At 42.1% G+C, this 72,089-nt stretch overlaps 1 protein-coding gene across 1 annotated transcript; it reads right to left on the minus strand.

Moving 5' to 3' along the window:
- Positions 1-7,989: 7,989 nt before the first annotated feature.
- TGFBI (transforming growth factor beta induced) lies at positions 7,990-42,621 on the minus strand. The gene is made up of 17 exons (XM_030573229.1): positions 42,472-42,621; positions 37,388-37,486; positions 26,800-26,864; positions 24,595-24,752; positions 23,345-23,509; positions 21,872-22,018; positions 20,908-21,049; positions 18,971-19,183; positions 18,103-18,240; positions 17,656-17,801; positions 17,093-17,229; positions 16,136-16,266; positions 12,985-13,109; positions 12,552-12,654; positions 11,583-11,662; positions 10,402-10,426; positions 7,990-9,053 (listed from the first exon to the last, which is right to left on the minus strand). Exons 1-17 carry the CDS (start codon positions 42,591-42,593, stop codon positions 9,013-9,015), a joined length of 2,037 nt encoding a protein of 678 aa, XP_030429089.1. The 5' UTR covers positions 42,594-42,621; the 3' UTR covers positions 7,990-9,012.
- Positions 42,622-72,089: the final 29,468 nt, after the last annotated feature.

A 72,089-nucleotide genomic window follows, 5' to 3' on the forward strand; every position in this document is an offset into this window, starting at 1 on the left:
TGCTGAAAATTTAATGTACTGTATCAATAAACCTTACTTAAGTGTGCACGAAACCACAAGCCGAACACCACTGAGTTATGGTATGTTCTGCCCCCTCTCACGCAGAGCCTTTCCAGTTAAGCTAGGTATCTGCTATCTAGGTCACATGCCAAAGCTTACTGTGTTAAGGTTAAGCTCCAAACAATTGTCTTAAAAATACATGCAAGGCAATATGCAATATATTGCTACACCTGAGGCCAATATGGGGACTGTGGAACTTAATTGCTTTTCTGGAGATTAAACAGATTCCAGCACAGTGTTCCGATGGACAGCAGTCACAGGTAACGGTGCCAGGCGAGAAATATTTCATGAGCATTGAGCCTGGAGTAGTGCTGAACTTGGCACGGAGTGATCCCTGTGAAATAGTTGAACTCCTTTAATGGAGAAGAGAACAGCAGAGGCTGTCTGAGCAAATTGCATTTTTTCCAGTTGGTTAAGCCTTGACGTGTACGGAACTTCCACTGATGCCAATTTAGGTAAGGACTATGACACAGGGATAATGGTAGAGAGCTCCCCACATACACTAAAGTGAAAGTGGATTTATAGCATCTCTCAGTGGTGAAATTCGGAGCTTCTGTAGATGTCACAATCATTGCCGCTGGGGTATGCGTTCAAGTGCCAGTCCAAGATTCCTGGTCTACTAAGTATCAGCCTGAAACCAATGGAGCTCAAATTTGAAGTTTCAGCCTGTTTCCCAATTATCCTGAAATACCTTATTGGCTACTGTGACTAATAACTCTTGAGATCATATTGGCTTAGTTTATTGTTGCCTTGAAGAGCAAAGTCCTCAGTTTATTCACACAATGGGAAGAACACATGCAGCAGCCAAACCAATTTCTCCACATTGCCCTACCAATGTGTTTTGACCTTAGGAAATATCACATTGCATGAGACCTATGGTCCACCTAATTCAGTATCCTGTCTTCAGCAGGGGCCAGCACCAGCTGCTTCAGAAGAGGTGCACAAAAACTTACAGTAGACAATTAACCTTGACTGGAGTGACCAACTCTAGATTTAAGGGAGTGGGTGAATTTCCCTTTGGCTTTCTCCCAACATTGCCCATCACAGGACCAAATATTGGTGTTAGAACAGGGTTGTTGTTTTTTTTAATGGAACTTTTCTCTGGAAACTGGACTGAAACCATCATTCTATTCCACATAGGCTATTCAACAGCAATTAGCTGATAGTTTTTACTCACTCCAGCTCTGGTCTGGATTTGAACCAGCATTCTAAAAGACAAAAGACTTGTAACCCACATCCGGCTGTATAACTACCTCATCACTTGAAGGAATCCACTGTTTGAGACTCATTTAGCTGAGACTAGTTTAAAGCCAAATGAGAGTAAAATATACATTTCAAAACTAGGGGTGAAATCCTAGTCTGATTGACATCAATAACAAAACTCCACTCCCATTGACATATGGGGGTCCAGATGCTCACCCTTTTTTCTTTACCGTTGTTCACTTTTGTTTGGTTGACTCTTTCAGCAAGTTTTTTTGCTTTGAAATGTTATACAATTGTGCCTGTTTCTCTTTTTTATCTGTTCCCCTGTTATTTGGCTCTAGCCTCGATGGTGTCATAAACAGATAGCTAAGGGTTAATGTCTCTTTCACCTGAAACACCTGACCAGAGAACCAATCAGGAAACTGGATTTTTTCAACTTTGGGTGGAGGGAATTGTGTCTCTGAGTCTTTTGTCTGTCTGCCTGCTGTCTCTAAGCTTTGGAGAAGTAGTTCTATTTTCTAATCTTCTGTTTCTAAGTGTAAGGACAAAGAGATCAGATAGTAAGTTATATGGTTTCTTTTCTTTGGTATTTGCATGAATATAAGTGCTGGAGTGCTTTGATTTGTATTCTTTTTGAATAAGGCTGTTTATTCAATATTCTTTTAAGAAATTGCCCTGTATTGTGTCATCTTAATACAGAGAGAACATTTGTATTTTTTCTTTCTTTTTTATATAAAGCTTTCTTTTAAGACCTGTTGGAGTTTTTCTTTACTTCAGGGAAATTGAGTCTGTACTCACCAGGGAATTGGTGGGAGGAAGAAATCAGGGGAGGTCTGTGTGTGTTGAATTGGCTAGCCTGATTTTGCATTCCCTCTGGGGAATAGGAAAGTCCTTTTTGTTCCAGGATTGGGAACGGAGAGGGGGAATCACTCTGCGTAGTTTCACAGAACTTGTGTCTGTGTATCTCTCCAGGAGCACCTGGAGGGGGGAAGGGAAACAGGATTATTTCCCTTTGTTGTGAGACTCAAGGGATTTGGGTCTTGGGGTCCCCAGGGAAGGTTTTTCAGGGGGACCAGAGTGCCCCAACACACTCTAATTTTTTGGGTGGTGGCAGCAAGTACCAGGTCCAAGCTGGTAACTAAGCTTGGAGGCTTTCATGCTAACCCCCATATTTTGGACGCTAAGGTCCAAATCTGGGAATAAGGTTATAACAGATGGGTATGTCTGTCACAGCATCTGGGTTAACCTAGCTCAGGTGTGAACAGCTACGCTGCTCAGCTACACCTCAGGTACTATGTCCTTACTAGTGCTTCACTCACCTGTGTGTGTTGCTAGGCCTTCGGATGGCTCAGCCCATGGCTCTCTGTACTGCAGTAACTTGAGCTGCTCTATGATTCTTTCCCAGTGAATTGTGGGAGAATTTTTCTGTCCTTCCAGGCACCCAGAGGGAAGGCATTTGATGACTAGCAGCACTTGAATGATTTAGCCTGCATCCTCCCTGCAAAGCGGGTGAATTATCAGCCAGAGTGAATGTGGATCTTGGGCTCTAACCCACACCCCCAGCCAGGTAGAACTAGCCTAGGCTGAAAGCACCACCAAACTCAGGTGAGAGGTTTGAGTGTGTGGATGGGAGGGTGTTTAGGGCAACACCTGGTAAGAGTCTGTGGTTAACTTTGCAGACTCATTGTCCCATCACCTAGTACTGCAGTGAACATACTTGGTTATGCTGTATAGTATAAATTAGCTGTACTTCTATAAAACAGCTAGTATCTGGAAACCCCTACAGCTAGTACATAGGCTACCAAATTGGTTTCCTGTTGCTTAGCTGATTACAATATGGAGTGTTTACATTTGACAGGCTTAATTTTTATATTCCAGTATCTTTCTCAGTTGGTAAATTTGTTTTTCCAGTGTCACTTATTAGGGTCAGTCACTTGACCATATCTCTGTGGGAGTCCTCTGCTCTTAAACTTGTACTTCCCTAGGAGAGTTATGTTTTTTCTCAGCAAGGGTCAGTTCCTTCTTTGAAGGATCTTCCTTTCCCTTCCTTATTTAGCCAGATTATGTAATGATTTCCCTTTAGGAAACAAAGAGCAAGTTCAACATTCTCAGCTCAGCTCTCCCTGTGTTTCCAGCTGCTGTGCTCTCATCCTTAACCCTTCAAAAACCTAAGCTACACACTCCTACACCTGCAAAATGTAACTGATTAAAAAAAAAATCAGAAATAGCGTTAATGGAATATGGGTAAAACTCGGGTCAGCCAATGCTTTAGCTGTCTCTAGCCTGAGCTATCTGTGTAAGCTCTCTCCAGTTGTAGGGAGAGAACAAGCAAGATAGCACTGGCCAGGGAAGCAAGGGAGCAGCTCCCCTGTAAAATTTCCAAAGACGCACAAGCACACAACAGCACTGCGGTGCTTCCAAAAGCACTGCCAGAGAAAATATTTCCCATTCTTAGTTGCAGCCCTCAGCTCTTCTCAGCTAAGAGCATGCCTGCTCACAGCTGAGCCGACAGGAGAAACAAGAAGGAAGGAGTGTGCCCGTCTCTGATACCAGTGCTGATCGGAGCAGAGTCTTTATTTCCTTCAGGCCACCCTCAGCCCTAGTAGAGCAGGGCACAATGGTGTGGCCCAGGGGTGCTTTATGGCTAGGCAGCGGAAGGGGTGAAGAGGCTACAGCAGGAGTATGGAAATGTGGGGTTACAAGGCTTAGAGAGGATGGAGAGGAGGAAGAACAGTTGGCGAGTGAAAGAAAAGATTGAGTGGCAGGAGGGAGGGAGAAAGAAAGAGAAGGGAAAGACGACAAAAAAGATGTGAAAGAGGAGGAGGTATCCATGGTTAAGGGACAAGAAAAAGCAAAGCAAAGTGAAGGAATAAGAATGAATAAGTGGGAATTCCAAAAGGGCCTCGGTAAACCTAGAAGCACAAGTCCCTTTGATTTTGAATGGAAAGCTGGTCATTTAGGGGCACAGGAGCCTTCAAAGATGCCATCTGATATAAAGCAATCACAAAAGCAGGATAGGTCAGTGATGGGAAAGGCAAGATCTGAAATGGAAAGACTGAAAATTAACGTTAATATTTTTGATTCTGTAGAAAACAGGCTTGTTGCTTTGATCTCGCCACACCCATCTTTGCATCATTCTGCTGGCTCCCCATCACATCAAGCACAAATGACTTGTCTTCATTTTCAGCATCCTTCACAGCCTATCCCCACCCTACTCGTCATTTCTTGTGCACTATCAAGATGCTAACTCCCACCTCCGATCAACCAAGATTGCTGGCCTTCATTGCCCACTTGTTACATTTTCAAACAAGTACCGTTGTGCTTTCTTCCATTTTGCTTCGCGTGCATGGGAGAAGCGCCTCAAACATCCACAAAACCACCTCACTGCCGTCCTTCAAATCAGCCCCTTAGATATCTCCTTTGCCTCGATGCCTACAAAACACCCAGTGGCTAGACCCTCAGTGGGCTGAGATCACTCCCTCTCCTGCTACCCAGTATCGTCTCACCATTTCCTTTTGCTCCCACATCTGTATCTTTTACTACCTTTTATCTCAGACTGAAAACTCTTTGGAGTGTGGATCATCTTTTTGTTCAGTGTTTGCACAGGATGTGGTATACTGTGGGACCAGGACCATGACTGGGGATGTGACCCAGGCACTACTGCAATATAAGTAATAAAATGTGAGTATTTCTAATTGAAATGCTGGTATTAGCATAAGCGAGCTGTGCATAGATTAAAACAAGTTAAAATGAGCTTCCCCCCCCACCCCCGCGGCCACGTTTTATGCTGAGCAGCATTTCCCTTGGCCTCCCTAGAATTAGTGACCTCAGTCTCAAACTGTGGGCCAGGTTGGCCTACCCACTTTAGAGAGGTCAGGAGCCTCCACTAGTCTTGCCTATCACCGGCTGATTTTCAAGTCTTCTTTCTGCAACAAAATTTGATGAAAAATGCCACCCCAGCCCCCAGTAAAATTTGGGCCTGCTCCTGTGATCCTTCCACTCATACTAAGGTAAAAGTGCATGTGGCGCACAGCATGCGGTGGGCTCAGGGCCCCCATGTGCAGTTGTCTCAGGCTACTATGAATAGAGGGTTGAAAAGCTCCATGTCACCGCTCTGTTTTCAGAAGACTCAGATCCCAAAATCAAGTTCATCATGCAGAAAAGTAAGAAGTGCAAGAACTCAGGCAAAAAGAGGCTGTTTTTCAGATTCCCATTATACAGTAATTCCTCATTTAAAGTAGTCCCAGTTAATGTTACGTTGCTGATCAATTAGGGAACATGCTTGTTTAAAGCTGTGCAATGCCCCCTTATAACATTGTTTGGCAGCCACCTGCTTTGTCCACTGTTTGCAGGAAAAGCAGCCTGTTGCAGCTGGGGGCTTGGAACCAAGGTGGACCAGCAGCCCCCTTATCAGTTCCCTGCTCCTCTGAGTTCCCTGTACAGCAGCCATCCAGCAGGCTATCAACTGCCAGCAGTCCCTCCCACCACTGCCATGTGCTGCTTCTGCCCTGGAGCTCCTCCCCAGAGCCTTCTGTTTGCTATATACAGGAGGGCGGAAGAGGGGGACTCATGTCAGGGTGTCCCCTCCCCCCTATTCCATATAGAGGAGGGTGGGGACATGACAGGGCTCAGGATGGAAGGAGCTTCCTTGCCTCTGCTGTCTCAACTTCCTGATTTTTTTTTTTAAGGCAATGCACTAAGGAGGAGAGGTCAGCAAACTTAAAGGGGCAATGCGCATCTCTCTCTCTCTCACACACAGTGTCTCTCTCTGTCTGCCATGCTGTCTCCCCTCTCTCCATTTATGCTGCCTTGTAGAGTGTGAGGCTATATTAACAATGTAAGGCATTCCCTGGGAAATAACCCACCCTCTTACTTCACCACCTCAACCAAGCTTCACAATCATCATTCTTGTGTAGAGTATTAAACTGTTTAAAACTTACACTGTGTGTATATATATATATATATAGTTTGTCTGGTGAAAATTTTTTTTCCAGGAACCTAGCCGCCTCATTTACATCAATTCTTATGGGGAAATTGGATTTGCTTAAAGTTGTATTTTTCAGGAACATAACCACAGTGTTTATTGAGGAGTTATTGTACACATGGCTCAGATAGTGTGGAATCTTGTTTTGCATTTAATAGAAGAAAAATAAATCGGCATTTTTCTCGGCTTGGAAAACAAGAGGTTAGAATATTTCTGAAGTGAGATGTTTATATATTTGCCGTGTTTGTTTTATACAGGCAAACAGATGGGCCCAACAGTGAATATAAAAACTATAACTCAGTGAAGGAACATTCCTGGCATCCTAATAGCAAAAGCTTAACTCCAGATGTTTAGAAAATGCAGCAGAACTCCAGGAGGGGAGGCAGCCATACGTCCACTTTCCAAGTCTTCAATGTATAAGGAGATTGATTTGATGCTCATTAAGCTCCTAGAGGCCCCCAGGCATTAAAGAATTTCTCTACTAATTATACTCATATTTCTTCTAATAGGTTATTGGTTGGAGTGTGAAGACACTAGGGCTACTACAAATCAGTGGAGAGATCCAAGGGCTGTTTTCTGGCTGGTATATGGGAGGCCAGAGAATTTTGCCTTTTAGATGGTCTTTGAACATGCCTCAACACTTGGTAGCAGGAATTAGTGATTTAAGCCTCCATCCACCTCACCTGTTGAGCTTTAAACTCAATGCAATATGATTGCCACTGGTGTGTCCCTGTCAGAGCTTGCAGGGGTCTCAGGATTCTCCGAGGCTTGTGGAGTGATTGAATATAAGCCTCAGCATTAATACAGTGCTACCCGGTGTCAGACTAGTTAACACTGGACAGACCCTGGCCAGTGGTGGGCAGGATCAAACCGAGGGCCTCTGGAGCTGAGTGCATGAACCTCTGCTGCATGAGCTAAAAGCCATATGGCCCTTAGCTAAGGCTGCAGCTCTAAGTGGTCTTGATGGCACTAGATGGGACAGAACACCCCACCCAGGAGATGTGTGGATTATACTAGCATCTGAAGCCACTCACAGAGCCTCAAGCCAGCTGCCCTAGTCCCATATAGGGCTAGCCTCAGTGCATAAACTGCTACGAAATCACAGGGGTGGAGGTGAGCTGTAGCACTCAGACTGCAGGGGCTGAATGTCCCACCTCCTGTGCGTGGGACTGCAGCCCTTCAAATAAAATAAAGAAGCACAAAACCCTGTTGCTTTGGAAAATGGAGCCAGACACCCGGTGGAAGCTTGAGACCCTGGAGTGAGAATCCTGCAAGGTGATCTCTTCAGGAGAAGTACAAGTGCACGGTTAGAGATGATCCCTTTCAACAAGCCACTTGTAAAGAGGAACAAGATCTCAAAACAGAAACAAGTGGGAGTTTCCAAACCGATTGGTTTTTCTCCTTTCTTTTTACATTCAGAGCTAAATAATTTGCCCCTGCCAGCTGATGATTGGGGAATCAAGCCTCCAGCCTCACTCAGAGGGACCATTACTCCTATAAGCAGCCAGGACTTCTCCCACCTTCCAGTCCATTCTGCAGTGAAACCAGCCAAATTATGGCTGCTCAGGATTTGGGGAGAGAACTGCAACAAGAGAAAACAAAAGAGGAAGGGGTCTCTTGTTTTGATCCCCACTCTAATGCAGACATGATTTAGCCCACAGTATCTACCAGGCCAAATATAACCTAGATTCGCAGCAAGTCCGAAGTCAAACTGTACCCTCAAGCAATAAAAATCACGCTGCTGTCGTTGGTCAAATGTTTTTTAATTTTACTGTCTTCTTTTTTTTTTTAAAAAAACCCCAAGTTATTACAAATGAATCATTTATTTGAAGGCTTCTGAGAGGGAGAAGTCTCACTGCAGATATGATGTATTTTCAATCTTCTTGTGAACCAAGACAAAGTCAAATCCATATGCATAAACAAAACCAAACAAAAAACTACAACAGTTCATACCGCAGTTTACATCATGCAAATCCCCTAATATCAACAGAAGGCTTTTTTTAAACCACCACCTCAAACTCAGACTTGCATGGAAGACTTTCAAAACATGGAGGGGAAGGGGGGCAGATGTATTCTTTGGTTTAAAACACAATATTGCTCAGAAAACATTTAGTGAGTTCAACAAAAGGATAAGTTAAAACAATCACTGTGTAATCAATGATAAGATTGGCACCTAAGTGATCTATTGACTTGAAAGGTGATCATGTACAATCATGGCCCGGTCATTAGGGTGAATGTTTTCAAAAGGTGGCAGACTTCGGATGCTTTTTGGGGGGAGGGGGTGGTTGCACAAAGTGAGACCATACTTTTGATCTTGATTTTCAGGGGTGCTTAGAATCCACAACTGCAGTTGAAGTCAGAGGTGAAGGTAAGTCTTGATTCAGGAATGTGTCCCTGTTCAGGATAGCCCTTAACTGTCCCAAAGAGGGACGGACCCAAGCACGTGCTTAAGTGCTTTCCTCAACCAGAGCTGTAATCAGCACTTGTTCTTCTGAAAAATAAGGCCCACAACTACCACAGGTTGGATACCTAAACTTAAGCATCCAGAATCAGGGGTTACTTCTGAAAAGTGTTAGCCTTAATGTACAGCTCCTAAAAAGGTAAAAAAAGAAGCAAAAATGGTTTAAAAAATATGGCTTTTTTCTCCTATCCATTCAAATGGAAACAAAATAAACTTAAGTGTGATATTTGGTTTTAAAAAACAAATTCTGTCCTTCCCGTAAAACCACAGCAAAAGTGGATTGTTCTGCTGAATGTTCTTCACTTTACTGTTTCATCCTTGCTAATAACTTGGAATATACAGGCGCTGAAAAGGGAAAGGAAGAAGACATAGATGTGAAAAATACAATGCACAGCAACATTTAATTCCACTTTCCCCTGGATTCACACAATATAATAAATCTCACTTGGACAGAAGAAATCAGTAGCCAGCCATAGACATTTGCTATTGCTTTTGCTCTGTGCTCATATGGTTCTAGTTAAGTCTTACTAAAGTCGGTGGAACGATTCCCACTGATTTTAATGGGCTCTTGGGTATGCTCCTCGCAGTGCATGTTTTGGGCTCATTCCTGAGGGGCAGTGAGTATTTAACTTCCACTAACTGCACAGGGAGTTGCAGGTGTTCAAAGCCTCTCAAAGATCTGGTCTTTTAGTCCAATAAGAGGAGGCAGTTTTATTTCTGATCTGCATTCCCCGTTTATTGGAACATCATTAATACTAAGCTTGCGGCTGTATGGTGGCACCTTGGTCTCTCCTGTGCCACACAAATAGTTACATCTCCAGAGGCCTGCAATGTTTTAGTCTAACCCAAGTTATTAGGCTCAATATAATGGCAACTGGGTGAAATTTAAATGGCCTGTGATATACAGAAGTCAGATGAGATGACCTAGTGGTTCCATCTGACCTTAAACTCCATTGGTTGGGGTAAGGGGGGGGGGAACACTTATGGTAACTGATGGTCTGGCCTTGTAACACCTACAATATGTGACTGCACACCAGCATGAGGGTGGGTAGGAACATATTAAGGATCCCTTTAGAGCAGGGATCGGCCATCCTTTGGCACGCAGCCCATCAGGGAAAGCCGCTGCCGGGCCGGGATGGTTTGTTTACCTGCAACATGTGCATGTTCGGCTGATCGCAGCTCCCACTGGCTGCGGTTCACCATTCCAGGCCAATGGAGGCTGGGGGAAGAGGTGGCCCAGCCTGTGCTGCTTCCCACAGCCCTCATTGGCCTGGAATGGCAAACCACAGCCAGCGGGAGCTGCGATCGGCCAAACCTGCAGACACAGCAGGTAAACTAAGCATCCCAGACCGCCAGCAGCTTTCCCTGATGGGCTGCATGCCAAAGGTTGCCGATCCCTAATTTAAAGGATCAGAGTGCAACTCCAACTGCAGGTTCCACATGGATTTTTTTTTTTTAAATTCAGCACTTATGAAATAGGTTGAAGGCAGCCTGACAGAACAGGTCTATCGGGGAGGGGATTGATTTAAAGTGATGCGTGGACGTTGGCAACATGTAGAGTTCCGTGAGCACAATAGCAAACTGAGACTTATTTGAATTTTACTCCTAAAAGGGAAAGCAGAGGTGACAAAGTGCTAGTAAAATTGGAAACATCCCAGAAAATACAAGAGAGAAAGTAAGATGTGTTATTTACCTAGCCGAGCACTCCTCTGGGAAACCTGTAAGAAAAGAATGTTTAAAACTAAAATAATTCTGATGCTTATCTATATTGGACGGCAACTAATTTATCAATATTTTCCATGTATAACTGAACAGAGCTAGTCAAAACATTTGAAAACTATCAGCAAAAAAGGATTTGTTGAAAAATACAAGCCTTTTTTTTAAAACCAGCTTTAATATTGCTCAGCAGCAATAGCTCGAGCAGAATACAACTGCATCCTGCGTTTAGTGATGTGAGCTGCAGGAAGCATATTACATAGCAAGTCAAAGACAAACGCTGACTTCCTAGTTGTGTTTGAGGGCAAGTGAAAGTATTGACTATGATGGCTAAGGTCACAATCTTGAACAGGCTTCTGTATGTATGTACTTAAACTTTACGCACAGACTTCGGTGGATGATTGTTCACAAGTGTTAAGCACCTGGCTTTGTAGAATCAAGCTCTAAAGTCCTGCATGATTGGTGTTCTGGTTACCTGAGACAACTCCCCTCCATCTACCACCAGGGCCAAAGAGATCAGCTGGGGAGTTAGAGATTTTTAGTGTGTGCCATCAAGAGGCTGGTGGAAAGGCACTCTCAGTGGAAGGCCCCACGATTATGGAACTCTTTGCCCCAGTGCGCTAAAAGACCTTTGCCACTACAGATCCAGGATCAGTGTCAGGTCCTTCTCCTCTCCAAGGCATTTTCCTGAGGGAAGGTCTGAGGCAGTTATGGGGTATGACACAGTTGAATGGTGGATAAGAATCTTCTACTTCTCCCATCGGTCAACAAGTTAAACATGTTACTTCCTGGTTTTTACTTCTACAGTTACAATTATCTAAGAGTGCCTGGCACATTACAAACAAATGCAGAGGGGAAGATCCCTGCAGTAGAGAACTTACTGGATCTGAACAAAGGAGTAGAGAAAGTGATGTATTTGAATATAACATATGCTGTTGAGGTTTGGCACGTGTCTTGCAGTACCAGGATTTTATCTGCAATATGTTATAAAATGTATTTTTTTAAACTATAAACAAGAAAGAGAAGACTGCTCAGGATCCAGAGTGTTATGTAATTAGCATTTTCATAAATTAAAAACTGAATAAATATAATGATGCTTACAAATTAATAGGTCTAATTTCAGGAGTGTCCTGATACGCGAGATAAAATTTTGTTTACCTTGGATAATGCAGATGCCTGTTTGAAGATTTCTAGTGCAGGATCTGCAGGCTCATCTCCTCTTTCTTGAGGTCTAAAAGCTGAAGGTATAATTCAAACATTAATATATTTAAAATATTTCCTGCTTCCCTCTACTAGTATTCTGTAGCTAGGCATGAAATCACACGTCAGTACAACATCACATGGCAATACAGCAGCACCCACTGAATTAAAATACTTACTAAGTCATCCCCTTTCCTCTGAGACCCAAGCATGCAATGGTCCCGCAGCAGGTTCTGAGTAACTTGGGTTGATTTGATCTATTCATGTGACAGCCTATTCTCTATTGTACTTTAATTGATGAACACATAATAGCCAGATAGTCCCACTGTCCTTTACAAATTGCTCACAGTAGCCAATAGCTGTACAGAGTCACTATGCTACCATTAGCTCCTCCAGAGCAGGAACACAATATACGAAGGCCCTGATTCATCCCTGGTCAGGACCACTCTTGAGATATGCTTAAAGATAAGCACATGCTTAAGTTCCACTGGCTTCAGCAGGACAGCTTACCTGTTTAAAGCTAGGCACATGCTTATGTAGCTTGCTGAACTGGGACCGAACTAGACTAGAACCAGATGAACAGTTTCAACTGTGACACCATATGTGGTAAAAGATTAAAAACCACTGGATACTGATATTTTATAGTGTAACCGCATTGTGTAAAATGAACAGACTGTATGACTGATGGTATATTGCACAGCTGCTCACAAAAATATCAAAAATTGTACCTATTCTGCTAGCAGAACTTAAAGAACTAGTCTATTGGCTATAGCAAAAACAGCTATACTAATTTTGCTTCCTACTAAACATGCACAGAATACCCCTTCTCTTACCTTCTACAGAGAAAACATTTCCTTTTATAAACAGTGCAAAACATCACTGAAATTCCTAGCCAGCAGCTTTATATATTTAGAAATGTTGACCTACCTGGAGGTTGTAAGACAGCATTCACAGCATAAATCACACCATTAGTGGCCATGATATCAGTTTCAGCAACAGGTTCCTTGTTAACATTTACTACATTGTTTTTCTGGAGGTGGAAAAAAGTGAAACCACCATTTAATGGATGGGGCAAAAAAACTCCAAACCTCTACAATAAAGTTAGCCTGTTCTCTCCCTAGAAGGCTTTTCCTGGGATCTCAAGAAATAGTAACCTCTGTTAAGACCATTGGCTTCCTGAAGTTACACATCTCTCTGCTAGGAACCAGTGATGTCATTTAGTGAGAGCATATGTCCATTTGGAAGCTGTTTTGACGCTGTCCAAGTTAGCATAACCATATTGTTGAAAACAAACCAGAAAAAAAAACCCAAAAACAAGGAAATCTCCCACCCCCCCGGAAAACCACACACACAAACTTACAGAGCTAACTTCAATTTTATCACCCTGCAGAGACTTCAATCTCACAAGAGCTCCAACTGCTCCACTGACCAAGATTTCATCCCCAATATGGTACTTCAGAATGGTAGCAAGTTCTTTAGCATTACCTGGCAGAAGAAACATATTTACAGGATAATGTTACAGCTTATTCTCTATACACTGGCATAGTTTTAAGAGATAAATGCCATATGCATATATAAGTGAGTGAGGTAATATCTTTTAATAAAAGATTATCTCACTGCCTGGTTTCTCTAATATCCCAGGGCCAACATGGGACCACTGCATATGCATATAAAGTTACTTCACCCTCTACTGAAAACCAATCACCTCTGGTATTAAATGGAAAATATCATAGATAGTTCAAAGTACAGAGATAATTTAGGGAGGTAAAATGTAAATATCCCAGCTGGATAGATAGAACATGACAGTTAACACTCATCTGTACAGAAAGTGCCCTGGGATCTTTAAGCACAAACAGGCAGGACTAGAGCTGCGCAAATAACCAATTTTTCCTGTTTGCTGGCCAAAGTGAGGTGGGGCAGGGCGGGGTGGAGAAGAGAATCAAAGTTTGTTTCAGTTTGAGCCAATACCAAAAACTTCAGCACAATTTAAACAAATTAAAAAAACAACAACTAATTCCAGATGAAAAGTAAAGTAGTGTTTTACTTGACCCAAAACCAAGTGTGTAATTGAGTTTTTCTAAAAACTTTTAAAAATAAAACTGAAGTAAAATTCTAAGCAAAATATTGTTGTGTTTTGAGTTGAAAAACAGATGTTTTTATTTTTAAAAAGGCAAAAAACATTTCAACCTAAATAATTCAAGGAATCTACACAAATTTACAAAATGTTTCAGTTGACACAAATCTATATCTTTTGGGAAGGAGGGGGCAGAGTTTTATCTGGAAAACATCACCCAACAGCAGTCAAGACCAGTTTATGGTCCAAAAGATAGCAATGTCAGTAGTGCAGTGCCCTCAAACCCCATGCAGAGGTATTGGGTCAATAGTCACTCGTAGATATTTCCTACTGCTTCCATTTGGTTTCCCATTCTAGTACAGATCAGTCCCGACCCTGCTTAGTTTATGAAATCTAACAAGATGACAACCCAGAGCCACTCCCAGTCACGTTGTTTTTCAACATGCCCCATATCTTCTCTTTCTCCAAAATTAGGTGTTTCTTTATATTATTTGCTTTATTTCCTGGTATTGATTAGGTTTAAAAAAAAAAAAAAAGGAGGAACTCAGAATCTCGTCTGCTAGTTCACATATCACCAGAGTTGCTGATACTAATATTACTTTAAAATAGATGCAAAGCTTGCTCATAATGAGCTAAATTGTGGCATTAGGTGAACCAGGTAAAGACTCACTATTTTCATGGAACCAACAGAGTTGACAGACGTTGGTATCACAGAGTTTGATCTAAACCCCCCGGATGTCAAACAGGAGTCTCTATTGAATTCACTAGGCTTTGGATCAGGCCCTTAAAGAACCAAGTTGATGTATTCCTCGCAATCTGTTCCCTAGTTAGCCACAGAGCGGGGCAATAGTGGACATCAATTTTCTCCTTAGAGATGCAGTGCCAACAACTAAACTCTAGGTCAGACAGAACATGTGATGCTGAGGGCCAGATTTGTAAAGGTATTCAGGCACCTAACTTCCACTCATTTTAATGAGGTAGGCACCTAAATCCATTTAAAAATCTGGGCCTTTGTCCAAAATGGAAGCAGCCCATTTAACAAGATGTATATTTTATTTCAGTAGCTTAGTGAGATGAAGTTGCAAGTTTTTTCCTCTGTGGTCTGTGTGAGTCAGTTCACACTGCATATCCTCACCAGCATGATTCACTTCACCTTCAGAACCATCAGCTAAATATTTGCTTAGAAAAAACCAAGAACATTTCAAGCACTCACATCTGGGATATTTCACCCTTGGAGCTGGTTACAGTAGTTGCAGAAACAGTTGTGAAATATTTATACATATAAACACTAGAATGACTGCACAGGCTGATGTAATAGATTACTGCTCCATGCACTTAAAAGGACAGCCAGCTACCATATACAGACACTTTACAGACTATGAGGTCAGTGTTTGGTTGGGTTTTAAATGAATATCCAGCATTCTTTCCAAATCACATCCATTTTAACTCAAAACAAAGGGACAACATTCTGTTGCTTATACAGAAGACGGCTGTAAAGAAGTTCCCATACTTTTTCCATGTCATGTCTGCAAGCCTATGCTTTACCATAATGGTTCTCAACCAGGGGTCCAGGGCGTTAAGGGGGGGCACAAAGGAGGTTTCAGGGGGTCTGCCAAGCAAGGCCAGTGCTGGACTCGCTGGGACCCAGAGTGGAAAGCCAAATGGAAAGCCCCATCACGTGGGTCTGAAGCCCGAGGCCTTTAGCCCTGTCATCTGGGATTGAAGTTGAAGCCTGAGCAATGTAGCTTTCTGGGGGCCCCCTGTTGCACGGGGCCCCAGGCAATTGGCCTGTTTGCTACCCCCTAATGCCAGCCCTAGCTTTTATATGCAGAAAAAACAGTTGTTACAACAACATGTTGAGGGGGGCCTCAGAAAGAAAAAAGGTTGAGAACCCTTGCTTTACAGGACATCAGTCTCCTCCTGGTCTTTATCTTTTCCTAGTCCAAAATATTGGTCTCTTTCTTATAGCCAGATTTGTTTTCTTCTTTCCTGCAGGCAGGTTCATAGTTCTTGCACTGCTGGCATATGAGGATCAGAGACTACAAGTGTCAACAGCATTGCTAGAAACACCATGGTCAGGTGAAGCAATTGTGGTTCCAGGGTCCCAACCAGTCTACACTTGCCAGCAGAGCTAAGCCCAGGCAGGGAAGTGTTCACTGCATGTTCTGAACAATCATACAGATGCCATTGTATCCTCAGTGTTCCCAGAGACCTTGTATCTGCCTCACTGGAAAATTTAAGGCCACTTTTTGATGCCTGCTGTACAGATCACAAGTTTTCTGTTGGCATATGAGTTGGTTACGTAGGAGGAGAGCTTTCAATGGATAAGGAGACGCACACATTTTAAGGATCAAAGAATGCGATATTGAAGGCATATTTATCCTAGTCAGTCATTCAACATTACACAACATTAAAAATCAGATCTATCGATATTTACCCATAAGTTTGTTCAGTTCCCCTTGTGGCATAGCTCGGAAAGCTTCGTTTGTTGGAGCAAACACCGTGAAGGCACCTGGCCTATTTAATGTCTCCATTAGACCTGCAGATTGGATGGCAGCCACCAATGTACTGCAAGACACACACAACACACAGTTGTAGGCAGTGCTTAATTTGTAATGAAAGAGGTGCTGGGGCTGAAGCAATTACATGCAGGGGCTCGAGCAATTTTTTTACATTCATAACTGATGCAGCAAACCCAGAGGTGTCAGAGTCAGAAGCAGCCCAGCCTAGAGGTACTATGGTTCAGCCCTGGCACAAATTAAACACTGGCTGTAGGCTTCATTTGTTTAAACCCACATTTTCACTGAATGTATCTTCCATTAGAATGATGATAGAGTAACTGCTGTAGGTTATTTCCAAGAATTATAATGTTAAAGCTACAAAATACAATAGGTTCTGGCAAATAATTTAATTGAAAAGTTGATGGACAAGAAGTTAAGGCCTAATCCAAAGTCCACTGAAGTCAATGGCAGTCTTTCCCTGGGGCTTTGAATCACATTCTGACTGCATTCACCTACAGATGATTCTTTTTAAATCCCAGTCCAGCTCCCACTGAGTTGGTCTACGGCCCTTTGATAATTAGAAACAAATTAGGGGACACAAGAGATATTCTGGACTCACTTGGTACTTAACTTTAAATAAAAAATAAAATTTATTTATGCTGCTTATAATTTAGGAAGACATGCATTGAGATATTTTTTCATTAAAAAATTATATATAGCAATGACTTCAACTCAGTTAATTGGAATTGCTTTGACAGCTCTGCTGCTACTGCAAGACTAACAGCAAGAACAAAACGTCACCTTGTCTGTTCTCTATGGGTTCTGATATTGTGCTCACCACCACAGTATCGGAGCACTTTCCACAAGGTGCATTAAGCAATGGGACTGCACACCTGAAACGTTGGTCTGCCTTTAGAACATCCATGAGTGTTCCAACTGGTGGAGTCAACATTTTGTCCACCGTAAACAAGGTGCCAAACCTTCCTCTCCTGTCATGGGCAGCAATACAGACGTTTTCAATGCAGAGGTTCTGCAAATATAAACACAGACAAAATAAATTAAAATACACTTCAAGGGACAGAATATTGTAATTGTTACATTGTTTGTATTTTTCACTCTGATACTTCATTCAAGCTAATTTTTTATATTATGTAAAATTAGTCCTTAGCAGGCTTGCATATGTATAACTGAGGGTACCATTTGGCCTCCAGAATCTTTGCTACAGATGATGGATGAGAAAGAAAGAATGCAGCCTGACTCTCAGATCCCACACTGAGTTTGTAGATCTGCTTTGAAATCCTGGCCCCGTTGAATTCAATGGAAGAAATCCCATTGACTTCACTGGGGCCAGTATTTCACCCCTGATATGTTATCAGTGAGACACTAATACAGAGCAGCAGCCCTGCCAGAGCAATAATACAGTATCAGACTAAGAAAGAGTTAAATAGACACTCACATTGCGGTACACAAAAACTCTCAGTTCTTTGCCACCCAGAGTTTTTAGCGTCTGTCCATGGTAAAGATATTTAGAAGAAAGTTGTTCTTCAAGAATGTGATCTAGAAGCAAACTCTTTGTGTTCTGATTCATAGGAGGAGTCCCATCTGCAGCAAAAAAGCATTTCAACACACAGTGATTGATTTTAACACTATCATTAAGACTCCACAAGGATCTAAATAATATGGTATCTGTGTCGCCTTTCAGTTTCAAAACCAGTCTGTTCCCCTAGTAGAACCAGTTGACGTGAGAGAGAGCGCGCGTGCATGCATATATATATGTGCAGAGATCTCAATGAAGAACGCAATCATTAACAATAGTAAAAATCTGACATGCAACTCTGGTTCCTCCCAGAAGCAGGTCTATGATCAGAACCAATGGAACATTTAGAAGATTTCCAAAATTTACCTTTGAACACAGTGTTTATTGGGGCAAGAAGTGTCACACGCTCATTTCCAGTGAGATGAGAGCTGAGGTCAGCTTGTCTAAAAAGGTCAATAGACGTTGAAACATCAGATTCTTTACCTAACTCAAACAAAGTTTTAGCTAAAGAAAAAAAAAGGAACAGAAATCATTTGTTAAAACCATATTAAATGCTTCAACGAATTTGTTTCAGCCTGGAGAACCATCTATTTGTAATTAGACATACGTACTAAGGAGCATTGCATACTGCTGGAAAGCAAATGGATGCAAAAAATGATCAATCATGAGCACTACTTATTTCCAAAGCAGTCATCCTGGGATTTTCAAAGCAGACACTGAATTTCAAAGGGAGTTAGATGTCCCAACTCCTAGGTTTCTCTGAAAGTCCCAGCCTTGATTTTTTTTTTGACTGAATACAACACCTATCTTCTCTTTGCCTTCTGTTGACTTATTTCCAATGAGTCCTTCATTAAAGAACCTTAGAATTTTAAATTAGACACCCTGTTAAACTGTAATGATACAAAATTCTACTGAAAAGAACAGATTTCCAAAGCAGGGTTGGAGAGGAGGAGCATAACAACATCAGTGTAAAGGTGCATGTTAACCTCCCTAAAGGATCATGAAAAACCCTGTATTTGCACATACAGGTCAGGTAATTGGGAACCTAACGACACACATAATTACCTAATTTGTATGCACAAATGCCAGCTTAGGTGGGCAGACATTAGTGTGTGCACAGGCATGCTTGTTACATTGCCCAGTGAATATTCTATCACAAAATATATGAAACCCCACTACATGTACTGCTCCAAACAACAACAAAAAAATCCAGGATACAGATCAATGATTTTACCTGAGTCTGGAATCAAAAGCTCATTAACAAAATGGACTACACCATTGGTAGCGAGGATATCCTTTTCAGCAATGATAGGCCTTCCATTCAGGGTGAGTTCATCACCAATACAGCCTACTTCCAACATGGTACCTTCCAGAGTCTCCATTGACAAGCCAGCAATAATGGCCTCAGCACACATGGCTGATTTCAATATGTGATGGTTTAACAGGTCTAGAAGAGAAACGCACAAGTGTGGAAAGTCAGCTTAGAAATTATTATTTGTAGTGCCCAGGAGCCCTAGTCAAGGACCAGAACCCCACTGTGCTAGGCAACATACAAAGACCTGTCCCAAAAGAGCTTACAATGATTGATAAGATTTTACAGCCTATGGACTAAGACTCCTGCAAGTGACAAAACCTGCACAAAAGGAGTAATTTACAGTACTTGAGTTTTTATACAGGAAAAAAAAATCTAGTTTTTGCTACAGTAGTAAATATTTAGAATCGAATTCTCTCTCTCTCCTCGCGTAAACAGGCAGATGTAATTATGGGTTTTAGTAGCGGAATCTTCACTCTGCAAGATGCAGAAGACCGTAATTCAGTGTAATAGCAGCCATCCTCCTTCAGAGGCCACACTTCACTCAAAGCTGCCAAGGAAGTAGTGAAATGTGAATAGATGATGCATTCTGTTCCAAGATAGGGGTCTAAATGCTATCCAGAGAGTTACATCAATGGAAACCTGAAGGAGTTATATTGACGTCAGTGAGTTTCTCCAGATTTACTGTGCTATAGTTGAGGGTAGGTTTTGGCCTGAGATATTTAACTTCTCTAGTAAAAATTAATAATCTTCCACTGGTGATAAAGGCCAGATACAAGCCCCAACAAACTCCTCTCTGTGCTACTCCAGTAACCCAAAAGGGATACAACTAGGGATTCCTCCCCCACCCCCCAATAGGCTCAGCATTACTTCCTCTCATTCTCAGAGCTTGGGGTTGGATGGCATGCAATCCCAGGCTGCATAACAGCTCCTAGGGGGCCCATCACCAGCATCTCGGAGACTGTTGTAACTTATATTTGGAACTTGAAGCGGTCACTGGCTGGAGGGAGTGCAAAAGTGGATCTTAGCCCACTCTCAAGCTCCTACAATAAGCAGGACTTGGCTGGATACAAGGGTCTGTGTCCAGATGGCCATTCAGATGGATTGGTAGCTGTGGAACTGATCACATGAGCAAGGGAGCATGGCCCATAATTTTACTCTAAAAAATCATTAAGCTGCCTGGATGTTTATAGCAGGAGAAACACTTTCCCCTCTTTACACAGCGGCCCAAGAAGTACATTTGTTTTGATCTGAAAAGTAATTCCTTTTGGCCCACATCCTGCCTCATCCCTGTCTGGGTGCAAAGGCTGTCCTACACAGCAGAAGAGCTGTAGTTCCACTTCACAGTGTGGGCACAGGCTGTTTGTGCAAGGAACCTTGGCCCTCTTCATGCCATAGAGCGGAGTTCCCAGTACAATCACACACACTGGCTCTGTAGCAGTAAGGTAGAGCTGAAGAATTGGTTGTTTTGTGTCTCTTATGATTTTTTTTGCCCACTGAGGCACAGATTTCTAAAGCAGTTTGGAGTCAAACTCCCCAATGCCTTTGGAAATCCCAGCCTCAAGTCCTCCATGAATCACTGCTGCTCTGGGGAGTGCATGGCTTCCTCTCTTTCCCCTGTGGAGTTCTCCTACGCCCAGCTAACACACGCACAGAGTTTGGTGCAGCATGTGGACCTTAAGTTCCTCATGTTTTGTCCTAAAGAAAAGGATATGCCATCTAGCATAAAAAAAAGATAATGTCAAGTGGATTATTCCAGCCTATGTCAGAGTGTATCAAGGGTCAGTTCTCTTACTTACCTACCTGAGCTGCAAAAATACTTTTCTACCTTTCAACACACTTGGTTAACTGTCATTTACCTTTGAGAGCTTCTGGGTCCCCAAGGATCCTGTTCAGTGTTTCTGGTGGGATCTTCTCAAAAGCTTCATTGGTTGGAGCCAAGAGTGTGAACTGACCATCACTTTCTAACAAGGTATTAAGACCAGATGCAGCCACAGCAGCCTTTAAAGAAATGGGAAGAGAGAGGCTAGGATACACTCAACAAGAACACAAAGAAGGAAAAACATTTCTCCCCCACACAAGGGCTAAGGAGCAGACTTTTAGAAGTATCTGGTGCTTATCTGCATCCATAGGCACCAAAATACCTTTTCTCAAAAATCTGGCCTTGTGTACTTAGCAGTGCCTCATCCTTCAGGCAGGCAATCTTTGGAACACATCAGGGGGGAAGGCTGGCCGGGGGGGGGAGGATTTCCTGACCAGTGGTTTAGGGCTTGCTTCAATACCTATTGAAGTCAATGAAAAGGATCTGAGTGACTTCAAACAGCACTGGCTCAGCTCCTTAACCTGGTTAACTGGGAAATGCCAGTTTATGTTTAGAAGTTAAAGTTCAATATATAAGATGTGCATTAACAATTAATACTTTATTTATTAAATTAATTGGGTCAATGTTTCTGAACAGTAACATCTAGTGCCTGGATTTTCAAAAGGAAATAAGGGAGTGAGGCCTGGTATACATTTAAAAAGTTTTACCAAAATAACTAACTGTCAGTAAGCAGTGTGATTTTTTTTATTGACAGAGTTAAACGAGTAAAAGCCTTTGTGTAGACAGTTATACCAGTATGAGATGCTTTATATTGATATAGATTTCAAATCAGAATAAGCTATATCAACATAGGCACTTTGCTGGCAAAGATAAAGCAGCAAAACTTTAAAGTGCAGACAAGTCCTTGGTTACATACATCCTAATGAAATTCAGTGGGAGTTGGACACCTTTGAAAATCAAGAATGAAAGCATGAACTAAACACACCTTGAGATGAACTCACCCTAAGAGTTTCAAGATTTTCATCAGTCTCAACAATTTGCTGGATAGTGTTCGTTGTGGTGGGGATGACTTTATCTATCAGATGGACCACTCCATTGGTGGCATGATGGTCTGCTTTCAAAAGTCTGGCACAGTTCACAGTCACGATCTGCAGAGGAAATGATCCAGAGGAGATTGAGTTCAATTAATAAAAAACCCACAATCCACAAACTGCATTAGTACAAGGAGAAGTTAAAGAAATCACTGCAGAGAGGATGCGATTCTATTAACCATCAGGAAACAACAGTGTCTTTCTGTGGAACTGCTCTCAGGAGCTCTTTTACAAACCATTCCTCTATAGGTAACCCTACTGTTCACTGCATCTGAAACTCAACAGCATGCAGCTTGGTTAACCATTCCCAATATACAGGTAATAATAAAAAACATTACTGGCCAAGCTAAAGTTGTACTGTACTATAGGCCCCACCCTTACTCGAATGAGTAATCCACTGACTTCAGTGTACCTGTAAATAAGAATTACTCACGTAAGTAAGGGTTGCAGGCTCAGGCCCTATATCTAAAAAGATGCCATCCATATATATTCTAAAGAAGTGGTTACCCTTTATAAGAGTGACAAACTACAGTGTGATTATGCTTTATGATACCTCTAAATTATATATGCTAGAAGACTAGCAACATAATGAATCTAATTGCCTTTTAGTTTCATACTTAATACTCACGCATCTGACAAAGCGGGTAATCACCCACGAAAGCTCATGCTCCAATACATCTGTTAGTCTATAAGGTGCCACAGGACTCTTTGTTGCTTTATACTTAATACTGTAATGACTCTGAAGTTATACTTCTCAATAAATGCTACTACTATATAGTTCTGTAATCAGAAGCTTAAAACCCATTTGACATAATTATGCTGCAGAAAAACTATTCTCACTATAGTATGAAGTATAAGCAAATAGGTAACATCAGCGTGCTTACCTGAGTGTAACATTACTGCAACATTATCTGTGTATAAAAATTGTACACAAGCTCCTTGTGCACCTATATACTGAACCAGGTATTTATATATAGAACAATGTTATATCTATTTCTTATGTATATCCACGCATCTATATTCTACTGAGAATCAGCTCCTTCAGACACTCCACCCCAGGCTGCACTAAGGAGAGCTCCGCGAGTGAAGAGACTCAAACTGAGTCTACAGTGTTGTGCCAATATCTGCTCAGCTAATTTGGGGCTCAGTCCTGAGACGTGCAGAGTACCTTCAATTCTCATTGAGGTCAATGGGCACCGATCACCTTCCTGCATCAGACCCTCTTCCTCAGAGTTTTTGGTCTATTTATCATTAATATTTTACCAAAAAAAGATACAGTACAAGAAGTCTGGGGTCACTAGCATAGATCCATTGACTTGCATCAATTTACTCCATTTGATGATCTGGTCCCCATTGTTACAGTAGTACAAGTAATTAACTTACTCCATTAGGATAGTGATGGATCTGGAGATCAATATTCTGGTACATTGAAGGAAGAGATGTTCCATGTTTCAGGTCATCTGTTAGGACCCGTCTGTTCACCATATGGTAGCGAAGAGCATTTAGCAGTTCAATGTTAACATTACTGACCAATGAATCCAACATTTCCTGAAAATAAGCAAAAAAATAAAAATTTTGCCAGAAAATTACTTAGTGCCATTAAATCTAATATAAATAGAATTGCTTAAACAGCAGGAGCCCTGATATTGCACAGGGATCTTCCAGCATGGATCTTGACTCCCAAATGGATTCTACAGCACTTCATACCACTGTAAAGTTCCCTGGCAACATCTTTCAATAATCTGTCTATCGAAATCTTGTTGAGGAAAACTATTGATCTAAATAGAAGCCAGTGAACCAATGCTTCAAATGTCTGTTTTAAAATGAAAGTTGGGCAAACCTAAGGGACACGATTGTCTTGGACTTTAAAGCCATACTTCCATGTATAACTAGCCATAACTTTGTATGCGTCTAGCCATGAACTTTAATTTACAATCATCATTTATATTGCGGTAGCTCCTAGAAAGTCTACAAGGATTGGAGTGCCATTGTGCTAGGCACAGCAGGTGCACGTAATGAAAAGATCGTCCCTGGCCCAATATCTGTTTATTTACTATTAAAATGTACATATCTGGTGTAGTCTCAGCACACTAGGTGAACGAGTCTGAATTCTCTCCCATTCCTAGGAATGGTCTCTCCGGCTCAGGCCTGAGGCACACTGATGTGACTTGCAGTGAATGCTTTTTCCCAATAACGTGTAATTGAACTATGGAACTCACTGTCACATGAAGTCATTGAGGTCAAGAACTCAAAGAGAGACTGGACATTTATATGGCTAACAAAAATATCCAGAGTGATCTTAATTAAAGATCCATTAAAAAAACTGTGGGAGGGACATTAACACTCATGCTTCAGGGCTTCAGACATCCTCTAACTGTTAGAAATCATCATGAGGCCTAAGATGGTGTAGGAAGCAGATCTGCTACTCCAGGGTTCCTGAACCTTCCTCTGAAGCATCTGAGGCTGTCAGAGATATGATGTTGGACTATATGGACCTAGCTCTGATCAAGCAGGGCAATTCCTATGCTGGAAGCTTACGCTGCCTCTGGCAGGGCTGTACCTATTTGAGGACTCAGTTCTGTGAATCTAGAAGAGTCGGGGAGAAACAAGAAGGAAGATGGATTTAATCTTACAGCAGGCAAAGCAGCCCAGGCCTCATTGTTTGGGGCAAAGATTGTAAAACTTCCAGGTGCTTCGATGTCTGGTTTCAGGTTAGAGCTGAGAGAGTACAATTGTGTGGTGGAGGCTCCAACGATCCCCAGGGTATCGTAGATGTTTGAAAGTGGCAATGCTGAAAGAAGAAAATATTAAATTTGATAACACGGTAGTAGTTCCAGCCTGCAGCCATTCCTATCTCCCTGCATATTGCTGAATGAAAATAGAGCTGCTGGCAAAAATGTATCTGGAAAAGAAACACATCAGCGAACTCAGCCAAAGGTCGAATTCCCACCTCCCACAAGACATAGCAGGATGTAATATACAATCGCACAATGTTCTGTATGCTGACAACTTCATACTCCAGCCCTGAATTCTTCTGAAATGGCCCCCCTCTCATATGTATATTTGTTGGTATTAGAATACTAGTTTATCCTTCGCTGCTGTCCTAAAGCTGGGTGAGATTCTGATCACAATTACAGCAGTATAAATCCAGAATCAACAACTTTAAATGGAGTTACTTTGGATTTATACTTGTGTAAAACGACAGTCCAAACTGGGCCCCATGTAACTGGGGTTAGAAACTCAAGAACCAAAGAGATTTATCAGTTTCACATGGTCTGTCATTAAACCTGAGGTTTTACATTTCTCCTTGATTGTTCACATTTAGAGATGGGGGCTCACATTTTGAGGTTTAGATTTGTACATTTTGGTCCTAGGAGATGTAAACTGCCGAGTACACTGTGTCCCAAGTGGAATCTCCCTGGCCAGTGGTGGTATCACCTTCCCTTTGGGTTGGTCTAATCTCCCTTGACTCCCTTGGGACCCCTTCACCCTCATAGAAGCTGCCTGTGGGATATACTGAATCAATGCATCCCCTGCTACTCCAACCACACCAACTCCGGGCAAGCACTGTCCATTTCCAGAGCTGACTAGCTGCAGGCACCTCACTAGTACAGAGACAGGGCAACCCAGAGGGCAGGGAGGGGGCAATTGGGGCAATTTGCTCCAGGCCCCGCAGGTACCCCCACAAGAGCTTTTTGGGGCCCTGGAGCAGGGTCCTTCACTCGCTCCAGGGGCCCCAGAAAACTCTCATGGGGCCCAGACCCCCGGAGCTTCTTCCGCTCCTGGTCTTCGCCGGCAGGGGGTCCTTCCGTTAAGGGACCCACCGCCGAAGTACCCCAAAGACCCGCTGCGAGGGCCCCATCGTCACCAAATTACCACCGAAGGTGCGGCTGCACTTCAGCAGTGTGTCCTGCTACGGCGGTAATTCGGTGGTGGAGGGACCCCGCCACAGGTCTTTGGGGCACTTTGGCGGCGGGTCCTAGAGCGGAAGGACCCTCCGCAGCCAAATTACCGCCAAAGCAGGGGCCCCCAGCTGCCGAAGACTCCGGGCCCCCAGAATCCTCTGGGCAGCCCTGTACAGAGACTGCAGAACCTTGTGCTGCTGCAACACCCCACCAGGTAAACTTGCCTCCTGCAGGACACACTAATGAATATGCCTGACTGAATCCAATGCGAGCAGCCTCTCCCTTTCATGAGCCCCAAATTCCACAGGGCCAGATCCTTGGCTGGTATAAATCTGCACCGTACCTTGATTTCAGGGGAGCTTCACCAATGCGCACCAGACAAGAATTTGGTCTGCAGCGTTTAAAATGAAATATTGCAACCCCCCACAGTAGCAAAAGGATTGGGTAGGGAAAGATTCAAAGACAATGACAAAGCACAAACTTTTTTACTGTATCCAGGGATTTTTCCCACCTTTTTTGAGGTCACTAAACTGTATCTTCTAATCAAATATATTTTGCTAAATTCATACTCACTAAAACAATAAGCATCCTCTGGAAAAAACTGTGTGTTACCGTAGATAGTTTTATATTAAATTTCCAGTAGAGTTATATTACCCACCGGCACAAATATTTTGTAACAGCCAAACCATCTTAACTTAGAATAATTGCATTTAATAGTTTCAAGTGGATAGAATATTTCTCTCAAAACTTTGCATGTACTGGAGCTGATGTGCCCCATAACTTAGTGCTCCGCTTGGTAGGTTTGCCCTTCCATGGACAGAAGAGTACAAAAAAACCACACACAATGCCCAAGAATCAAATTCACTCTGAACAACTGTCTATGCTAGAGCTGTAGAATTATAAAGCATCTATAGAAATAGAACACATTTTTACCAGCTGGGCAGCCTTTTTCTCCAGGCACCTTTTCATATCCAGGGCAGCACTCGTAGCTGATCACTCTGTAAAAGGACAGAGACACCGCAGATAAGACAAACCGTTTTTCAATCCATGCCGCTTCTACTCAGGCAGCCCAAGATCATCATGGAGGGACAATGGCTGTTCTCTACATTTGATTTATTTTAAAAGAGTAAAGCGTGTAGGATGCAAATCATACTTATACTGTATGTAGGGACCCTTAAAAGAGATCTATAAGTGACAGTGGATGGCAATTTAGACACGAGTTTTCAAAGAGATATAGCAATAAAAGAGGCCTGCCTAAATTTGGTCTTGGCTATGTTTCCTTGAAGCATGCTACAGAGCACAAATGCAATTCAATGGTATTTGCACGAAAATGGAGATAGAGATTCCGTCTTAATATTCAGCACATCCATGCTGACAGTGCACCCAGACTTTTTAAGTGCTGGTCACATCAGTTTGTCCCCAAGAGAGAAGTGACAAAATATACTGCTGAATCCATTTCACCTAATCATCTAATTAGCCAAGTGCACTCTATTCCCAAAGGAGAATTCTAGCCAAGTAGACAATTGGTGAAACACAAAAAAAAGAGGTGGGAAGCCATTTTTTCTTCTGGCTTAAGGCAGGTCAACATGCCTAATAACAGAGTTAAGCAGTTTGTCAGGTTGGAGCCAAGTAATTATATTTCACTTGGCTAGTAGACTGGGATAGACCAAACCCAGGTCTGGTCTATCCCAGTCTACTAGCCAACTGGATTTTGCATAGTATGCAACACAGCAGGTGTATGTCCACAAGTTGGAAGCACATGCGTTCACACTGTATACTCCATCTGGTCTCCCTGCCAGCTCCACCACTGGGCTCCCCCAGCCCACACCAGGGAACTGAAATTGACAAAATTCCTTCTTAACAATGAGCAATTCAGAGAAGTCTCATCAGTTTCAACAGCCATAACAATGGAATTACTAAGGGAAAAAGGAAGGATGGTAAACAGGCATTGATTGATCTTTTGCTTACACCTTAATAGCCAGTTGTTCCCCTCATATTTATTAAGGCCACAGGGTTCATTGTGTATTTCATTTACTGTGAAGGGGAGTCAGTGCCCCCTAATAGAAACAGATCACACCTCTATGGCTCTTACCTATTCACCTCCCTCCTCCTCTAGCAAGTCCTTCACTCCTTACTCATGCAATCCCATAAGATTAATCACTGTGCAGTATACATGACCTCATTTTAGAGCAAAATATCACATCCTGAACCACCAGCTAGTGAATAGCACAACGGTGGTTGATACACGCAATGATAACTATTGTAGAGAGATGTTTGTAGAAGATTATAATTTAGGAGACGCTCCCTCATAAGGGACAGTATTATGAACACAGAATCTGGAGATGTACCCTGAAGGCAGGGATTGAGAACACCGCACATGGCTGCATGCAGCAGTTCACCAGAGACACTTGCCAGTTTGTTTTATTAAAGTTTTATTCCTTTCCCATTCACTGTGGGGGGTCATTAAATAACAAACCCCAAGATAGTTACAACTATACTACACTAGGGCACCAAAAGCCTACAGACAGGATTCAAGTATGGTCTCCATGCAATGTTGCTTCCTCACAGGAGGTGCAACCATATATTCCTAGTTCTAGAACAATTGTTCAGACACTGTTTCTCTTCTATAAAGCCAAGAACTGAATTCTGTGGGTGGGGAGGAAATGTATAAATTGATTGACACTGTACATTAATATTATGACACATATGAGGCAGAAGAAAACCCCTTTTATTAAATTTTAGTAGTTTTATTACTTTGTTTGGCTTGGTGTTACAATGTCTCAAACAATGTCTGGAACACTCAGTAACAGTCCCTTGTGTCTACTTGGTCAGGAATGAAGCTGCAAGCGCCAGTTTACTTTGGCACATTAAAACAAGCTATTCTGATATCTCCTGGGCTTGTAAACTACATTTAATCACTGCTTGGAGAAAGGGCTGCAATTCTATCAGGTTTCCCTTAACAAAGCAGCCTCATGTTTTCTTTCAGCCCTGTTGTCAGCCCAAGTCTTCCCTTTAGAAAAGCTATTAGCTCCCTTACACCCAAAACTTTGCAACTTTATTAATTGCTAGAGCAGATTAGTTCACCAACTGCAGTTATTTATGATGAGTGGGAAAGGAGTCTGCAATATCTCATACACACTGACATAAGGGGCCAGAAAAATCATTGGAAGTGGCAAACTTACATCTACAGCAGCTGTGTAAATTACTGCTATTTGTGAACTAGTCACCAACAGCAATTAGTAAGTCCCAAAGATTTATAGCGAACCACTGATTGATTACAGAACCATCATCCACTTATTCCCTGCCTGGTCTGTTATAACAAAACAGCCCACCAGATCCCCACGTGTTGTCAATCAATGTAGTTGCTTTGACTTATAGCAATTTACATCAACTGAGGAACTAGCCCATTGCATGTGCCACTTTTCAGTTTAAGAAACAAGTGCAGGCAGAAGCGTTGTTTTCAGATCTGTCCTCCTTATGAAAATACGTGTCTACATTAACAGGGGGAAAAATCAAAACAGTTTATTTTTCTCTGAGGTTTGTTTTACTGGTCACCTTTACAGCTGTTAGAAGGGGACAAAACAATTTGATCTTGTGTCACCATAGTGAAGAAGAACAGACATTCTTCTTACAAGGTACCTTTTCCCTCTCTGCAGAATTTTAGTGTATAATTGGATTGGAGGCAGGTCTAACATCCCACCCCCGAGAGCTGACTTTCATGGAGCTGGGTTAAAAAAAGAAAGCAAAACCCAAAGCCCTCAGATATTTGCCATCATTTGAACACTGTTAAAAAAAACACACACAAACAAAAACAGTGAAAATGCCTTGAATTTAAACAGAATTCCTCTGGGTAATTAGGAGTCAGTAAGTGAAACAAATACCTGCACTTCTGTGACAGCAGCAAATAACTGTCATGGTTTCCTAACAAAATTACAAAGCAAATTCAGACTGACTGTCTAGACGTTATATATGCCACATAGGAAAGAATTTGCCTAAAGCAATCCCTTCCTTTGAGGACTTGGGATCTTAATACCCTGTTGGTCCACTTTTCTCAGCTCTCCTACTTTCCATGTTCATTAGTAACACACGCTTTTGCCTCGCCCCTTTCCCACCCCTGTAACTCTAATTTCCCTTTTTCCACCAAAGACACTAATTCAAGTCTAGACAGTTCTTCAGTTCAGCACCATAATCAAAGGCAGGGAGCTGATTAAACAGAAATCATTCCAAAGCTCAGCATAACTAATTCTTGAGCTCTGATGTAATTGTTAAAAGGTTCATTTACAGATTGACTGGAGATTAATGAGCTATGACTAACAGAGCAGGAAGCTGCTGATACACATCACAGAATGTGGTCTAAACTCATTCCAGGGTAACACTACTGGAGGCTGCCCCCAGCTATGGAAAGACTGCTGAGGATAGTGAAGTTATACCAGCAGGTAAAGGCTGGAGCCTCTTTCCCATAAAGGGGATGACCACTGTGCCTCTCATCAGAGGGAGATGCTAACTGGAATGTGGTAATGGCTTTAGTGCCAGCTCCTATAGCACCCCTGCCTGCCTTTGCCCTGAGTGTCTCTCTCCTCGCAGTCACAGGAAGGTGTCACTTACCAGACCTATGTGCCTGGACCACATGTAGGATGTAACACTTCTTCTCCAGAATCAGAGGGTAGCCGTGTTAGTCTGGATCTGTAAAAGCAGCAAAGAATCCTGTGGCACCTTATAGACTAACAGACGTTTTGGAGCATGAGCCTTCGTGGGTGAATACCCACTTCCACAGATGCATGTAGTGGAAATATCCAGGGGCAGGTATATATATGTGTGCTAGCAAGCAAGCTAGAGATAACGAGGTCAGTTCAATCAGAGAGGATGAGGCCCTGTTCTAGCAGTTGAGGTGTGAAAACCCACAGACAACCTGCCAACCTGAAACATATTCTCACCAGTAACTGCACACCACACCATAATAACTCTAGCTCAGGAACCAATCCATGCAACAAACCTCGATGCCAACTCTGCCCACATATCTACACCAGCGACACCATCACAGGACCTAACCAGATCAGCCACACCATCACTGGTTCATTCACCTGCACATCCACCAATGTAATATATGCCATCATATGCCAGCAATGCCCCTCTGCTATGTACATCGGCCAAACTGGACAGTCTCTACGGAAAAGGATAAATGGACACAAATCAGACATTAGGAATGGCAATATACAAAAACCTGTAGGAGAGCACTTCAACCTCCCTGGCCACACTATAGCAGACCTTAAGGTGGCCATCCTGCAGCAAAAAAACTTCAGGACCAGACTTCAAAGAGAAACTGCTGAGCTTCAGTTCATCTGCAAATTTGATACCATCAGCTCAGGATTGAACAAAGACTGTGAATGGCTTGCCAATTACAGAACCAGTTTCTCCTCTCTTGGTTTTCACACCTCAACTGCTAGAACAGGGCCTCATCCTCCCTGATTGAACTGACCTCGTTATCTCTAGCTTGCTTGCTAGCACACATATTTATACCTGCCCCTGGATATTTCCATTACATGCATCTGAGGAAGTGGGTATTCACCCACGAAAGCTCATGCTCCAAAACGTCTGTTAGTCTATAAGGTGCCACAGGATTCTTTGCTTCTTCTCCAGAGCCTCCCCTAACTTCCTGTTAGTTTCTGGGGACAATCCAACATGTTGATTTTCATCCATAAAAGCCCTAAATGGCTGAAATACTGGCTAGTCTGAGCAACTGCCTCTAGACCACATGAGTTGTTCAACTGGGGTAGATCATCATTGCAGCAGTTGAGATCAACTAGTGGGCCCTGGCTTTAAACAGCTAGGTGATGCAAGTGTAACACCCACAGACCCAGCTTGTCAGCAGGTGGGATCAAACCAGGGGCCTCTAAAGCTTAGCACGAGCCTCTACTGCATGAGCTAAGAGCCAACTGCCTCTTAGGCTAAGGCTGCAGATCAGACTCACTAATCTCTTTCTAAGGGCTGCTCTACACTGGGGTGGGGAGTGTTGATGTGAGATATGCAACTTCAGCTACAAGAATAGCATAGCTGAAGTCAACGTATCTTATTTCGACTTTCCTCTTGTCCTCATGGTGCAGGATCGACAGCCGCGGCTCCCCCGTCGACTCCGCTTCCGTCTCTGCCTCTCACTCTGGTGGAGTTCCGGAGTCAACGGGGAGTGCAGCGGGAATCGATTTATCGCATCCAGACGAGATGCGATAAACCGATCCCCAATAGATTGATTGCTACCCGCTGATCCGGCAGGTAATATGGACATAACTTAAGTGGTCTCGGTGCCACTAGGTGGGACAGAACATCACACCCAGGAGGTGTGGGGGTTACACAAGCAGGGAAGGTATTATTAGGAGGAAGACTCTGGCTGTGAAATTGGTTCTCTGTCCATCAGAGCCAGATTCTGTGCTTCAGGGCATGGAATAAGACTCGTCTGCCTCCTCCAGCTTTTGCCTTTGGGGTGAGGAGTGGAGATGGCAGGCAGGGTGTGGAGCTGTTCAGGGGAGGGAGTCCGCTTGTTAATGAGATCTTCAGTCTAAATTTTTGTGCCTCTGCTTGCAGCTTGCCACATAAGCACATTTTAAAAGGCAGTACAGAACTGTGGGCTTAATCCAGCCCTGGAGTAACACTACTGACCTCAGTGGTGTTACCCCAGGGATGAATTAGACCCAGTGATCTTTGGTCTTTTGTGGCTGGACCTGAAAAAACCTTACACCCTCCTGGGCTGTTCACAAAAAAATCATGCTCTGCCTACGCACAACACAATGAGGTCATTTGCTTCCACCTCAGCTCAGCTGCATTTTCAAATGCCTGGGCAATCTCCCAGCTAGGACCTGCTAACTCACTTAAGTCAGCCATGTTCTCCCACAGTCAGTTGTGACCCAGGTAGAGCAAATACTTGATGAAACTACTCCTAGTCAGGGATAGGGTTTTAACCCATTCAGTGTCATACACTGGACGGGATCTGCAGCACTCCTAACCCTGCTAGAGGTCTATCATGGAGTAAAAGGTCACACTGGCATGATGCCACTGGGAATGAAACTATGGTATGTCAGGCCGGCAAGGAAGAAGACTGCAGTATATCACAGTACACAACAAAGGAGAGACATTGGCTAAGAGTGAAAAAAGTCCCAATGCAGCAGTTGTTAGTAGCTGCACTGTTCATGTCAAGGCAGATGAAACTGCAGAAAGTTAAGTGTGACACAAGGGGTTTTAGCGATATTTCTAGCAAATGGAAGGTTCCAAATACAGGACCAAATTCTGCCCTCTGTACATAGTCCCATATGAGCCTGTATGAGTGTTTATAGTCAGTGTAAGCATTCAGTTCAGTTTTGTTCTTATACAGCTACATGGTGTGTAGTTTACAACAAAAATCATGAAATACACTTCACAACTTACAGAACAAGCCAGTGGTATGCGACTTGACAGCACTTGAAATTGGCAAATACAGTACAGCTTTATGATGTCTGATCGTTGGTTACAGATCATTACATCTCTGCAAGGCTGGTGCCAGCTATGCAGATTAAATAAGCAATCCCGTCAGAGTGCCCTCCTACAAAGAGCATTTGTCATACATTCTGTAATGCCTTCTGACTGCAATTTCCTGCCCTCCCAGTCAAGTAGTTTCAAGTAAAATCTTTATAGTTATTAAATCAGATGTTAGTTTCCAAAGGGTTCGCTGTAAAATTCAATATGCAGTAAAACTTACACGGAGCTTCCTCATTTTTATTAGTCATTATTTCACGCTGTTGTGTTCTTCGGGGCCAAAATGAAAATTTAAGTGCATTTTTCAAGGTAATAAAAATAAGCTCAAGCATACACCACCAAATAAAGATCCATTTATAATAATTTTCTGTAATTAAACTCGTATGTTTCATTTCATAACGAGAACCAGAACCAGAGACTTGTTCTTTTCCTGAGCTGGAGAAATCATGTCAGCCCAAAGAAGAATGTTAAATCAGCATGGGAACAAGGGAAAGCATTAAGGGGCAGCTTCATACGATCAATGATTTTTGAAGGATTTAAAAAAGTGAAGTTATCTAGGCGCTCTCTCTTTGTTCTTAACAGAAAACTATGGAGTTTAATTATGTCCATGATTCAAAAAGCACAAGGCTCTAATAGCACTGCCATTGGATTTAGGAAAATGTAAATAGATAGATAAATAAAATACCCCTTTGCCTTTGGATTAACTACATAACCAAAAGCGGAAAATTGCTTAATTGTCAACACAAAGACCTTGCTCATTAAGTCAAAGTAATATCAGACATCTCGCCCAGTGTCTTATCCCACATCATCTCATTTCTTCCAAACACCACAACTCAATTTTTTAGCAAAGAGTAGAACGCCAAAGAAGCAGACAAGATGGTTGGAGTCACATTTGATACATCTGTTGAAATGTCCATTATTAATCAGATACAGTGTATTGCATATATGCTCAAGTATTCTACGGCAATGGTCCAAAACGACATGAATTAAGGATGAAAGCCTGCAAAAATTTACTACCAGGCAGGTGCTTACTACCATAAGTAGTCTGTTGATATCTATGAAACAACCCACAGTAGCATTTGCATGAGTGGACCCTAACATAGTACTACTGCTGTGTTTTAAACTATCAAGGTAGAATAATGTGATTTCTAAAATGAAGGAGGGGCAACATACATATATCAAAAAGAGTTTTTAGGCCAGATTTTTTTAAAGCCTGGATTCCCCCTTTGTGCCTGCAATGATGTGCAGGAATAATGTAGATTGTTCAGGGATGTAACTACTCCACCAGATCATGTGTAAATACTAAGTCCACCCACTGGGAATTGCAGCTTCAAAAATACATACAGGCTGTAAATGTAAAAAATGAAGCTTGGCTAGAAAAATGAGCCACTCGTCTCCTAATGCCCAAGATCACAAACAAGTTACATAGAAATCAAAGAAACTAATATTACTCAGCATTTAAGTTAATAAGAGCCATTTAATATGGCCTTAAAATACGCACAGCATTTTTCCTGTCCAGTTGCTGTAGCATTCGCAAAGATGTTTTGTGTGTTGCAATGAATGGACTGTCAGGGTAATCCTTTGAAGATGGATTTTGCCACTCTGCAAGAGAGCCAGGCGTAACTCTTCAAATAGGCTCACTGACATCAGTGGAACAGCTCATGAATTCAGTTATTACTGAATGCAAGCAAGAGTGGCTGAATCAGGTCCTTTTATTGCATTACACAGGACCTCAGCAAGTAAACCTGCTGATCCTACTGCGAGTGGAAGTTACTATTGCTTCAGGGCTATAACAGCTTGTCTACCTCTCTCATTCTGACGACAATCTCCTCTCCGATCCACATGGAGGATCTTGACTCTACTTTCTCTGGGAAACATGGTCTTCCACTGACATCTCTCGTAAGTACATGCTTGGCAAGATGGGTACAGGGATCTTATTTCAATGTTTGGTAAAAATCCAAGCACCTAATGCAATTTGCCTGCAGTATGAGGCACTGATACCTGATATACTCCCAGCTAGCTCTAGTACTGCAGCTTTAATCAGAGACGTTTGCTGGAGACACTTCCCTGTGGAGGTCACATCTACTATGTGGAAAAAAGGGGAAGGGAAAATCAAAATAAGTATTTCCTTTCAAATTTATAATTCTATATCTCCTAATTATGGGCCAGTCAGACTTGCCCTCCAGCCCAAGGGGTCTCAGCCACTTCTGCAAAGCTGGTGGAACAGTCTCCATTCATCCAGCATCCACAGCGAGAGTGGGAAGAAGGGAGGAGATAAGATGGGTCAGTGGAGGAGTGAGCAAGCTGGGGGATGGGCTCTTAGTCTCCTATGGACCAATATAGTCTTTCTCCAGTTTTAATGAGTTACAGCACCTCCATGTGAAGACTAAGGAATCCACTCCTTTAGATGAATCAACTGGAAATACGCTGAAAGTCCAGAAACTGTGCTAAGTGGCGATTTCTGCTTTTCCTACCTCTTAACTATACAATTAAGACAGGGAACCGAACTGAGGCTCAATACATCCAGTTGAGGCAATTTACTGTTTTCTTTAGAAGCCAACTTAAACTCCAGTTTGTCCATTCAGGTAGACACTGTGAAAGATCTCTCAGTTTGCTGTTTAGCAAAGAAAGAGCTTATTTCATTTGAACTTGAGACGGTTAAGACATCCCAAAAAAGACTTGGTTCCATACTGGACTGGGCAGTAAAATACTTTCCCAACTGTTCTCACAAACATCTGGGTGATTTGATGTCAGTTCTTTTGATTAAATGATTTTCTACACAAGCTCAGTCAAGTAGAAATTGCTAATCTTTTCATTTCAACTCCTACTTTTTTTTTTAATTTGCATAGAAACCTTTAACATTGGTCCTAGAAAACACAGAACTAGCTCATATAAAACCCTCCAACTGGAATCTGTGTCTCAGAAGTTTTCAAGCTATCTCAGACCCAAATGATGATTTTGGGGGCTTGCGTGACCTTGCAAAGGCTTGTGTCTCTTGGAAGAGACAGACAGACTTCATCTCAAGTCAAGCAGCAAGCATGGCATACACATTATTAATTATGTAACAACTGTACCTTTCAAAAGAACGTGCTGAAGCTAGTTCCATAGATTACTTTATGCAACGGCTACTTGAAAATAAATATTTGCAGGTTTGGGCACAGAACTGATCTGAAAGCCTAATTCACTTTTCCTGAAAGAGTCATCGGAAAACTACTGTCTTAATCTGACCGCACCCTCTCACTTTGTTTTTCCTTCTTCACCCAAAAATCTATATATGTAGATATATTTTATATTGTTCCCAATATCCATCAGCTCTGAGGTCTAGATCTGGGAGATGAACAGTTAGGTACCAGATAACACCTGTACATATTTCATTACAGCACTTAGAGCTCTGTAAGTGCAGAAAAACACACCCCAATTTATAATAAATAATTGGGCTTTGGATATATACAACCCTTTCCATCCTTAACATACCAAAGTGCTTGAGGATCACCATCAAAATTTTACAGATGGGCAATCATGAGACAAAGATTTATTTGGGAGTGGATGCTGAAGACTCAACGTATAATGCATAAGGAGTAAGAAGGCTCCTCATGTTTTTATTCACCAAGAGTGAAATTAACACATCACTGTCAAGAATATGACACTACTTAAATCCCATTTAAGGCCTCAGCACAAATGGCCCTTACCTGTGCAATGATTTCTGAACTCTTGGGAGTCTAGCAGGAGTCTGTCTGACCAGTCATTCCAATTAGCACATGATAAGATGGCTGATAAGTATGAGTGCCTTCCCCCAAAAGGCACTCTTTAAAAATCAATTAAAATGCTGACAATAGCATTTAATTGAACTGATCTGAAGCACATTTCAACAAGAAGCCTTACATTGTAATCTCATGTCCAGCATGTTTAATAACAGCTGTTTCTTTTTCATAAAAACACTTTGTTTTGAGCCAAAAAAAGCCTGATGTGTGTATCCATACTGAAGCTTTTTAGTGAGATTTCTAGATACTCAAGTACTTACGTTGATTTTCCACAGACTTTTCTCTGGTACCACTGTTTGCAGTTTGTGTAGTATTTCCTGTTTGTTCCAAGAAGCTTCTGTACAGCACACACATTGGGGCTATAGATAAAGACAGACAGAAAAGATACTGTAAGTTTCTCCCTCATTCAGACCTATAAGATTAAGAGACCCCATTGACAGTAGGTCTGAAAGCAGCACTTCGATTTTTATGAAGGAATATTTTATAGCTGCAATTTACCTTTCTAAGAGATCAGAATGCATAATGACTACTATAAATTAAACCGAGAAAGTGTTCTCCCTTCATCAAGCCAGGATTTTTCTTCCCTGAATGCAAAAACCTGACCTTTTCCATCCCCTCAACAATAAAAAAATTACAGCTAAAATTACAGTTGCATCAGGGGTTCCACTATGGACACCAATTCACAAAGGAAAATAAGCTCCGGATAAAGACTTGATTGAGTAGATAACAGGGTGAAGATATTTAAATAAATGTAACAAAAAATAACTGTTTAATTACAAATATCAGGATCCTTAGCTAAAGATTAGACTAGAACTATTTTGTACATGAAATGAGAATTGTTGCATTACTAATAGTTAACATGCGCTACTGTTTCAACCCAGTAACTTTTTCATAGATTAAATGATGGATTAATAAGAGCACGTTGATAGTATCCATCCGTTATCCTGCAAGGGGCCGAGCACTCCGGCCGCAATCCTGCAAATCACTTAAGTATGTGCTTAACTAATCCCATGGAAGTCAATGGCTCAGTGCCAAATTGCTCAGCATCTGACAGGATCGAGCACATTCCAAAAAGCGTCCCTGCTAACTGATGAATAGGGTCCATATCTAGGTCTGTACATTAAGCTATGCTGATTTCAGGAGTAGCAAGATATGAACAAAAAGACGGTAAATGCTGGCAGTACAGTTTGTTGCCTTTAGGGATGGGCTGTCACCCGCACAAACTTCTGCCCCGGGTCCTGATACCTAGACATGGTGAACACCCACAACTCAGAGTTAAATTAGCAGGAGCTGTGGAAGCTCAGCACCATGCAGGGTGTCAAGCTCTGAATGTGGCTTGCCTCAATCAGTTCCCAACAATTCCAGCAGCAGGTCAGTAACGGCCTATTCCTGCAAAGCACCAACTGCCAGCACTTTCCCCCCAAGAGGTGCTCTGCACCTTACAGAAATCAGCTGAACTGTAATTCACTGAGCCATAAACCTGCCGGGCAGAGGGAGAAACAAATCACAGTCGTCTCCTGTTACTTAGACTTACTCAGGCAAAATATACTACTACAGTCTGTTTGCACACATGTTCTGAGGTATTATGAACAATGCTTCCTTGTCCAAATAAACACAGGAGATTTTGTGGTGTAGTACGGATTCATCCTCACCCACCTGTGTGCTTCATGTTCCCACTATTGCACAAAAGCTCAGTTCTCCAATGGCTGGTCTTCCAGACATTAGTATGAATTAGCGAGGTTCTACTACGCTTGCTAAATCCACTGCCAGTCTCAGTGGGAATTTGGCTTCTCTTCAGAAAGTCTTTGTTAATCTCGCTGCAGCTTTCATCTACAGAGACAGAGCCCAGCCCTGCTAGGTGCCAGGCACTTTTGCCACCCACTGAAGTCAATGGAAGGTGAGGGCTCTCAGTGCCTCACAGTATTGAGCTCACACTCATAGTTTCCATAATTTTGGCCATTTCCAATTAAAAACAATGCATTTCTGCTTGAAAGTGTTCATTGCATTTTACGTGCAAAATGTGGCATGCAGGGGAAAAAATTAAAAACAACTAAAAATAAACCAGACTGCCGGTTCTTCAGTTGGGGTAGCCAGGCCTAACCTCACTGACTTCAGTGCCGCTACGCCAACAGACACCAGTGATGGATCCTGCCCCAAAAGTACAACCCACAGACATTCCTGCACCTTCTGACTCGGCCTCTCGACTACTCTCACACTTCAGTGAGCAAGTCCGGTTACTAATACATGCCAGCCAAAGAGCTCCTAGATTTCAGTGTCCATTTGACTGGACAATCCCTCCAGGATTCGTCCTTTGTGTGTCTGGCTACTGGAGAACTTGCTTAATTGTGTCTTCCGCATCCTTTGGAATGGTCTCCTACTTGTTAAGAGGCTGACGAAGAAACACTTTGTACTGTACTGTTTTCATATTAACCAATTACCTTTTTTTAAGCTAAAACACTGAAGCTACATGCTGCTGCCATTCAGGCTTTGATTTATCAGTACAATGCCATGCAGGTTCAGCTCAAGCCTCAGTAAAGAAAAAAAAATACTGCTCTGTGTTTTCAGTGATTCCCAGAACGCTGGAGTAGATGCTGTGTATATTATACTGTTCTGCCCAGTTTAGATTTAAATGAATCTGTCAGTACTCTAGACTGTCTACCCTTACTTCAGCTGTGCAACAATTTACAGTGAAAGAAGTTGACATATATAAATTGTTTCCTTTCGTCAATCACGTGCTGCTCGGCAGTCGGTCCTTAACTGATATCCTTGGAGTAGGGACTGTCCTTGAAAGTTTGGAAACAGCTTAGTACATAGTGGATGCTTCCAAAAATAATATACAGCTCGATCACAATGATTTACCTATCTGCCTTCAAAGGAGTAACTCACTGCCTATTTTACATAATACTTTTCCCAAGCAAATATTTCTATGTTGGTGTTACTTTATCTTCTGCAATTCTTAACTGCAGCCCCACTCACAGATCTGCTCCCGTTCACTTTTTTTAAAATGTGCGTAAATTGTCACTTATTTGTATAGCTCCAGATTCTGTCTCCCTTACTCCTGTTGAGGAGTATCTCCCTTGCAATGAGTACTATTGGCTTCAATAGAACTACTCCTGGAGCAAGGTGATACACAACTTGAGTAAGGGTAATAGAATCTGGCCCTTTTAAGTTCTCTGCTAATGATACATGAATGCACTTTACGGCCAAGAATCCTTTGGTTGTTTCTCTATTGCTACATGTTTGACACAGCCATACGTTGGCATCCAAATACTTAGTTTGCTCCTACTTGATGCTGATAAAACGGAACTGTTTTTATAAAGCTCTGTCCCTCAGAAAAGGACTTCTGGGCCCAATTCTGCTTTCAGTTATGCAGGATTTCACAGAATATCAGAGTTGGAAGGAACCTCAGGAGGTCATCTAGTCCAACCCCCTGCTCAAAGCAGGACCAATTCCTGACTATTTTTTTGGCCCCAGATCCCTAAATAGCTCCCTGAAGAACTGAACTCACAACCCTAGGTTTAATAGACTAATGCTCAAACCACTGAGCTATCCCTAACCCTAACCCCACCTACATTAGGGTAACTGACAGCAGCATGTTATTCACTTCATCCATAAACACTGGCTTCTTGTTCTCCCCTAGAGATGCCAGTGCTGCTAGCAAAGCAGTGGCAGAAGTGTGCAATTCCCACCTTTTCATGTTCTATATGAATAGATAGATATAGATATAGATATAGCCCACGAAAGCTTATACTCAAATACATTTGTTAGTCTGCAAGGTGCCACAAGTACTCCTGTTCTTTCTACTTCTATTGATTGTACTGGCAATATTCTCCTCTGTCTCCGTGAATGAAGAGTCATAGGAGAAATACAGCTAAAGAACGGATTACTTTTGTCAAGAATGCTTTCAAGATCTATTGAAAATGTTTGCATGAAATACGACAGTTGATTGGGGGGAAAAAAGCCCTTTAAAATCTGTCTGACATTACTGCAGAATATCTAAAAATAAAATTAAACCAAAATTAGACATGGAGAACTTTAACTCTGCAGATCAATACAATGTAAGACAAATTAGAAGATCATGCAAACCCTCCATGTAAAATTCACTACAAACACCTTCTCTTTCTCATGCTTTGTCTAGATCCTGTAGTCCTGATTTTATATGATGTTAAGTGTGGATAACATTCTTGGTGGTCTGCAGGCACATATCTAAAAGATTGTCCCTGCTCCAAGCAGCGAGTAATCTAGCGTCAGAACTGTGCCAAAGTCTTTATAGACAAGAACGGACAATAGAATGGCCCTTTCTGGCTGGGACTTTAAACAGAAATTATTTTATGAGTGATACATAAATATAACAATGTAAACTGGTCTAAAATGACCCATGCAATACCAAGGCACCAAAGGGAAAAGTAAGTCATGCATACAATCTGTTGCTGTTTTGTTATTTTGTGACACAATCTCACTACTGTTTATATTTAAATATACAATATCATATTATTTAGTTTTGCAAACATTTGTTCAGCATAACAGCATCCATTTAACTTTACTTGTATGTTCCTCTTAGCAGCTCAGGATGCCTTACAACCCTTAATAAAGCTACTGAACCCCCTCTGAGATATATTAGGTGGAAAATAGAGGTGGCTTACACACTTTGGAATTTCTGATTTCCCATTAAAATGTTATGGTCAATATTTTTCAACAAATTATTTCCTACTTTGGGGGCACAGAAAGATTAAGCTTGTCTATAGGTGACAACAGCATATCCTGCAGTATTTGAGTGATTAACGCTACTGGAGATGAGCTGACTTTTGGCGTTTCTGCCATTGTTCCAGGTTGTAGCTGATGTGTTTATCCTACCACACTCTTAAGTTTCAGAAAGTGTGCGCGCACACACCCAGGGGAAATGTTATGTATGGGTGTGCATACGCTCCCTCGAGAGTCCTGATTGATTACAAGGCAGGATCGCATTCGGGTAGATTTCATTGTATATTTCTAAGGCTGATTGTACCAATACAAAAGATTAAACAGACTAAGCAGCATCTACCCCAGTCCTTGCAAACACAGGGGGATAAATGAGCCTTGCCCCCTTAACTGTCAAAGGCGGATCCTTTCCCTTAAGAGTCGCGCTGTCTTGCGGCTAGTCCTGTCTCGGGGACAGAGGCAACTAACTGCACCTGGGACAGGAGGAATCAATGAGCACTGGCCTCCAGCCCACCCGGCTACCTCTGGCGGAGCCTGGCGCCCCGGGACTCTCCAGCCCCGGCCACTTCCCCTGCCACCCAGTCCCCCGCTCGGGGCCGGCAGAGGAGCGCAGTGCGGAGCTCCCCCGGCCCGGGTCCCGCCTTACCCGTGCTGCCGGCCGCGCAGCCGGCTGTGGTGCAGGACCTGCTGGTAGGGGCTCCTGGCTGCCCCGGCCAGGGTGAGCCCCAGAGCCCAGGCCAGCGCCAGCAGCAGCACTCCGCGCTCCATGGCGCCGCGGGGACGGGACGGAGCAGGCTGGAAGTGAGAGCCCGGCGGGGCGGCCAGCCGCGGATAAATACGGGACCGAGCGGGGCCGGGCTGGGGGCGGGGCCGGGTCAGGCAATGGACCCCCGCTGCCGGGGAGCGCAGCTCCCACCCCCATCCCCGCCGCGGCCAGGGGGACCGCGTGTGGGGGGAGCCACTCTGGGAGAGCCCCGGGCAGGGAAGCAGGCTGCGGCGTTGGCAGCCCATTGAAACCGGAGCGGGAGCGTTCACACAGCAGCCGGCGAGGAGGGAGTCCTGCTTCCCCAAGCCAGCGGAGAGGGGAACGCTGATCTAGTCCGTCTCCCTCCCTTCAGCCCCTGCCCTCTCCCTCTTGATCGGCTCCTCCAGCCCACGTTCCCCCAAGCTACTCTTCCATCCCTCCCAAAGCTTGTCCCCCTTTCTGTCGCTGCCACCCAGCCTCTCCCACCCGTCCACTCCTGGGCCCTCGGCACAAAGGAATGGCCAGCACCCCTCCCTGCCCACTGAGCCCCAGCTGCCAGAACCACCCCTGGGGGGGCTATTTTTGAATTACCATCATTCTGTCTTGCACTCCTTTTACCCTTTGCTTTTAGCCGTAGCAGATAGATGTTAAGGTTGAATGGAAATACATTCCCAATCGACTTTCCATGCACTCATATATGAATACTCTAGAAACAGTCCTATATGAACCTGCACTCATACAAACAAAGGTTTTCATGCACATTTTTCGGCTAAGCAATGGCCAGAAACGGCAGCTGCTTAAACAGAAGAGAGGAATTTAATGCATCTCAAGAGATATCACCAAGCCAAACAGAAGAAGCTTTCAGCAATAAAGACATTATTTGGAGAGCTTTTTCTGTGGTAAACAAATCTGAAGGCTGGAAGGATTGAACTGTTTAGATCATAAATATTGTTGACATTTTTGTGTGAGCTGCTGTAGGAAGAGCAGGAGGTTGGTGGCCACTTCGGGAGAGTTTCTGAAAAACGATTCCAACCGATTTCTGGAGAAATAGAATGGAAAACACTTAATTAGGATCAACAGCCTAGAATTAACAAGTAATACATGGTTGGCCATAATTATTGTCCAGTAATCCAGTAATTATAAAGTACATACAGTCAATATAGCCACATTCATTTCCAGGAAGTATTTAATCTCCCTTTAACTTTAATCTTTGTTGGGAGTAGTGCTGACATCAAGTGCTATGTTTTCCCAGATTACCCTCAACTTTCATTTATACAGAGCTCATTCCATATAGTGGCACTGAAGAATTTTTGAGGACTTTTCAGCCTCTGCTTCTTTTAACTTCAGCGGAGCACATTCTAACAAATGAACAAATTGATGTGGAAGGCCATTAAATAGTCATTCATTTATTTTATTCTTTGGGCATTTGTAAGATCATGGAAAATTCCCATCACCATCAACAGGTGACAATGGAAATTAGAAAACACCTTACTACCTTTGCAGACTAAACAAACAAGCTAAAACCAAAAATCGAACCAGCCAAATGAAACCATAGAGCAGTGGTTCCCAAACTTGGGATACTGCTTGTGTAGGGAAAGTTCCTGGTGGGCTGGGCTGGTTTGTTTACCTGCCACATCTGCAGGTCTGGCCGATCACAGCTCCCACTGGCCACGGTTCGCAACTCCAGGCCAATGGGAGCTGCAGGAAGCAGCACAGGCCGAGGATGCAAATGGAATTTGGGGCTAAGTTTGTCCCCTGCCAATTCCTCATACTCTCCACATTTTTTCTTAGTTTCGTCAATCTTTTTCAGCTTAGAGATGGTCCCCTTAGAGATGGTGATACAGGAGACCATTTCTGATATTCACCATTCCATAGGGAACAGACTGTGTACGTCATCACGCCGTCAAAATGCATGAGCTGGAGAGAGGTGATGCCAGCCACAAGTCAAGGCTTATTTATTTTGTTATTTCAGGAAACACAAAGCAGTTGTTCAAATTCTAGTTCCCGGGCATGTTCTCTTAACAAGACAAAGTCTTGTGAGTGGCAGAAGATCACAATGTGCCGTGGGCCTCATCCTGCAAATAGTTAGTTCCAAGTCAATGGGACAATAGTTCCACGTCATGGCTGTAGGCTTGCTAGGGTTTGCTGGATTGGGCTCTAAACCACTTTACTGTTTGACGATTCATATACTGTGATATTGCACCAAGCAGTGTGAAGTGGACCAAAAGGGCTGGCACTCTACTTTCTAATGCACTCACCATACACATATCTACTCCCCTACCCATTTGACGGGTGTAATGAGGCCTGATCCAAAGCCTCTTGAAGTCAATGGGAAGACTCCCCATTGACTTCAGTGGGCTTTGAGACCCATATCCTCAAAGGTATTTAGGTGCCTAACTCCCATTGAAATACCTAAATATATTTGAGGATGTGAGCCACAGACATCAATAAGACCACTTGCATGAGTGAGATGAACCGTATTTGGCCCTCTCTTTAAAATTCTAGACCACAGATATTATTACACTGATGAAAGTTAAGCACAATATTCACATCGGTAATATTTATTTTCAGTATTTGATATTTAATGTCTTATCCTCTTACTCTCCCTACTTCTTTCTCTCTCTCTCCTGTTTTTCTTATTAATATCCCTCTTCTGGGGCCCTCGCCCTTTTTGCTTTGTGTTTCCTTTCCTTTTTATGTCTTTTTAAACATGTACACACACACACACACACACTCTCACCCTTTGTGCCTGTTTTCCTGGCTCCATATGTTAAAGATATTGCAGATGCCCTTCTGCAGTAAACTCTTGCTTTCACACATGGATCAGGCTATAAAAGGAAACTGATTAGGATCACATAATCCTAGTAAATTTCCCTTTCCAGACAGCTCCCTATGATGTATCCAGAGTTTGCTGAAGGAGGAAACTAGCTTATCCTAATTTCCTTCTGCAAGCGCCTGACACACACAGCCTGCTGCAAATGGGCAATTGACTAGATTTATACCCCATGTCTTTCAGATCCATGGCTATAAAGCACCATGTAAGTGTAAAGTACTTGTATTACATAGAGTAATACTGAGATCAGATATCTGTTCAGTATGGATGTTGTAGCAATATTAGCTTTCTTTATAAACTCTGAAAAGTCTGCAGAATAATGTCATTTACAGAAAATGCAACCTGTTCTTAGGAAGTATTTGAAGTATACATTTATAGTTAATAGCATTAACAAAATGTTACAGACTAATAAATAAAGCCATTCACAGTTTTGGTCAGACACGTATGTAATAGTAGAATGAAAAATGGGGAATAAAACCAAACCCAGAACACAAACCAAACTGTAGCACATTTTGTTTAGTTAATTTAACACCAGTGAAAGATGCCTGGGTAAAGCCCTGAGAAGTTAAACCCTCTAACAGAACAGGAACATCATGCTCAAAGGCACTACCGACTGCCAGCACTTCCCGGGGCCCAGCTGCACAATGGGACTGAGGAATTGTGATGCTGAGCATCACGGCAACTGGAAAAATCATATGAACACCACCGCCATCAGCCTGCGTGAGGCACCTAGGCATCTATGAATGAATGGGGAGAGTTAGGTGCCTTAGACTGGGGAGCCACCTAAGCTAATCAGTGGGAGACACCAACCAGAGTGGTGTGTGTTAAGCCGCCTTCCCCTTAGGGAGACAGGCACCTAAGTCTAGGATGCATGGGGGCACCTACCTCTGCTTGCAATTCATGAATTGGAGGAAGGTAGGTGCTTGGTGGGGCCTGACCTAGAAGGTGTGCTCAGAGACCACCTACCTCCATAAAAGAGGCGGAGGCTGCAGGTTGTGGCAGACCCTCCAGTCCAAGTTCCCCCTTCTTCCTGATTTGAATGGTGATCCGCCACACCTCAGGTAAGTGCCCTAACCACAAGGTGATGACGTTAATCTGAGTTTGTCACTGGCCCAATTAATATTTAATTATTTAATTAAAGGGGAACTTCAATAGGTGAGATTGAAGAAGTCCCACATCAGACTCTACCATAGCTTGTCATGGGAGCCCACACCTGAGAAGTGGCTGATCCCTGTTCAAATCCTTTCTCCCTCTCAGGTTGGGGGACTTGAACCAGTGGTCTCTCACATCTTTGGTGAGTACCTTATCTACAAGGCTAAATGTTACAAGGGAGGATCCTCAACCATCCTGGTGGTTTTGGGCCTGATCCAGCAGGAGGCCTCTACACACACCAGTTGGATCGGACCCCTGTGCACAACTTACACAGCCTTATGCCTATCTTTCCTGGTTTGTGAATTGCTCTAGGCCTTAGGCGGGAAATAGACACCCAGATGCCAAGAGTGAGGCAGCATTGCACGTGCTTAGGCTGGAGATAGACGCCCGCAGGCTGCCTAGAGTATGGCTGCAGTTTGCCTGCCCAGGACTCAAAACATAGCTGCTGAGTAAGTTTAGGCATCTACTAGGTGAGGCAGTAGCTGAGTGGGAGTTCGGTAGATCACAGTGGTGCCCCCAAACTGGACTTAGACAACCTGGGATTTAGGTGCCTAAGGGCCTTTGTGGCTTGCACCCTGATAACTAGCAGCCTCTCCTATCAGTGTCTTCACCATGAACTGTACCGATCCCCTTACGATGGATTTAAACACATAACCAAGGCCAAATCCTGCTTGCTTTACTCTCACAAGTAGTCTTGTTGACTTTAGGGGTGATGATCCATTACCAAGGCAACATAAACCCTCATTGTTAAATACATCCTTTTAAAAGCAACTCAAAATAAATTACATAATATTTTCCCTTTTCAATTTTCTTTCCAATCATTGAGGAAAAAATTATTCTCTTAGGCTTCGTCTACACTTAAAAGTTTTAGTACTACAGCTATTTCAGTTAGAGGTGTGATTTTTTACAAAAATATAATTCCGGTTGTTGTGGGGTAGGTACATTCCATCCCACGTGCTGGGTCACGTATGGTGAGAAGAGGGGGGAAAAACTCTATAACAGCCAGTTAGTTTCTGTGTTCGTAACCCTGATTATAAAACATGGCAGTACGGCTTAGTGGCTGGAGTCAGTAAAGCAGCCTTTTCTCTCAGGGCAGTCGGGCCTAGTGGCCAGAGTCAGTAAAGTGGCTTTTCCTCTCAGGACAGCAGGGTCTAATGGTCAGAGTCAATAAGGGCATCCCTTCCACTCAGGGCAACGCAGCCTAATGGCCAGAGTCAATAAAGTAACCCACCTCTGTGTGATTGCATGGCCAATTGGTGAAGTGGGGTGCTGCTTAGGAGTGTGTGGCACACAAGGTAAGAGGACTCAGGGCCTCCCTGCTCCCCCAAGTCCCAGCCCAGGGCCCTAGCGGGAGTGGGGGTGCTCACCACCGAGTCAGCGAAGATCCTCCCAAGACACACTGACTGATTTCTCCGGAGAGTGAACCGAGCAAAGTCTAAGCCCCCTGGGCTGCTTCCTACCCTTTCACTCTCGGTGAGGCTCCACAATTCCCTCAGGTCTCTGGGGTCCTCAAGTGGCCTAGCTCCTGCCAGCGCAGCCCCTTATCTGGGCTCATCAGGAGGCCTGGAGTCCATCTGGAGCTCTATGTGCCATGGTTCTCTAATCGGGACATGTAGCAACTCCCTGGAGAAAGCCTGCAGTCCACATCCTCCCCCTTAAGCAGCCTGCCCAGACTAAGTTGGGCTGCTTCCTTTTATACTCCGCCTCCAGGCTGAGCATGCGCAGCTGAGTTGAGGGACGGGGCTTCCTCGGCCTATAAAGCAGAGTTAACCCTTTCGAGGATGGTGTGGGGTAGGTACACTTCATCACATCGGTAAAAACTCTAGTGCGGACACAGTTATACCAGTATAAGGTGACTTTTACTGGTAAAGTTAATCCTCCTCCTGTAGAAATAACTATACCAAGATAAAGCATCTTTATACCAGCTTAACTACATACACAGCAAGGAAGTTGTACTGCTTCAACTATATCGATATGGTTAAAGCAGTACAAGTTTTTAATATAGAAGAGGCCTTAAGGACTATTTAGGGTTGACTCTGACCAGCTAACACATATTTAAAGATGCTAAGCCATATCCAGACAAGTGCTTAGAAAGTGTTAGCTAAATGTTGCCATTAATAAGTTTTTAACCATGACTTATTTTCCTGGTCTAGATCAGTGATTCTCAAACTTGGGCCGCCGCTTGTTCAAGGAAAGCCCCTGGCTGGCCGGGCCAGTTTGTTTACCTGCCGCATCCGCAGGTTCGGCCAATCATGGCTCCCACTGGCCGCGGTTCGCTGCTCCAGGCCAATGGGGACTGCAGGAAGCGGCACGGGCTGAGGGACGTGCTGGCGGGAAGGGTAAACAAACCAGCCCGGCCTGCCAGGAACTTTCCCTGAACAAGTGGCGAACTGGCTTTGAGAATCACTAGTCTAGAGAGGCCACTAACCATGCATTGCTATATTTAGTCTCAGTAGTAATTATTATCCAATATTCTGCTTCCCTTTGGGGTATTATTGTGCCTGCTTTGATATCCCCGATACAAACAAGTTAAACACATGAAAAATAGACAAAAACTTGCAAGCACAAGTATAGAGGCTGGGCTGGCTTTAAAAATCTGGCCCTTTATCTGTTTTTTCTATTTTTTCCCAGCATCTGAGATAGGTGAGACATTAAAATTATTTAACAATGTCATAATGTAACGGTACTCAAGCTCTATTCAGAGGCTAGAGGGCCTCTTACCCACTCTACCTCATATAGAATTACGGGTGAAAGACAGAGAGAGATTGAAAACAGTTCCTACCAAGCATTTCTAGGGATCATTTGTTCTCTTTTCTTTCTTATTTTTCAATTGCACCCCATGTTTCAATAAACAGACTATCAAGAACCTAAGGAAAATATACAACTCTATACCCTGAATCATTGTATTTATTTGCATTTAGGTCTAGCAGCATAAGCAATGGAAAACTCCATGGCACCATGGGAGAACATTCCACTTTGAGAGGGGAGTCTTCAGACTTTACAATGGATAAAATAAAGTTTTTTTCTTGGCCCACTGCAACTGATTTAAATGTTTGATAGATGCCCAATGTTAATGCGGTAATCTGCTGTGGTTGGCTGTAGGCCATTTTCAGGCATAGCAATAGAGTAAATTTTCAAGTGTTCTGAGCCAAACTATAGTAGACTGTTATTTTGGGAGGATAAACTTTGAAATCTGATTTCTTTTATTTTATTATGATGTAGTTCTATTGCCTGAAAAAAAGAGATTTATTAGCTTTAATTAAACTACAAGATGCTGAAAATTCTTCTGAAATGCAAGGAAGATAATCATTTCCTACCAAAAAGATGCACAAACTATGCTGTGTCAATAACTAGAAATGGGCTTTAGCGAGAATACTGCTTCTGCACTCCTGCTAACTGTGAGTGAAATCCTGGCCCCACTGAATCCATGGCAAAACTCCCATTGAATTCAGTGGGTCGAGGATTTCACCCTACGTGACCTGGCTAGGACTCCAGAGTCAAATTTCAGAGATGGGATTCCACAGCTCAGCATAAGAATTTCCATGTGGATTTTTAGGGAGACAGTGCTACACATAAAAGTGTTTCCCCATCTCTACCCCATAACCACATAATCCCTCTACCGCCCCACAAAACCCAGAGGGCTTTATTTGGTCCATAATTACTTAATGGTCACAAGACATCTTCACAATCACCTGTTTCCTTTCCTTCTGGATATATTTCACGTGGAATTATTGAAATTAGAGATGAAAAAGAGCTATTAGATCATCCAGTCTACTATACTTTTGCCAGAACAAGAGTGTTCCCTGCTGTACATTCTCCAATGTATTATCCAGAGTTTATGATTATATTTATGAGGTAATCCAAAAGTTTTATATAAACCATATGGTCATATTGAGAAACATATTAAAATATTCTCAATTACAGAATGATGTTAAGTCAAGAAACTGTTTGGGGGATGGTATAGCATTACCACATAAGATAGCATTAAGGACCAGCATGTTTTGTTCAATTTACTCCACAGTAAGAGAGGAAAAATTACTTCTCAGAAGAAGAAAGAACCTTGAATTGGTAGATACTTTGCAGTGTTTCTGGAACTTAATTTCTAAGAACCTCATATTACAAACATTTATGCACATTTTAAACTTTATTACCATGAGTAGTCCCATTGACTTGCACCTATGAGTATTTGCCTTTATTGCATGCACGCAAGGAGCAGTAGTAAAATGAATGTTGAAGGGAATAACAGATGTGAAGAGAAGATAGACAGCCAATGACACTGAAACGTCAGGGCACTGATTAATAATGATCAAAGTGTAAGCTAAAGCTTCTTTGATTTCTTTCACTGGATCAGAAACCACGTCATGTACATCTACCGGTTTTGTTCATATGGTTTCCTGGGTATAATGGTGCTCATCAATCTAGTCAAGGAGTACTAAGCCTCACTGATTGGTTTCACCCACACTATCATTATCTGTTAAGGGTTCTGCTCAATAACGTTCTTTTCCACCTTGCTGTGTACAGACAAGTGTTCTTGGCTCAGGGAAGGGCTTGAATGTGTCTTCCTCAAGGAGACATCATCAGCTTCCACCATGAAAAGGCTGGCTTCGATTTTCTCCAGATCATCCCTCCTGACTTTTATCTTCTTGCACAGCAGGTTAATGTACATCTCGTAGCGGCCCTTCTGCAGAGGGAAATGGAACAGGACGAACAGCTGGGTAATAAGGAAGGAGTGGGGCAAAGATGTGCTGAGAATGCTGAAGGTATCCAAGAATGATCATCCATCACCTGCATACAACAGTGCACTGGGCGAACCCTGTTACTTTCAGGCAGGGGGATGACATAGATTGACTCAATCTTGTGGTAAATAAACATAGTGGGAATCAAGCAAAGAGTGGGATCGTTGCTAATAACAATATGCTTATTCCATGACCAATGTACAATAAGCCTTAACCTATCCGTATGTAAATATACCAATACTGGTGTAAAATTATCCAGTAACCGTAACTGTTTGACTCTCTGACTTTTTGTGATGGTAACTACAATCTGTAGGGGGAAGTATTAGTTCGAATCTGATTTTAGATTTAGCAGTGTGCCATTAACTGGTTCATGATTACCCTTAAATAGTGGCTTACTCTCATATTAGTATAAAAAGGAAGGACTGCTCCATTTTCCTTTTGTGCTTCATATTTAATTTCAAGGCTAGATTAGGTCAGTTTTTGCAGTCCCTCGTAACGTGTAAGTCCTGCTGCACCTTGGACAACCTTCACTGCCTTTGCTGGACCTTCATAACCTCTGTGAGTTGCCCAGACTGGAGTGCCATGCTCCCAGGGTGACATTCCCTTGTTTGATGAGTTAACTGATACATAGTGCTGGCTGTCTGCATAGGGGTGAAGTCCAGATAAGGATGGGCCATTCTTCACCCTAATGTCATTCTCAAGTGCGCAGTACTGTTTTCTATCCCAAGCCCCCTTTGGGCATCTTTAGCTACTGCTGCATGTGGCTCCATCCATCAGGGATTTCTTTACTTGACCTGTTCCCAGGTACTTTTTCTTAGAGGACTCTGCAATTTCAGAACCCATCATGTAAGTGAGAGGTTTAAGCCAGGGTTTTCAACCATGGGATATGAAGAGGTCTTCTACAAGGTACATCAACTCATCTAGATATTTGCCTCATTTTACAACAGGCTACATAAAAGGCACGAGTGATGTCAGTACAAACTAAAATTTCATACATTGATTTGTTTATACTGCTCTATATACTATGCACTGAAATGTAGGTACAATATTTATATTTCAGTGGATTTATTTTATAATTATATGGTAAAATGAGAAAGTAAGCAATGTTTCAGTAATACTGCGGCTGTGACACTTTTGTATTTTTATGTCAAAAGGAAAGAAGTCACATTCAGTTACATCATGTAATGGCAGACAGCTAAAAAGGGACAAGTTTTTAAAGTACTTATACACCAGTGCTAGAAGTCTAAATAATAGGATGGGTGAACTAGAGTGCCTTGTATTAAATGATTATATTGATATTGATATAATGTCATGAATAGGCATCACAGATACTTGGTGGAATGAGGGTAATCAATGGGATACAGTAATACCAGGGTACAAAATATACTGGAAGGACAAAACAGGTTGTGCTAATGGGGGAGTGGCACTATAGGTGAAAGAAAGAGTAGAATCAAATGAAGTAAAAATCTTAAATGAACCAAACTGTAGCATAGAATCTCTATGGATAGTAATGCCATGCTCTAATAATAAGAATATAGCAGTAGGGATATATTACAGACCACTTGACCAGGATGGTGACAGTGCCTGTGAAATGCTCAGGAAGATCAGAGAGGCTATAAAACAAAAAAAACTAAATAATAATAGGGGGATTTCAACTATCCCCATATTGACTGGTTACATATCACCTCAGGAAGGGATGCAGAGATAAAGTTTCTTGACACCTTAAATGACTGCTTCTTAGAACAGGTAGTCCTGGAACCCCAAGAGGAGAGGCAATTCTTGAGTTAGTCCTAAGTGGAGCACAGGATCAGGTCCAAGAGGTGAATATAGTTGGACCGCTTGGTAATAGTGACCATAATATAATTAAATTTAATATTCCTGTGGTGTGGAAAACACCACAGGGGCCCAACACTGTAGCATTTAATTTCAGAAAGGGGAACTACACAAAAATGAGGAGGTTAGTTAAACAGAAATTAAAAAGGTACAGTGTCAAAAGTAAAATCCATGCAAGCTGCATGGAAATGTTTTAAGGACACCATAATAGAAGCTCCACTAAAATGTATACTCCAAATTAAAAACTATAGTAAGAGAACCTAAAAAGTGGCACCGTGGTTAAACAACAAAGTGAAAGAAGCAGTGAGAGGCAAAGAGGCATCCTTTAAAAAGTGGAAGTTAAATCCTAATGAGGAAAATAGAAAAGAGCATAAACTCGGGCAAATGAAGTGTAAAAAAATATAATTAGGAAGGCCAAAAAAGAATTTGAAGAACAGCTAATCAAACACTCAAAAAGTAATAGCAAAAATGTTTTTAAGTACATCAGAAGCAGGAAGCCTGCTGAACAACCAGTGGGGCCACTGGACGATCGAGATGCCAAAGGAGAACTCAAGGACGATAAGGCCATTACAGAGAAATTAAACAAATTTTTTGCATCTGTCTTCATGGTTGAGGATGTGAGGGAGATTCCCAAACATGAGCCATTCTTTTTAGATGACAAATCTGGGGAACTGTCCCAGATTGAGGTGTCATTAGAGAAGGTTATGGAACAAGCTGATAAACTAAACAGTAACAAGTCACAGGATCAGATGGTATTCACCAAGGCTGGCCTTGTCATGAGGCGAACTGAGGCAGCTGCCTCAGGTGCCAGACTGTGGGGGGGGGGCACCACTAGGACCCAGAGTCTAGAACATTGTGTCTGCTGCTGGTGCATATGCATTTTCTCTGCTCTAGATGCACACGGATGGTGGAGTGCTGTGCTGGAGGAAGGAGGGCACAAGAGACATAACAGGCAGGCAGGAGAAAAGGTGAGGGAATAACAGAAAGCAGCAGGAGCTGCAGGGAGAGAGAGGAGGGGGAGTCTCTTATGTACCTCTCTAGCACCCCCAGGAGCCTGGACTGATTAACACCAGCTTCTCCGGGAGCTTCCTGTTTCCTGCTGCTTCCATGAACCCACTTGAGGAGAACAGGCAGTCAACTGAAGTAGTAGGAGCCAGTTAGGTCCTTAAGACACTGATATCTTCCCACACACAGGCCCTGCTACCAGCCTGCTTATTTCTTCCTTTCAATTGTATGTTGAGAGCCACTATAGCTGGCACAGAACAGCAGTCATGAGTAAAAGAAGAAAATGCCCCTCTGGGGCAGCATTCAGAAAAAGAAAGCCAGCAAAGGAAGCTTTTCTATCTAAGCAGGGACGCGCTCTCCTGAGATCCATAGACACAAATGTTCACGGTGAACCTTCTGGCTCCAGTGAGGATGTGAGTGGTGAGGAGATGCCTGATCTTCCAGTTAGTCAGAGTGAAGGTGACCTGGCAGCTACTGCAGCGTCCATATCTCCATCTCAAATGGATGTAACCATGCACATTCCTGAAGAAAAGTGTAGATCAGAGAAGAGTGTGATGGAGGTGCAAGAAACAGCTGCTGCTGAGTTTAGTTCCTTAAGTCTAGATGATCCAGGACTGTGGACCCACTTTAGCAGTAGCTTGAGGGACTTCCTTGTACTGCATGGGCCACAGGAAGTGAAAAACTTCATGTTCTCCAAAGACAATGAAAAGAGAAGTTTCCATCCAACACATTACTGGCATGAAATCCCCAATGGTGACAAAGTGGAGAGGCCATGGCTTAGGTACTCAAAAACCCAGAATGCTGCATACTGTTTTTGTTGCAAACTCTTCCAGTCTAATGTTCCAGCCACATTGCGTTCTACAGGAACAAAGGACTAGTAAAATCTGGCTAGAAATCTGGCATGCCATTAGAAGGCTGCAAATCACCAGAGAGCATTCCATAGGTGGAAAGAGCTTGAGATGAGACTGTGGTTAAAGGCCACCATAGATGATCAGCATCAAGAGAAGATTGCATCTGAGTCTCTTTACTGGCAAAATGTTCTGAAAAGGCTCACTGCCATTGTGAGAATGTTTGCTACCCAAAACTTAGCACTATGTGGCACTTCAGATCAGCTGTATGTGCCAAACAATGGAAATTTCCTTAAAATTGTGGAGCTGATGGCTGAGTTTGATGCTGTACTCCAGAAGCATCTAAGAAGAGTCACCACCCAAGAAATGTACGAACACCACTACTTTGGAAAAACAATTCAAAATTAGATCATACAATTACTGGCAACAAAAGTCAAACAGAAGATTGTGGCAGATCTGAAGTCAGCAAGCTATTACTCTGTTATTCTGGACTGCACATCGGACATCAGCCATATGGGACAAATGACTTTAATGGTGTGTTTTGTAACAACAGCGGACCCTAGTGAAAATGTCCCTGCAATAGTGACTGTCAGAGGGCATTTTCTAGAATTTATTGACATTGATGATACTACAGGAGCTGCTAGTATGACAAATGTGCTTCTTAAAAAGCTGGAAGATACGGGAATTGTGATAGTTGACATGAGAGGTCAGTGCTACGATAATGATGCCAACATGAGAGGAAAGAACAGAGGAGTGCAGACATGGATCCGAGAATTAAAACCTCGAGTTTTTTTTGTCCCATGCAGTTCTCATTCATTGAATTTGGCGGTCAGTGATACAGCATCAGCTTCTAGTGAGGCTGCTGAATTTTTTAATGTAATTCAAAGCATCTGTGTATATTTCTCTGCATCAACTCATCAATGGCAAATTTTGAAGCAACATCTGGGAACATCCTCTCTGACATTGAAACCACTGAGGCCACACAATGGGAAAGTCGAGTGGAGACGATAAAGCCTATCAAACACCAAATTGCGAAGATAAATGATGCCATAGTTGCCATTACGGAGGATAATGCTATGACAGGAACTGTTCATGGGAGAACAGTGGCAGAGGGAAATGGAATTACCAGAAACATACATAACTTCAAATTTCTGTGTGGCTTAATGTTGTGGCAGGACATACTGTTTGAAATAAATGTTGTAAGCAAGAGACTCCAAGATGTTGACCTTGATATATCTGGAGCAATGGAACAACTGGTCAAAGCAAAGTCATACCTACAGTCTTTCAAAACGTTCTGAAGAGTGCACAGAAGTTGGCAGAGGAACTTCACACTGAAGCTATTTTCCCAACCATTCAAGAATACAAGAGTCACTGAAGATGATGACATTTTGATTATGAAGCATGGGATAAACCCATAAGAGACTCCAAACAACAATTCAAAGTTGAATTCTTTAACCAAGTGCCAGATTGTGCAATATAGTGAGTTGAAGAATGTTTCAAGCAGCTCAAGGAACACAGCAGTATATTTGGGATGTTGTATGATATTCCAAAACTCCTCACTATACCTGAAGACCTACACCAGCAATGCAGGGCACTAGAGACAGTTTGACACATGATGACATGCGTGATACTGATGTGAGTGATTTAGGTGATTAACTGAAAGCCCTTTCAATATACATTTCAGCAGGATCAACTCCAAAGACTGTTCTGAAATATATGTGCACAAATAAGATGATCACCCTCTTTCCAAATGCTTTTGTTGCTCTGTGCATACTTCTAACACTTCCTGTAACAGTTGCCAGTGGAGAACGCAGCTTCTCCAACCTGAAGTTTATAAAAACACATCTACGCTCCACAGTGGCACAGAGGAAGCTTGTCAGCCTTGCAACCATCTCAGTAGAGCATGAACTGGCCTAGACTGTGGACCTTCAGGAAGCAGTTCAAATCTTTGCAACCAAGAAGGCACGGAAAGCACCCCTTTGATTATTCAAACACATAAAAATGCCAGTGAGTGAGTTACTATGCAGACAAGAAAAGTTACATTTGCTGTTCAGGCATTTCAAAGTTAAGTATTACTTAAAAATGTTGAACAAAGCATTTTAAGTTGTTAGTTCTCCTTTACAGGGGTAGGCAGCAGAGCAGTGCCATGAGAGGAGTAGAACAGGAAGAAGGCAGAATTGAGACCTTTCAAAGTTTTGGCCCAAGCGAGGGGCCGTGGGGGCATCATTTGAGCTCCCCGCCTCAGGTGCCAAAATGTTGTGGGCTGGTCCTGGTATTCACCCCAGAGTTCTGAAGGAACTCAAATGGGAAATTGCAGGACTACTAACTGCCATCTGTAAACTAACATTTAAATCAGCTTCTGTAGCAAATGACTGGAGGATAGCTAATGTGACGCCAATTTTTAAAAAGGGCTCCAGAGGTGATCCTGGCAATTACAGGCTGGTACCGGGCAAACTGGTTGAAACTATAGTAAAGAACAAAATTGTCAGACATACAGATGAATGTAATTTGTTTGAGAATAGTCAACATGGTTTTTGTAAAGGGAAAGCATGCCTCAACAATCTACTAGAATTCTTTGAGGGAGTCAACAAGCATGTGGACAAGGCGGATCCAGTGGACATAGTGTTCTTATATTTTCAGAAAGTCTTTGACAAGGGCCCTTTCCAAAGGCTCTTAAGCAAGTAAGCTGTCATTGGATAAGAGGGAAGGTTCTCTCATGGATTGGTAACTGGTTAAAAGATAGGAAACAAAGGGTAGGAATAAATGGTCAGTTTTTAGAATGGAGAGAGATAAACAGCAGATTCCCCCAAGAATCTGTACCAGGACCTGCACTGTCCAATTTATTCATAAATAATCTGGAAAAGGGAGTGAACACTGAGGTGGAACAATTTGCAGATGATACAAAACTACTCAGGATAGTTAAGTCCTAGGCAGACTGCGAAGAGCTACAAAAGGTTCTCACAAAACTGGGTGGTGACTGGGCAATCAAATGGCAGATGAAATTCAATGTTGATAAATGTAAAGTAATGCACATTGGAAAACATAATCCCAACTATACATAAAAAATGATGGGGTCTTTATTAGCTGTTACCACTCAAGAAAGAGATCTTGGAGTCATTGTGGATAGTTATCTGAAAACATCCACTCAATGTGCAACGGACATCAAAAAAAGTGAACAGAATGTTGGGAATCATTAAGAAAGGGATAAATAATAAGACAGAAAATATATTGCCACTATATAAATTCATGGTATGCCCACATCTTGAATACTGTGTGCAGATGTGGTTGCTCCATCTCAAAAAAGATATATTGCACTTGAAAAGGTTCAGAAAAGGGCAACAAAAATGATTAGGGGTATGGCTTTTGTAGGAGGAGAGATTAATAAGACTGGGACTTCATTTTTGAAAAGAGATGAGTAAGGGGGATATGATCGAGGTCTATAAAATCATGAGTGGTGTGAAGAAAGTAAATAAGAAAGTGTTATTCATGCCTTCTGATAATACAATAAATAGGAGCCACCAAATGAAATTAATAGGCAGCAGATTTAAAACGAACAAAAGGAAGTATTTTTTCACTCAATGCACAGTCAGCCTGTGGAACTCCTTGCCAGAGGATGTTGTGAAGACCAAGACTATAACAGGGTTTTAAAAAGAACTAGATAAATTCACGGAGGATAGTTCCATCAATGGTTATTAGATGGGATGGGCAGGGATGGTGTACCTAGCCTCTATTTGCCAGAAGCTGGGAATGGAGGATAGGGGATGGATCACTTGATGATTACCTGTTCTGTTCATTCTCCCTGGGGCACCTGGTATTGACGACTGTCAGAAGACAGGATATTGGGCTAGATGGACCTTTGGTCTGACCCAATATGGCTGTTCTTATGTTCTTATTCCAAAAGAAAAATAAATAAAAGAGAAGCAGTATCATGAGGAGCAGAACTTAATGACTCCTTTCTACTAAACCGCTTCCAGATGTCTGCAGCAGCAAAAGTATCACACACTGACATGACCTACTGACAAGTTGCTCCCTGTTCCTTAATGACAGCTACTGTTTCCTGGCAGAACAGTGTGTGTATGTGGTTTTTTCCCACTCCAGTAAGGTCGTTAAAGTAATATTGCAGGTAGCGTTTCTTCCTTCTGCTTTCTTATCAATCAAACATCACCAAAAAGACTACAGGATAATGCTACAGTGAGTAAAAAATGTAGTCTCTATTACTAAGTTCAAAGAGCTCAGCTCCGGGGGGAAAAGCGCTGACCCAAAAGACCCTAGATGTGCTTCAGTGCTGGATAAATACATTCTTTTTTTGTGGAGAATTTTAAGATTTTAATATCAATTTTAAAACAGATTTTTTAACACCATGCATATTAGTTACCTGGCACACACATTAACAGAGTGCAGAATATTCTTTTGTATGAGACAAATTCTAAGATCCTTACCCAGGTAAGGCTGGCAGAAATTTCAGTGGGAATTTTGTCTGAATAAAGAGAGCAGGATTTTCCCCAAAAAATATTCTGCCAGGTACAACTTTTGTAGACTCCTATTGGAGTTGTACACACTAATTCAAGGGAGTTATGGCCCACTACATGGACTATGGGATTTAGCGCCGTGTGTACAACATTCATTGGCATTAGACAATCTGTTATACAGGGAGGGTCAGCATTGTTGCCAAAACTGTTTTACTCCCAGGAAAACCTGGATTACAACAGATGGGGTATGTATGGTGGGATTGATTTGAATAAGCATCCAGGCAATAGGTTGTTTATGTGAACCATGTCTCCTGAGGTTCTTTTATTTCCTGTATTTAGTGAACCCGACATACCATTGGTATGATGCTCTTGATTGAATTGCAAGGCATATTCACTGTCATGGAACTGAATATATTAGAGGTGAATGAGTTATTAATGATACATAATTGATGTGATGAATTTCCCCTCTTTTTCTGTTTGTGGAAAGCCTGCAAATACATCACCTTTTTCTCAAATTGTTTCATTATTCAAAAAATTATTAGACAAAACGTTTAGTGAATTTTGATCAATCTGGTGTTATCTGAAATCTGAGCTGCATTGCTTACCCACAGCATGTCACCATTTAGATGTTGAATTATCTATTCAGCACTTCCCAATATCATGAGATATAGTATGAGGCACCTTTTAGCACTTCTGGATCAAAGTAAATGCCAACCAATATGAAAATGCATTACATTTCTTTTTTTCTTTCAATATTAGTTAACAGGTATAATTAAGAACTATTTGTCTTGCCAGTAAGGATAAATGGTTTCTTCCACAGAGAGTTCCAATCTTGTTTCTTGGCCAGGTGGCAGGAGGGACTGATTTAAAATCCATTTGGTTCACTCCCCAACCATGACTGCCAGCACCACATTAGATGAAAAAAATGATATTCAGTAGCTCATTCTTCCTTGGCACAGATGTTGGCCTGACACACCAAGCCAAGGCTTGTGCTAAAGTCTTTCAAAAATGTTCTTTTAATGGTCATGTTGCTTATTAACATGAAACTAGTGTTCTGGTAGGAGAGAATTTTTTTTGTGCTTGTCCTTTGACCTAGAAAAGCCATTTCAAACTTTGTCCCCATCATGTATGGGCATTGTGGCTGCTTTACAGGAGCAGAAAATAGCAGTGGATTGCTTGCAGTATGCTTTTACTATAACCACCTTCGGATTCTATGCTTTATGAACTTAAGAATGTAAAGTCTGCTCTTTTGGCTTAGGGCAGGTCTACACTTCAGTGGGGATCGACACTCTGAAATCGATTCACCAGCGGTCGATTTAGCTGGTCTAGTAAAAATCCATCAAATCGACTGCAGATTGCTCTCCAGTGGACCCCTGTACTCTACCCATGATGAGAAGAGTAAGGTAAGTCAATAGAAGATTTTCTCCCTTTGACCCCCTGCGCCGTAGACCCTGTGGTAACTCGACCTAAGGTACGTTGACTCCAGCTACGTTATTCTCATAGCTGGAGTTGCGTAGCATAGGTTGACTTATCGCGGTAGTGTAGACATAGCCTCAATCTCCTTGATTTAGTCATGTGGCTACAACACACAAGTTCTACTAGCATTAATGTAAATCATCTGAGTTGGTGAGGCAATAGGCTGTCTTATCTCTAATTTGTTTAGCCTTATTCTTAAATTTCTCGGCTGGACACTTGCAAACATAAGGGACAGCTGGTGTAAATTGTCACAATTCCATTATAGAGCTATGACAATTCATAGCAGCTGAAGTTGTGCTATGGTTCCTCAGCAGTCAGGCACAAGGTGTCTAACTTAGGTATGCAAAAACAGAGGCACAAAAACTTAGTGAACACTTCTGGAAATTGTGGCTTTCATGAATCCTCCTTTGTAGTTCTTGCACATACTCTTATCTCCTTTTTTTTTTTTTTTTTTTTTTTTTTACAAATTGCTCTCTCTCCTCCCCTCCCACCCCCCATTTACTCAACACTTGCTCTTGTTTGTAAATCTTGTTGAACAGCTCGTGCATTTATCATGCATTCTTCACCTGCCTGCAGAAGCTCTGTGGTTATGTTTTCACTTTCCAGTCCTTTTTTGTTTTTTCAAGCTTTCTTTTGGGATCTTTACTTCTTCTTCCAAGAATTCTGGCGAATGCTCTCCTTCATTTGTGCAGAGAAGTTGCTTCAGGATTGTTTCATCTCCTGTGTTCTGCACATTGTATAAGTCTTCAAAATATTCTTTGCATGGCGTATTCTCCCCATGTTAGTCCTCACTTATTCGCCTGCATTTGTCTTTCACCGCCAACATCTTCAGCTTGTATGTCCCACTCAGTTCTTTTATCTTGAGATATAACCCCTGTGTCACATTTCTCTTCACATAGTCTTCTGCTTCTTCACATTGTTCGCTCATCCAGTCATTTGTCTCCTTTGCTTTCTGTTTTATTTCTCCAGTCAGCCTACTGAACTACAGACGAATCACCTTACTGAGTGTGCCGGTAAAAGCATTCGTCAAGATGTGGCAAAGGAGAATGAAGATATATGTGGAACTGGCACTTGCAGATGAACATGTAAAATCTGGACTAGGATGAAGTCCAACAGATCAGTTATTTGTGACATACATAGAATACAACTGAATCTGTTACAACAACTTTATAGAGTTCAAATAGGCTTTTGGTAACATCTGGCAGAAAAGATGAGGGCAAGTTACGAGACTGTATGGCATCCACAAAAAAATGATCAAACTGGTGGAAAACATCTACTTCAAGTCAGTGAATGCACTGAGGCTAGACAAGAAGCTGATGGAATAGCTCAGGACAACTGTAGGAGTCAGACATGGATGCATGCGATTACCAGATTTGTTCAACTCGATAATGGAAGCAGTAATGGCCATAGCACTGAGCCATGAAATGGGAGCGGATCTCTTATGTGGTAGGACAGTGAACAACTTAGAACTGCAGACTAATATAGACCTTACAGCATTGATCAAGAAAGATTTAAAGAGAATAACTGACGAGGTAGAGCAGGAAAGCAGAAAATTCAGATTGAAGCTCATCAGCACAGAGATGATAAAAAGTGTAGCAACCAGAAGACAGGAGGTAGAGTCAAAGAACTAGAACAAGTGGAAACATTTGTGTACCTTGGAGGACCAGTATTGAAGAATGGGAATTGTGAAGATGATATACATAGAAGAGTCAGACTTGCCACTGCTGCAGTGAGAAAACTCTGCAAGATCTGAAAGACTAAAGACATTTCAACAAAATGTGAAACACCTCTCCCTGCAGATTGTGCACACGTCCAAAATGACTGTGCACGTTTCCTAAGTTCCACTCAGCTCTTTGGTCTTGGTTCCCCCTCAGTGGAGCTTGAATAAGCACATGGGCTCTGTTGGGCATCTTGGGCTTGGCTCTTTTCTGATGAGAAAAAAGTAAGTGATATCAACTCACCCAAATGCCACCCACGTGTGGCACCCAAATGCTGCATCATTTACAGTAAACTGTGCGGATCTGTGATCCTCTCCCTCCTTTCTTACATGAGGAATGAAAGAGTTAATAATATTTACATTTAAATTGTCATTACTGGGCACCTTGCTGAAATGAATGGAGAAGATCACATCTCAAGGAGCTATTTTTCCAAGCTCTTTATGGACTCATTACTCATTGGTAACACTGTGTTCACATTTGAGAGGTTTCCTTCACAACCATAAGAACTAGTGATTTAATGGGGCTTTTAAAACCACAGGTGGGATTCTAGAGGCCAAAAATGCAGTTTGAGAGAGGAGTCAGTATGCCATATTACCCCATACCAGCCTAATCCAAAACCTGCATACAAATGACTTGTTCAGCTCACACCTCTCTGAAACCAGGAGAAGCTGTTCTAATGGAAATCACTTTTTATGGTGGCACAGCACATCTTCAGTAGGGGGTTGCTACTTTGGGCAGAAAACATTTTCAGAACCCCTACCCAGCTGACTGACTGGACCGGTGCCGATACACTGGTAAGTAAACATATCCATTGTAGATAAGCCCTTAATCACTTGGTTGTGTTTCTATTTCCTGACTAACTGAACATTTAAACGGAAGAATAGCAAATAATGAGCACTCTTGTTCATGCTCAAGTACCACTGTCCACATGTTAACTTAGGCTTGTGTATGAACAACAGAGTGGGGTGAACATTAGTGTGAACAAAGACCTGTTTGAATTGTATCAAGTTGCAGAATGGTTCAAAATTCAAATCAGTGTTTGCACAAACTGTTTTGTAGCAGTCAACTGGCTTTAGTTAATCAACATTGTTTCCTGATCTTCTGCACAAATGTGAAGATCAGAAGATTAGGGTCACTCATCAGCAAAAATTTCTATCATCGGTGTGAATTATTTTTTTCTTTTTTATAAGTACATAAATCAGGATTTCAATGTATAATCTTAGGATAATGTTAATTTCTATTACAAAATTTTCCCATCACTTTGCAATCAGAAAGGCCAATTATGCAAAAATGTGCCTAAGTCTGTCCCTATTCAGCAAAGCACTTAAACATGTGCTTAACTTAGGGTGACTAGACAGCAAGTGTGAAAAATTGGGACGGGGGTAAGAGGTAATAGAAGCCTATATAAGAAAAAGACCCAAAAATCAGGACTGTCCCTATAAAATCAGGACATCTGGTCACCCTAGCTTAACTTCAAGCACATGCTTAGATACTCAGCTAAATAGGGATGGTTTGGTGAATTAGGGCCAAGGCTGAGTAGACCTGTCAACTGTTTCAGACATACATTATATGGTATATGTGTCATTTAAGATCAACTTTCATGCTTCAGAGCAATCTGTATCTCTTGGGGATGCAAAGATTCTGAGGTGCCTGGTGCTGATGGATTGGAAGCTGGAGAACTAATCAAGTAACAAATAACACTGCAAGAATACAAAGAAGCTAACTGCTCAGTTTACCACTAATTATGTGAGTTATGAGTAATCCTGATCTGCTGGACTGGAGGGGATAATACAGTGTTTAGAGGGGGACAGGAAATCTGAATAAAACTCCTGGAAAAATGATTGAGAGAAAATAAATCAGAGCTTGACTGTAACTCCGTTCTACATGGTGATACAGGGAAGTGAGGGCAGAAAGCAAGATCCCACAAGCAGTCTCTTGTGCTGCTGCAATAGTTATGGAAAGATATCATCCATTTCTCCTTTCTGACTTACCCAGAAAATCTGCCTGCTACCCCAGAAAATCCAAGACATCATTTCACTCTAACTCTGGGTACAAATCCCAATTTTTAGGAGCAAGTTTCATCAATGAATAACATCCGAGAGATTAAAGATTGGAGTAGAGTGGAGGTAATTCTTTGTGAACCTTTGCTTTAACTCCGTGATTCACTGTCCAGGAATCTTACGCCGTCATTAGCCAGAAGGTCCAGGGAAAGTGACAGTGTTATGAATGATCATGTGTTTGCATTCATGGTGGAAGCTTTTGCACAGCCATCCAGAAAGCAATCTGGGTTATGTGAGTTATGCAGGGAGCAGAAACAATTCCACGTGACAGCACGAATTAGAAATAGCAAATATTCACAGTAATAGTCATGGTGAATAATAGTTGATAAATAACCCGGAGGTACAATATGTTCTTATAAACCACTAACTGAGTAACTTAGAACAATATACACATTTGTAAAAGTCTGTCTATTCATGGATAATTTGCAAACAAAAAATTGAGGCACATTGGAGATTTTTAAGAGTAAGTTAGACAAACACCTGTCAGGGTTAATACTTAGTTACCATGAGTGCAGGGAACTGGACTAGATGACCTCTCGAGGTCCCTTCCAGTCCTAGGATTCATCAAGAGGAAGGTTAGTCTTATGCTTAAGGCACTGAACTGGGAATCAGGAGATCTGGAGTCAATTTCTGGCTGTGTCACAGGGTTTTTAAGTGACCTTGGACAAGTCACTGAATCTTCATGCCTCAGCTTCCACCACCTGTAAAATAGACATAACAACACTTCCTTGTTCCCAGATTTTGTTTGGCTTCCCAATTTAGACTGTAAACTCTTCAGGGCAAGGATTGTTGTGTATTATAGGCAATTACATGACTAGTATAATGAGGCCCTGGTCTTGGTGGCAGCATCCAGACACTATTATAATACAAGTAAATAATGATAAGTTGAATACATTGTTGCCCTGCTTTAACATGGAGATATACCTGTCTCCCAGCAGCATTATAGGACCCAAAGCATGGCACAAAGATTTGCCTCAACGGTGAGCACCTGCTAGGAAATTAACTCATAGAAAGTGCTGCTAACATGTTCCAAAAAACATTTGTATTAATTAAGGAGTATTTAAAAAATCCAATTACATAATTGCCACTCACAGTTGAAGATTTTTAAAAGGAAAAAAAAATAGTTGAATAACAGAACATTTTTACAATGGAAGGCCCCAGTCAGCTTCAAGGGAGGGAAAACAAAAAATAGTCACATAAAATTGATTCTACCAGAAAAACAGTAAGGAGACTGAATTGTAAAAAAGGTCCCTTACTAAACAAGGACACTCTTTCCTTTTGTTATTCCACCTTCTAAGCTTCTCTTCAATTTTCTTGCCTTTCAGCATAAAGCACACTAAGCTATTGTCTAATAAATGCCTTGCTTAAGAAAACGAAAAACACATTGTAGAGCATATCATAATTGCAGTCTGTGATTCAAATCCATTTGAGCACCTACAGCTGATTTCTTGCTGCTATTGAAGCCTATTTGGCAAGGGCTGCTTTTAATTTTCATCCCAAAGGGGAATCATTTAGAAGGAAACATGAGACTGAGACGCAAGTTCCGACTAGTTAACATTAACGGAGGAGAAAAATATCACAACAGTTTAGTTACTATATAAACTTAATCATGCTTTGCATGTATACAGCACCTCCCACTCCAGGACCTCATTACAATGTCCTTGTGAGGAATATAAGTATTATCCCAATTTTATGCAGGGGATGCACACAGACAAGTTAAGCAACTTGTCTACAGTTACAAGGTAAATCTGCAGCAGAATTTGAAATAGAAACCAGGGTGAAATCCCAGTTCCGCTGAAGTCAATGGCAAAATTCCTACTGACTTCAGTGGGGCCAGGATTTCAGCCTAGATCTCCTGAGGTCCAGCCCTTCTAACCTTTAGTCACATGAGTAATTGTATTCATTTGACTAGTCCGCTAGAAAGCAATCAAATAGGTCACTTGTGTAAAATTCACCCCCGCAGAGGCCAACCCAAGGCCTAGCCACCAGTTCTGAATGCTCAAGTGGGACTTACTGGGTGCACAGGCCTTGTGTTCAGCCTGTGCTCTGTGGCAACTTTCATCAATGGAAGCAGAACTGAACCCTCCCACGGACTGTCCTCTCTCACACAACTTAAAGTTTGCAGGATCAGGCCTTATCAGTAGTCTTCAGTGTTGGAAGCCCAGACTGGCAGCTGGTCACCAAATGGATTGTGGCTCTCCACAAACCAGTCATTATGGTGCATTGCCATGACAGTTCGTTACAGCATCTATGCAAGATATTGCATCAGTTTATTATATCAAAGGGTTACATACAGCCTGGAAGGACCACTCTCCCAACTATGAGTTTGTGCACCACCTAGCATAACGGGGCCCCGATCTCAGTGACGATAGCTAGTGTGACAGACCCAGGCCAGCGTGATACAGGAGTCTGGTAGAGGGCAAATATACTAGTCACTGGCTGAGTAGTTTTCTGTTCCCTGAGTGACTACAGCAGGGGCTGCACTGGAGTAATCAGGAACCTGCTAGAACCAATTAAGGCAGACAGGCTGATTAGAACACCTGCAGCCAATCAAGGCAGGCTAATCAGGGCACCTGGGTTTAAAAAGGAGCTCACTCCAGTCAGGCAGGGAGGAGCCAGAGGAGAGGAAGTGCCTGTGAGGAGCTGGGAGCAAGAGGCACAAGGAGCTGAGAGTTACAGGGTGTGCTGCAGGACTAAGGAGTACAAGTGTTATCAGACACCAGGAGGAAGGTCCTGTGGTGAGGATAAAGAAGGTGTTTGGAGGAGGCCATGGGGAAGTAGCCCAGGGAGTTGTAGCTGTCACACAGCTGTTACAGGAGGCACTATAGACAGCTGCAATCCACAGGGCCCTGGGCTGGAACCCGGAGAAGAGGGCGGGCCCGGGTTCCCTCCAAACCTCCCAACTCCTGATCAGACACAGGAGGAGTTGATCCAGACTGTGAGGAAGACCACTGAGATGAGCAAATCTGCCAATAAGCACAGGATCCACCAAGGTAGAGGAGGAACTTTGTCACACTAGGTACTATAAAAACACAAATAATAATAAAATCATCATCATTCTGAGCAGGTGTGAAATGAGGTTGCTCTATTGAAGTTAATGGAGCTATATTGATTTACACTAGCTAAGGATCTGGCCCAAGGTCTGACTTAATTCTTCTGTATTTTTTTTTTAATCATGATTTTTAGTTTTGTAATGTTAGAAGAGTGCCCAACCTGCCTTTTGACACACTAATTGGGCACACTTCAAAACTGGACTCCAACTCCAACGCTATTTGGTTGCCATTCTGCTTAGAGAGACTGAAATAAAGCAGCAGAGAGAAAAAACTTCAAGCAGGAAAAGTCAGGGTGAAAAGTAGAGTACAACAAAGTACAACATAAAAGGAGACCAACTGAGTGACAGGAGTAGGAAGGGAGAGAGAGAGAGAAGAATTCTAATGAAAGCACAAATCCAGTTCATAAAGTCCCCTTTGTGGATCCTGGCATTCAGTGGGAGTTTTACTTCCCCCTAATATAGAACTCAGGCTTCCCTTCAGCCAGAAAAACACTTTTTCTTAAGGGGAAAAATAAAAAAGGATTTGCCCTTGAAAGAATAAAATTAAAGAGGGGAGCGAGTGGAGATGTGATGAACGTGAACTGATGTTGTAACCCCTACAAGACACAAAATAACGAGAGGTTCCTGAGTGTTCACATGAAACCAGGCAGCTTAATGGAGCTGTCAAATACTCAGATACCTTTACTTCTTCAGTCCCCCTGAAATCCATGGCTAACTCAGGGAGTAAAATGCTACTCACTCAGTATGCATCTAGCCCTCTAGTCTTTTATATCAAAAACTGTGATATGGATTTTTTTTTAAATGTTAGACATGCCTGGTATGAATTTGGGTCACAAAATAGCTTTTTAAATGAATACATCACATTTGATTGCATTATAGTAATAAGCAAAATTTTTATTTTTTCGATGTTTTATGTGAGGCTAGCATTTTAACCACGGCTATCATCCATATATATATATATATATATATTGCAATAAGTTAACATAAATCATGTGAAAATGTAGAGCAGATGTTATATAGTAGCTGGGATTATCATGCCTGGGTTGTGCTTTCATGGAAAATGACCCACAGCAGGCTTAGAAGAACATGTTTTATGGATATAGTAATGTGGCTACTTGAAAAGAGTATTTATGTATTGGGCTAGCCAAGTTTTTTATTATGAGAGGTGACTTGTCTTAGTAGTCTGGTTTTAGATGCGTCAGACTCAGTACGTAGACAGTTTGGTTGGAAGAATATTTTTCCAGTTACTGATCACCGGTAATTGGTCTTCAAAACCAGGATCTTAGGTTTTCTTAACCTTTTTGTGGTTCATAGGCTTCCCAGTGAGTTTGCACAGAATTATTGTACTTTTCCAGTGCACATCCCTGGAAGTTCCCTTTTATGGGGAAGTAATAAATCACAGCTTGTTTGGAATCTCGGATAGTTTCCAGTGAAGCATTTTGCAGCATGTACTGAAGACTTCTGAATGATAGCCCAAGTTCAGATCTTTGACTGGAAATCCACTATGTGCAGTACTCTTGTTGGTGCCAGGGGGGACTTCTACATAAAGGGTTCACATGATTGGATCCAAGGTTTTGGTAAAGCAAGTGAAAAAGGACTGATTTAAGATCAGAGGCAGAAATGTAGAGGCAGAATATAATAGGGGCTAATACTAATGTCTCTGGGATGAAATACTGGATGAGTTCTTTATATCTTCCCACATATCTTATTTGCTACAACATATGCTACATGTATATCCAGATCCTGCAAAAGTAGCAAGAAGGACGTTGACTAGCACCATAACTCTACACAAATAGCTTAAATTGTGATTGGTTTGTTTTTCATATTCCTGGATGATAATGCAATAGTTTACTAGTCCAAAGCTTGACTGTAGATTAGTGTTAAAAGCAGTGAATTATACTCCTCTACAGTATAAATTACAATAATTAAGAAGTCTCATAATATCCTACAATCCTAACTCTGTGAGTACTATGCACAGAACTTGGAAACAGACTCATACTGAAACAGTGACAAAGAGGAAATTCACTGCAAAGTAATTTCTGGAAGACACACAAATCTAATGTTTCCTGCATTTCTTAGGGTTTGTTTTGATTTGAGGTTTGTTTTGTTTTTAGCATAGACGAGAGTGCTCACATTCACAAAAGTATAATTGTAAAGGAGTAGATTGCTCAATTCATTATATGGCGATAGAGAGATTTAGGAGTAAAATTAGAGCTAGGAGGGAAACGTGAGACTTTCCATACTGTGAGAGTTTTGAAGTTTCAAAAAATGTTCCTGTCCCAAACTGGGATGAAAAGTCAAAGTCTTGACAATGTTCACACATTGCTAATCTGAAAAAAATAAATAGATGGACTAATCAAAACATTTTGTCTCAATTTAGACCTTTTAAAAGTTTAACCTTCTTTTAGTATAAATTAATATTTTTGGGGAAAAATGGGCTTAGAAGCAAAAATAAAACCCAAACCTTTGCATTTTGAAAATGTCAAAAGGAGATGTTTTGACAATTTCAATTATTTTGTCAAAAAAATTGAATTAGAAAATTCACTGAAACCAACCTTTTCCCACAACCAGTTTCAGTTTCGACAAATCAACATTTTCAAACGAACATTCTGTTGTAAAATTCCTGACAACCACTAAGATATCTGCATATGGGAACTGTGGGCTCAATACCCGTGAAGGGACAAGCGTATGAAGGGGCTGAAGGTGGTTGGGGCCAGACAAGTGCCAAATCTGCCCTCAGTGTAATTTCTAGCAGTCTAAATAATGACATCTTAAAGTTCTCTTACCAAAGCATGGTTTACTCTAGCCACACCAGCCCACACCTCCAACAAACACCATCCTCTCCCAGTCTGCTAAGATAAGCAGGAAGGGGTGGCACAGAACCTGCTACACCATCAGAGCATTTCCCTATGAATCTTCAACTGCCTGTTTAGGGCAGACTTTTTAAAGACCCTTTTGTGCCATTGAAGGAGTGCAAACAGGTCTTAACAAGGATCAGGATACGGCCATGTATTAGCTTTTCTTCTGTGTGTGTGTTTTGTTTTGTTTTGTTTTTTTTTACAAGAAATCTGCTGAAAATCATAATGAATTTGTAAGAAAATGGAACTTGCATCCAACTGCATTAATCCCACGAGGATACATGTGCTGTTACACAGGAAATGAAATCTTCCAATGGAGAACATTGTCACTGCATAACCATCCTTCTCTACTCCCCCTCCCATCCATGCGTTTTTGTATCTCTCTCTTCTCACAGTCTTACACAGCTCTTGCAATAAATTGCTGCTTTGTAGCACCAGAAGGCTCATCTTCTATATGGACGCTTAAATCCCAGAGCACCCTCAGCCTCAGCACCTCCGATGCCCCCAAAAGGGAGGAAACGCAACATTCTTCAGCTCTGAGAAGTGGGCATCGCTGGCCCCATCTTAAACCTGGATGAGTCCTTATATACGAGATGGACAAACGTGCAGATCTAGCTTTGAGATGGAGCATCTTCAAGGCAAGCAGATAAATGCTGAAGTATTTACACAGGCCAAAGGACTAGGTAAAATAAAAAGGAGCTGATCACATTTTCCTCATTCCTATTATGCTAAATTCCAGAGACTCTCAGTGTTTGGCACAAAGGATTGGAAGACTCAGGACTTTCATACAGTGTAAAGATCGAGCATGTGGACTAACCTGTTAAAAAAAATCATGGATGTTTCAATCACAAAATGTACCTTCTTTCTATTAGAACTGGGCCAAAGCCGCAAAATGCGAATCTCCCTCCTCTCCCAACCAAAATATTGGCTCTGAAATTGTGATTTGAAACCCATCTTTAATTTGGGTGTGAAGAGATTAGTTTATTTTTTTTCAGTGCACATGAGTAATGCACTGCTGTTTATTCTGTAAAACTAATGAAGGCTCAAGCAATGTAAAACTAGCCTACAGCAGAGCTATTAAACCTTTGCTGGGAAATGGGGCTGAGACTGCCAGTGAGGGCTATGGTGCAAGGATTGAGTTTGTAAAATAAGCTTAAGTGAAAGCTGACAAGGTTCTGCTTTCAGGGTGTACAGTTTTGTGGCAGTGGAGAAAATACTTTTATTTATGGGTCAGATACAGTTACACTGTGAGGGGGGGGGAGGGGAGGTTGGTTCTCTGTGCAGCCACCATAGATCAGTCCTAAAAAATAAATACTGGCCTATACAGTTTGTCTTATACAAGGAAGAATTGCTTCAGAAGAGCTGTAAGTAGTGCATCAAGCAAAGACGTGGGAAACATGGCAACGTCTCTCCGAATACTTTCCACATTTCAGAAAGGACAGTCAGTTGAGAAATGAAGAACTAGAAATATACATACAC

Source organism: Gopherus evgoodei, chromosome 8 (assembly GCF_007399415.2).
Source record: "Gopherus evgoodei ecotype Sinaloan lineage chromosome 8, rGopEvg1_v1.p, whole genome shotgun sequence".
NCBI classification, from domain to species: domain Eukaryota; kingdom Metazoa; phylum Chordata; order Testudines; family Testudinidae; genus Gopherus; species Gopherus evgoodei.

Bases quoted from the DNA above. Each gene is read 5' to 3' on its own strand.
- TGFBI (XM_030573229.1), bottom strand. From the start codon at position 42,593: ATGGAGCGCGGAGTGCTGCTGCTGGCGCTGGCCTGGGCTCTGGGGCTC. The intron at 26,865-37,387 runs GTAAGTACTTGA...GTCCTTTTACAG, and splicing joins AAAGTCTGTGGAAAATCAAC to AGTGATCAGCTACGAGTGCT. The intron at 13,110-16,135 runs GTAAATATCGAT...TTCTTCTGCCAG, and splicing joins GGAACTGAACAAACTTATGG to GTAATGCTAAAGAACTTGCT.